We start from the raw sequence: 72089 nt of genomic DNA, 5'->3' as shown, positions 1-72089 counted from the left end.
TTTCCGTTATCCAATGAACGCTGACATGGATTACTTGATCTTTGGCCTGCATATTCAATCATCCGCATGTTCCAGTACTAGCATGTCTGCACATCTGTTGACCAGGATTTTTTTTAATTAAAGACAAATGAATTAAACATTTTGAAAATAAGTAACTGAACATGCCATTCTGTGCTCAGATATTTGACAAGCTGCGGAGTGAACAACCAGACTTTGAAAAGAAAATGGTGCCTGTGTGTGGGGATATGATGGAACCAGAGCTGGGGATATCAGAGGGGGATGCCAGCATGCTTCAGAACTCGATTCACATAGTCTTTCACTGTGCGGCCACCATCCGGTTTGATGAACCCTTGAGGTCAGAAATGACGTGAACTTCTTAAAGTTTACCATGGACACACACACACATACATGTATACTAACAAACAAGAGGGCCCTGGGCATCTGATGCAAACATATGTACAAGCATATATTCATTCAAACAAACATACACATAATATATACATGTATTCATCAGACCTGATATATGTATGTGATTGTGTGCAAACACACACACATATATATATATACATACATATATACAACATGCAGTCAACCAACCAGTCAATCAAAACTACTTTATCAATCCACATGGACATTCATTTGTGCATTCACAGGCTTGTTATGAACATAATATGATAAGGCACACTTCAGTAGGCATTAAATTTGTTCACACTTCAAATGAAAAATGCACAACTGTTAATAGAAAAAAAACAGATCATGCACACAAGCATACCTACAAACACACAAGTATGCATCAGTACGTACAAATAAACTCATCCAGTAATTTGATTCAAACAGTTACTGTACTCGTACATACACGAATGCCCACAAAACATATCACACCAAAAATTTATATAAAATGTATGTGATCTAAAAGGCATTCACTTACACTAAGTAATGCTTGCCCCTGCAAACACACACATTCCCCTTCAACCACCCCCACCATCCCTCACCACCCAACAAAACACATTGCGCATGCTCAGCCACACACTCCCACATGCTTGCAAAACATCTGCACTAAAACTTGACTGCTGCTGAAGTTCAAGTGGTACAGAGTCGCAGGCTTGTCAGGGACTGGCATAATTATATCCATGCATATTTTCACTGCCACTAACGTCATACATCCAAGTTTGAAAGTCAGCATTGGTAGGATTCTGATTCACAACAGTGTTTTGACATATATGAACCATACATTAGGCTCAGTATATTGTAAGGTGTATGTGTCAGAAGCTGAGGAAGAAAGTAGCGCCTTATAGTTCATGAAGAATGGTACATGTCAAAACTGTGACTGCAGTGTTTGATACCATAATGCTGTGTGTGCTTTTGGTCTTACAGAATAGCCATGGAGATGAATGTGCGGGGAGTACAAAAGGTGGTCAAACTCTGTCACACCTTTAAGCACCTGGAAGTGAGTATGATTAAAAGAACGAACGCACATACACACTTGGAGGGTCAGACTGGGGAGGAGGATAAGGAGGGAGGGGAAGGGGTGGGGTTCAGACAGAACGGAATTGGATCCATGATCTCACAAGTGTGGCTTTTTTTTTTTTTTTTTTTTTTTGGTCAGAAAAAAAACATTAAGCCCCAAAAGATGGGATGATTATTATTTTGTGGGAAAAAGAAAGCTAACTTCCCTTAATTCTCAAAGTACCAATGTGACATTTCAGAAAAAACAACAATGCCTCTCTCCTTGAAAACTGCTCAGCTTACATCAAATTGTAATATATATTGTAATATATATGTAAATGATCATGCGCACTGGGTTATTCAGTGACATACTGAAATGGTTAAATTGTAAGTTTTGATGTTGAAAGAATGGAAATCTGTTTTAAGTGTGAAGAAATAAAAGAAATGAAAGGGGGGGGGGGGGGGGGGACCCCAAAACAAGGTCTTTTGGAGAGATAATGAGTGTTTGGTAACTATGTCATTTCATTTGAACAAGGCTTGCTCTAAGTATTTCCTCAGGACATTGTATGTGATGGAATGAGAGGAACTGATAAATAAATTTTATAGATTAAGACAAAATGTGAAACAGAAAACTTCTGGTCAATTGATTTTTAGGACATCGGTGAGAAAGTGAGCAAATACTGAATTTTTGATACTTAATGCCACATAGACTATGTCCTGACTTGATGCTTTAAAAAGATTAATTCAGTGAGTTCTTTATCCTACAGGCTTTAATCCATGTGTCAACGGCATTTGCCAACTGTGACCAATCGTATATTGATGAAACGATCTACCAACCCACTGTGGATCATCAGAAAATTCTGGATGTCTTAGAGTGAGTTTTACTTTCTTTGAACTTTTTTTTTACAGACGTTTTAAAAAAATCTTTTTGACTGCACACATTTTTTTAAAGCTGATAGTATGAACTCAAATAATTGATACATTAGTGTAAAATAAAATTATAACTGATACAGTAATCTAGGAAAAAAATCCGTCCAGTTTAGGACACAGCATAATTATGAAATAGCTGATAATGTAATTATCACGCATAGTCAGCCTGACATGGTTTACATTCAGTAAGTGTCTGCCTCACTGAGCCAGTCAGATTTCTATCAGTTTGTTATCAGTTTTTTTATCAGCCTGTTGTGCAAGCTGAAAAAAACAGCTATGATTTTAGTTTGATTTATTGAAAAGTGCAAAGGTCACTGTATTTGTTCATTGTGTGATAATATTTCATGCTCCTAGCCTCATTCAGTGATGAGTAGTAGGTTTACTTTATTTGCTGTTGTTGGATTGATGTGGAAAAAATAGTTTCGCTTTACCACCATTTGTGTTTTTGTAGTGTTGTAGTTAGAATTCCTAAGAACCATGACCCAGGTTTGTAAACGTTTTAAGATTTTTACTCCATATATTACTGAAACAAAAAACAATAAAAAAACCCAACAAACACAGCATCATTCTGTCTGTGAAATATTCCACCTGAATTTAATCCTGAAATGATTTTTCGTACTGGAATCACCTTCACATTTCTTGACCTGTGTAGCAGACAACGATTCATTGCAAGGAATATAATCCTGCTCTCATAAAACCATGTCATCAATTCCATGCTGGTTGTAACTATGCTGCATGTCACTTGTTCTAACAATTTGGTAGACACAAAAAAAGCAACAACAACAAAAAAGCCTTTTCTGGATTCCTGATGGGATTGTTTAAAATTTTTCGCCTTTTGTGTTATGAAGGTTTTGATAATATAATGCTCTCTGTCTCTTGAGTTTTTCTAGTTTATAGAAAAGTGTGGTGTTCTGCACTAACATGTACATTTATTCCATACTAGGGCCAGTTTCTGATGATTAGTCTTGTATATAGAGTTTCTGGTGTTGGTGTTGGTGTTGATGTTTGTTGTTTTGTTTTTTAAATCATTTTTCCCTCTGCTATTGTCAATGTTTGTAAATGGTTAACGTTATTCGTTCGTCAGATGTATTTTTTTCTTTGTACAGTGTAATATTTGAACTGAAAAAAAAAGTGAACAAAAAAACAACAACAAGAAAAACTTACATAAACTGTGCTGAATGCAGGTGGATGGATGATGAAACAGTGGAAGTGGTGACTGAGAAGCTCCTGAAGAACAAGCCCAACACCTACACCTTCTCCAAGCACTTGGCGGAGTGGCTTCTCCTCAAACAGGGGACAGGACTGCCCATCGCTATCGTCAGACCCTCCATTGTTGGAGCCACTTGGAAAGATCCTTTCCCTGTGGGTATACTTTTTTTCTTCTTCTTTCTGTGTTTAGGTCGTTGCAGCTTGCTCATTTCCATGAGTGGGCTTATTATTTTGGTGAAATTGGGGCCAGTTTATATTCAAGAATATATCTATCTATATCTGTTTGTCTGTCTCTCCCTCTACACACACACACACAAAGTGAGAGAGAGAGAGAGAGAGTATGTATACACATGTACGTATGTATGTATGTGTGTATAGAAGCGAGTCGTAAATCCAGGCTCTGATACCTTCCTTTTCTATGGAAGGGGGGAAAAGCTGTAACAACACACTCTCAGTTGACCCCAGGGTTAGAAACTGGGCACCACACCAGAACGCTGAAGGGATCATTGGATTATTCATAACATGCAGTGCTATGATAGAATGAGTAATTAACCCAAGCCCTCATCAGCTCATTGTCTTTGAAGAGTTTTAGTCCCCTGTGGTTTATTATCCCTTGTTACTGGTCCCAAAATGTTGTGTTTAGAATTTTTCCTTTTATGATCTCAAGGCATCTTCCTCTTTATGGAAAACTTAGACATTAGGTCTAACATCTTGGATTTATTATTCATTTTCTCTCTCTCTCTCTCTCTGTATGTATTGTGTAGTATATGATTGATGTGAATGTTCCAAGTCTGACCCTGTCACTCTTGCATTTCAGGGTTGGGTTGACAACTTTAATGGACCAAGTGGACTGACCATTGCAGTAAGTTCTAGCCTGTTGCTACTGTGTGGTGCAATGCTGAGTTGTTTTGGGGGATAGGGGGAGATTCTGGAATGTATAAAATTGATCATTAGTTCACATGCTCATGGGCTTAACTGGGAGAAGTGACAAGAGTTGGGAAAGATTTGGGATTTCTGCAAGAGATATCAGTATTATTGAAAATGATGAGTTTAGTTTCATGTATTATCTTTATACCATTATACACCATTCATACACAATGGTGAACAAAAAAAATAACAACAAAAAAACTTACGTAAACTGTGCTGGATGCAGGTGGATGGATGATGAAACAGTGGAAGTGGTGACTGAGAAGCTCCTGAAGAACAACCCCCCCCCCCCACTCCCCCACCCCCCATTTTGATGACTTTGACTGTCAGAAGTGGGACACTTTTTGTTGGGACTTTTGAAGTGTGCTCTAGCTATTTGACTGCTGCTGACAAGTATGCTCATCAGTGAAGGGCTGTTGCCTGAGATAAGGTTGAGGTTACAGGTCAGGATGTTGGTCACTGTTATTTGTTTGGGCTCCTTTTTCTTTGGACTGCATTACTTTTGCTTGGCAATATCAATCACACCACTTGAAAAATACACAAGAAAACATTCCTGTACTTCAAATTCATGTCACACTGATTTTTCATTTCACAAAGGTTCAACAGTCAAAGGGTTAAAAAAAACAACAAACAAAAAAACACCAGCACCACAACAAGAACAACAAAACAACTGTAAGAGATACAGACACAGCTAGATTTTCTGTCTCACAGTTTGGCAAAGGCATCCTGAGGACAATGAAAGGGGAGACGAGCGCGGTGGCGGACATCATTCCGGTGGACATCCCCATCAACGTGATGATTGTGGTGGCCTGGTACACGGCTGTGGCGCGCCCTCGACAGCTGATGGTGTACAACTCCACCACCGGCACCCTCAACCCCTTCACCTGGGGGGAGATCGGTGAGGGAATCAGACTGAGTTAGATGGGCGCAATAGTTGAGTGTTTAAAGCATTGGACTTTCAATCTGAGGGTCCTGGGTTTGAATCTTGGTAATGGTGCCTGGCGGGTAAAGGGCAGAGATTTTTCCGATCCATCAGGTCAACATATGTGCAGACCTGTTAGTGTCTGAACCCCCTTCATGTGTATACGCAAGCAGAAGTTAAATATCCTGTAATCACAAGTTAAATATCCTGTAATCCATGTCAGTGTTGGTGGGTTATGGAAACAACAACATACCCAGCATGCACACCACCGAAAACGGAGTATGACTGCCTACATGGCGTGGTAAGAACAGTTATACATGTAAAAGCACACTCGAGTACATATGAGTGAATGTGGGAGTTGCAGCCCACAAATGAAGAAGAAGAAGAAGACCGAGTTAGTGTTTGCTGTACATCATGGATCTGTAAAGACCCGTACATGAACTTCACATTTCTGTTTTATTAGTGTATTTTTCATTTCATTTTCCAATATTTCATTTCTTTTTAGATTGTGTGAAAAATAATGTCATTTGAAAAAGACATACCAATACCATTTGAAACAGACTGATACCAAGTAAATATCAATCACATTCGTCAATGTTCAGTTTATGCAATTTATTCTATGCTGGGAAGAAATTACTCCTTGATTTTTAAGCATATTGATAAAACTTGGGAAGGGTGTGTAACTGGTCCGTACATCTGGAACACATGTCAGTATGCTGATGTTTGATTTGTTTGTTGATTATTATTGTTGTTTTTATTATTAATTTATTTTTTCTTATATATATCTATCTATCTATCTATCTATCTATATATATATATATATATATATATATATATATATATATACTTTTTTTCTTCTCAAGGCCTGACTAAGTGCATTAGGTTATGCTGCTGGTCAGGCATCTACTTAGCAGATGTGGCGTAGCATATATGGATTTGTCCGAACGCAGTGACACCTCCTTGACTTACTGATACTGATATTGTTTTTATGATTACTTTAGGTGTGTATTTTTATGCTTAATTCGTTTGATATTGTTGTACTGAAGTTGTGATTCAGTATGTACTGTTATTGTTATTCTCCACACTCCAGAACTATTACATTCCTTTGAATCTTTCTTCAATATCTTTTATGTTCCTAAAGGAAAAAGATGACTTTTATGACAATGAAATGATATGAAATTTTCTTTGTCTTTTTTTCTTCTTTAAAAAAAAAAAAAAAATCTTTACTCTTACATGCGTATTTCATGCTTGCACGCACACACTCACCCCCCCACGCCCCCCTCACCCCCCCACACACAACCATACATATACCACATACACATGTACACACACAATACTTTGTGCACAAATATGTGGCTATGTAGCAATGAATGGAACATCTTTGAAAAATTCACAGAGATAGCAGTGGTGGACTCTTTCTTGAAAACTCCGCTGGATGCATGCTTCAGACGACCCACTAAGATGGTGCTCACCAACAACAGGTATGTGCATCAAATCAAATCAAATCATGTTGCTTAGAGCCCGGCCAACCGAAAAGGGGCCTTTAGGTATGTGCATGGAACGCTGTCTTCTGTACATGTATGATATAACCAAGGTAGAGTCTTGCCTGATAAGGTTATTTGTGAAGAGAATAATAGTTCAAAGGTAGAGTTTTGCTGATAGGATTAGTTGAGAAGACAATGATGATTTAAAGGTAGAGCTTTGCTTCAAGGTGGCACTTGTGAAGATAATGACAATGAAAAGGCAGAGCTTTGCATTTTAGGATTGTTTGCGAAGAGAATGATAATTAAAAGGTAGAGTTTTGCTTGACAGGGTTAGTTGCGAAGAGAATGATAATTAAAAGGTAGAACTTTTGTGTTTTGGGATTGTTTGTGAAGAGAATGATGATAAAAAGATAGATTTACTTGATAGGGTTATTTGTGAAGAGAATGATTTTCAAAGGTAAAAGTTTTGTTTGATAGGGTTATTTGTGAAGAGAATGATAATTAAAAGGTGGAATTTTACTTGGAAGGGTAACCTGCGAATAGAATGATAATTAAAAGGTAGAGTTTTGCATTACTGGATTATTTGTGAAGAGAGCGATAATTCAAAGGTGGCGTTTTGCTTGATAGGGTTAGTTGTGAGGAGAATAATAATTCAAAGGTTGAGTTTTGTTTGATAGGGTTATTTGTGAAGCGAATGATAACTGAAAGGTAGAGTTTTGCAGCAAGATTATTTGTGAAGAGAATGATTACATGAAGGCAGAGTTTTGCTTGATAGAGTTATTTGTGAAGAGAATGATAATTCAAAGGTAAATTTTTTGTTTGATAGGGTTATTTGTGAAGAGAGTGATAATTAAAAGGTAGAGTTTTGCATCACTGGATTATTTGTGAAGAGAATGATAATTCAAAAGTAGAGTTTTGCTCAACAGGGTTAGTTGTGAAGAGAATGAAAATTCAAAGATAGAGCTTTGCTTCATAGGGTTATTTGTGAGGAGAATAATAATTCAAAGGTTGAGTTTTGTTTGATAGGGTTATTTGTGAAGAGAATGATAATCAAAAGGTAAAGTTTTGCATTATAGGATTATTTGTGAAGAGAATGATTATATATAGGTAGAGTTTTGCTTCATAGGGTTACTTGTGATGAGAATGATTAAAATGTGGAGTTTTGCATTATAGGATTATTTGTGAAGGGAATGATAATTCAAAGATAGAGTTTTGCTTGACTTGTTTATTTGTGAAGAGAATAATAACACAAAGGTGGAGTTTTCTTTGACAGGGTTATTTGTGAAGAGAATGATAATTAAAAGGTAGGGTTTTGCATTATATGATTATTTGCTAAGAGAATGATTACATAAAGGTAGAGTTTTGCTTCATAGTGTTACAGGTGAAGAGAATGATAATTAAAAGATAAGAGTTTTGCATTATACTATCATTTGTAAAGAGAATAATAATTCAGATGTTGAGTTTGGCTCAATAGGGTTATTTATGAAGGGAATGATAACCAAAAGGTAGAGTTTTGCATCATAGAATTATTTGTGAAGAGAATGATAATTAAAATGTGGAGTTTTGCATTACAGGATATTTGTGAAGAGAATGATAATTCAAAGGTAGAGGTTTGCTTGATTGGGTTATTTGTCAAGAGAATCATAATTAAAAGTCTGTGTTTTGCATTATGGGATTATTTGTGAGAATGATAATTCAAAGGTTGAGTTTTGTTTGATAGGGTTATTTGTGAAGAGAATGATAATTCAAATGTAGGGATTTGCTTGATAGTGTTAATTGTGAAGAAAATGATAATTTAAAGGTGAAGTTTTGTTTAACAGAATAATTTGTGAAGAGAATAGAATTTAAAAGGAAGAGCTTTGCATGATAGGATTATTTGTTAAGAGAATGATAATTTAAAGGTTGAGATTTGCTTGACAGTGTTATTTGTGAAGAGAATGATTATTCAAAAGTGAAATTTTGCTTGAAAGGATTATTTGTGAAGAGAATGATAATTCAAAGATATGGTGTGCATATTGCTTGATATGATTATTTATGAAGGTACAGTTTTGTTTGATAAGGTTATTTGTAAAGAGAATGATAATTCAAAGACAGATTTACTTGATAAAGTTATTTGTGAAGAGAATGATTATTCAAAGATACAGTTTTGCTTGACAAGGTTTTTTGTGAAGAGAACAAGAATTATGAGGTGTGCTTTTGTTTGATAAGCTTATTTGTGAAGGGAATAGAAATTCAAAGGTATTGTTTTACTTGATAAGCTTATTTGACAAGGGAACAGTAATTCAAGGGTATTATTTTGCTCGGTAAGTTTATTTTGTCAAGAGAATATTAATTCATTGACTTGCCGATATGGTAGACAATGAATCAGGTTTGCCGGTTGTGAGACTGTTGTAAGTTGCTGTTATGAAACTTTAACCCCTTTATACCTGTTGTAATTAACTCTTTTGGTGATAATAGTGTGTGTCAGGGCAACATTTTCTTTGTTTGAAAGGTTCACTATACTGTTCCTTGCTTGTTCACTTACTAGTGGAGGGCTAGTGGAGGAGAAAGTTAAAAAAAAAAATCCATCCAAGTCCAGTGCAGGAATCAACCCTGTGGACACTGGGCCCCCAAGTGTAGTGCATTACCTACAAGGCCAGTGTTGCTGTGTTGCAGTTACGTGCACGATTGCTTGGTGTTTGTCAGCCACCTCACCCCAGCCTATCTGATGGATGTGGCCTTAAGGCTGATGGGAAAGAGACCAATGTGAGTTTCTGTTTAGCTTTTTCCTCAGTGTGACAGAGTACAGATGAAAGTTTTCTTGTGCCCCAAGATTTGAGACATTGTTTTCTACACTTCGATGATGATGATGGGAGTGTTGAAGATGCTGGCTGGTATGGGGGTTCATTTAGAATTGGGACTTTTTGACAAGGCTGTACTTACATGATATATATCTCAGCATCAAGCAGGCTGAGAGATACAGACACCTGCAATGTTGGTCAGGAAATTTGAGCAACACTTTGAATGACATACCCATGAAGTGGACAACCTTTGGCTAGAGTGGTCCCAGTCTTTCCATTTTATCCCTTAGCACACTCAGCTCTGGGTAGGAGCCGGCCACAGGCTGAAAAAACCCTCTTCTGATGGGGCTTGAACCCACATTCTCCCAGTCATCAGTCTGTGACGCTAACCACTTTGCCACAGTGGTGAGTATAAATCAGTGGTGACTCATTTGAAGATTTTGCTATGTTGTTTGTTGAGACAATTTCCAGAGAAATGTGAAAATGACAATTATATAAAAAAAAAAGTATATGTATCACCATGCTCCATTCATACTGTTAACACTCTTAAGAATGGTAATCTTCATCTAATGCAATTTACACACAACAGACAGACAGATGACAGACACACACACATATAATTGATCATAACATACTTCCATCAATCTGTTCACAATATACACATACAGAGAGAAAAACAGTGAGAGAGAACAGTTTACAGTGCTTCTCTCCCTTTAACTCATTGTCAATCTACCACACATACACTTCACCACCATCCATCCCATGCCCAGGATGATCAAGGGAGTGAAATCTTGCCCAGCAGATGACTTTTCTGATTAGCAAATGGGAAAGAACATGGCATTTGGATGTACAGCATACATATACTCAGCGTTAGCACCCATGTGCCCAATGGCTGATGTCAGTTTACAGTGCAATCAAGGGGTTATTTATTTATTTAAAAAAAAATATATATATATTTTTTTTTTGCTGCCCTAACTTCTACACCACTTCAGTGGCATTACTCCTATACATTTCTTTCTGAGTCTCCTATACACAGCCACACCCTGGTTCATCTGCTGCAGTCTCAGCACCAGCAGTCCATTGGGAACTATCAATGTTAGTTCACCAGGAGGCCACACACCAGATTAGACTCTGAGTCTTTTTGGTGATGTGCAGAAGTGCCTGTACTGATTAGTGACAGAACAATCAAGAAATGACTGTGGTCACTCTATGGAAGGAAGGAAGGAAGAATGATTCAACTTACACAGGACGCCACCTACTAAACCCCCTACTACCAACGATAATCACTTACTTGCAGAGCCAGATTAAGTGAGAGTCCCCTCCTCCAGAGAGGAGATCGTCATGACGTCCCCCCCTTTCCTCCCACCCCCAACGCCAGTCCGTCATGAATCTGCCAACACCCGGAAGACGTTGACAGTCCACACGTTTTTTGTTTCAGGATGATGAGGATCTACAACAAGCTGCACAAGGCCCTGGACACCTTGTCCTTCTTCACCTCTAACTCCTGGACCTGGTCCAACAACAACCTGGACATGTTGCGACATCACCTGTCTCCTGAAGATCTCAAGGTGAGTCAAACCCCAGTCCACAGTTTTGTCCTTCCGTAATGTAGGTGAGGAGGCACTTTGGCAGAGTCGGTTAGGTGTTGTACTTCTGATCCAGTGATAACCAGCAATCAGGGTTCAAGGGCACCCATTTCGGCAATGTGTTGTGTCCTTGGGAGAGGCACTTTGATTTTCCTCAATCCACCCATGTGTGAATGGGTACCTGATTTTGGTTGGGAAAGGTTAAAATGACAGAGAGGAATGGGCCCCACTTGCCTGTGCATAGCCCTAGATGCAGAGGATGTGAATTCACTTCCCCGATGGCTGTGAAGGGCTATGGGACCTTTTACCTTAAGTGTAGGTTAACAGTTGTTCTGTGCATTGCCAGATAACTCTTCACAGAGTTAAGGGAGAAGCAGTGGAGGGAAGAGAAGGGGTAAGGGGAATAACAGACTGTCAGGAAAAGGTTTCAGCGACAGCTTTTCTGGATCTTGTGCCTAATACCCCCTAAAGGAACAGCTGCGTTAAGAAAGGGAGAATTTGCAGGGAGAGAGACACGGACCTGCAGACTGCTATATTTTGAGTGCTCCAGTTTATGTTGAGTGTCAGAATGCTATGGTACTTCGCTTACAGTAAAAAAAAAAAAAAAAAATGCTGCCATGAGGTAGCAAAAATCAGACATTTTTTTTCTTTTTCAACTAATCAAGCAGTACTGTACGTGACTTAAATAAGCTTGCACGAAAGGTAAAGGAAGAGGAACTTTCAGTCAATGAGAATTATTGTTAGGTGCCTTATGATAGACCTGAACTAATCAGAGTTCAGTTGACCTTTTCCCCCACTTTCATTCAAAGGTTTTCATTCCCCTTCAGTGTTTGTATTTCTTTGGCACTCCTTGTTTAAAAAAAAGAATAAGGTATACAAAAACAAAAGGCAGTGATGAATGGATATCAACAACAAACAGTGGTCTGTACAATGCTACCATGAAGCTCACAGTAAAGAATACCTGTGCATTCAACCCTTATCTGTGAGTTCAAACCACACTCTATATGTATGTTGATTTGACTTCAAAGTGTCACTCGATGAATGACCAATGTTTTACAACTAACAACTCCACACTCACATTTAATGGGAAAAGCACCAACACTGCATATTTCTGTTTCATAATGCCAGTAGGACTACAATTGAATATTGGTGCTGCAACTGTCAGACACTAGTTTGCTATGTAAAGAATTAATGATGAAAAAGCTACTCTCGAGTATTTTGGGGGGTTGGCAGGTTTGGAGATTCAGCGATGTGTGTGTGTGCAGTCATCAAGTGTCCTCTGTCAGGATGAACAGTATGGAACAAGTTATTATGAGACATTTTACAATTAAATATGTATGCAAGATGTATGTGCTCTATCTTATATATTCACTCTTATTTGCCTGCACTCATTTGAGCTCACACACAGACACATGCATGTGTGTCTTCACATTCGTACACTGAATTTGATTGATATATTGATTGGTAAGGGAATCTGAACCAAGGGTTTTGAATTGTGATCTGCAAGGCTTAACCAGTATTTTAAAAATTTTTCCTGGACTTATTTAAATTCATGCTCAGGTGACTTAAGTGGGTCCACTTTTTTTTAATCATAAAAAGAGATTTAAATGTATGGGGTGAGTGGGGGAGGGCGAGGGGGAATGGGGAAGGGGGGGATGACACAGACTGGTTCAAGCATGGTGAATTGTGAAGCATGTGTCTGAAATGGTGATAGATTTGTGGTTGTGACTGTGACCTGTCAGCTGCAATGGAGTGTGGAGTTTCCAGTTTGCCCCATATGAAAAGCTGTGTGATTCACAGACGTTTTTCATCGACCCCCGCCCCCTGCACTGGCCAACGTATGTGGAGAACTACTGCCTGGGCACCAAGAAGTATTTGCTGAATGAAGACCTGGCTGGACTGCCTGCTGCCAGAGCACACCTCAGATTGTATGTTTGCATCTCTGCTTTTCTTCTTCTTCTGCATCTTTTGGCTGCAGCTCATATTCACTGTTAAGTATGAGTGGTATTTTACATGCTTGACCATTTTCACCCCACCACACTGACAGCCATACTCCATTTTTATGGGTGTGCATGCTGGGTATGATCTCACTTCCATGACCCACCTAATGCTGACATGGATTTTGGGATCTTCACTGTGTGCATTGTAATTTCTGCATGCATATACAGGGGCTCCAGGCACTATCAGGTCGGCACATTTGCTGAGGTGGTAGATAAGAAAAAATCCACCAAGCCAAGTGACTGGGATTCAAACCCAAGACCCTCGACCTGAAAGTCAAATGCTTTAGTCACTCAGGTGATGCTCCTTTCTTGTCTGTCTCTATAATAAACTGATATTTTCTGACCATTGCATTTGAGAGAAAAGCCAGAGTTGACAGTGGGGACAAGCATCGATATCTTTCTAGCCTTCACCTTTCAGAAGACAGCTTTCTGGCATGGAAATCAGTCCTTGAATTTTTTTTTTTCAATTTAAATTTAATAATGAAAATTTGGATCTCAGAACCAGTCATGGTTTACAAGTGACACTAACCACTCTTGTATGAGTTGATTCTTTTTCTTTTAAACAATATTGTTGCAAATGTCTATGGAGATTCTCATCTGTGAAGAACAGATATATTGGTGATACCTATTCAGAATCTATTTACTGTTGAAAAGAAAAGAAAGAAAAAAAAAAAAAGACTGAGTAGCTTTTTGTGTTTGTGCACGTAGGTTTTCATGTATTTCAACTTTTTGTGTGTGTGTGTGTGTGTGTGTGTGTGTGCAGGCTTCGCAACATCCGCTATATATTCAACACCCTGATTGCCGTGGCCCTGTGGCGCACTCTGATCAGTCGCTCAGAGATCGCTCGCAACTTGTGGTCCCTCATTGTGAAGCTGGTCTTCAAGTTTGTCAGCTTCTTCCGCATCACAAGCACCATGTGAACATGGAGTTGGGGTTTCTGTGTGTCACTGGTCATCAGCATTGTGTGCATCTGTCTGTAAGACCAGGTGAACGCAAACAGACTGAGGAAGAGTAGGATGAGATGAACACAAGAGGACTGAGAAAGAACAAGATTAGATGGAGAAAGCGTCAGATTAGATGAGCACAAGTGGACTGAGAAAGAGTGAGATTAGATGAACGTAAGACTAAGTGGAGTAAGATTAGGCGGAGAAAGAGTAAGATCAGATGAGCACAAGTAGACTGAAAAGATTAAGATTAGATGAACACAAGGGGACTGAGAAGAGTAAGATCAGATGAACACACAGGGACTGGGAAGAGTAAGATCAGATGAACATGAGCTGACTTAGAAGAGTAAGATTAAACAAACACAAGGGGACTGAAAAAGACTAAGATGAACACAAACTGACTTAGAAGAGTAAGATTACATGAACACAAGCTGACTTAGAAGAGTAAGATTAGATGAACACAAAGGGATGGAGGAGTACAATTAGATAAACGTGAGCAGACTGAATTAAGATAAGATGAAAACAGACTGATACAGAGTAAGATTAGATGAACTCCAGGGGACTGAGAAAGTGCAACATATGGTGAACACAAGCAGGCATTTGTTACCATCTTTTTTCATTCCTTCCAACCCTCCTCCTCCTACATCTTCTTCTGTGTGTACGGATTTCAACTTCCACATTTTTTGGGGGTGGGGGTGGGGGGGGTGTTCCCAGTGACAATTTACATTGATGACATTTGTTGTTCTTTGTTTTTACTCATCATTTAAACATCCATCCTCTCTCCTTTTTTTCAGGAGTTGGGTGGTTGGATACATGCTTTGTGTGGTCAGGTTTCCATCAAATGCTGATGAGGATTATGGGATCTTGTTTAATGTCATCTGCATGTGTCTGCCACTTTGAAGGAAGTTAAAGCACTTAGTAGGTCTGCTCATATGTTGGAAAAATTAAGAAGCACTTGTTTGTTTTTTTATATATATATATTTTTTGTTTTTGTTTTTTGTTTTGTTTTTTTGTTTATCAGAGTAGTTATTCTGTGTGATTACAGGAAAACGATGTCTTTTGATTTTATGAATGACCAGATTTACACCACTTATCAGCGCAAGTAAATCCAATTTTTTAAAACATTGAGAAATCCTCGTCTTTGTTAAATTCTTTTTTTTCTCTTTTTTTAAATCTTACATACAAAACTGACAGAAACCACCTGGATTAATGCCACTGAAGTAGCAAGTTATTATTTTTTATGTTACAAAACCTGCCATATGCCAGTAAGTGTACTGACAGCGTTAGTAGTAGTTTAGTAGTCTTTAGTTTTATGTCTTCTTTAAGTGATATTCAACAAAAGAAAAGGAAAAAATAAGAAAAAAAGGGGGAAAAAAGAAATAAAGAAAAAAAAGTGTGAAAATGAATAAATGTAATGTGTGCTGCATTGAATTTTTTCACTTTTCACACCACATGGCTGATGAGTTTCATTAGTTTTAGTGTGCCCTTTTTTCTTTTTTTAACATTTAATAAGAAAATTGTTAACCAAAATATTATAGAACCCACCCAAACTCTATTACCTTCCACTAGCCCTTTTCTGATTTGATTGCAGTCTTGCCTCCTGGTTTTAGAGTCATATCCTTCACAAAATAACATAAAACAAAAATAGAATATTGTTAAAACTTAAGTCCCCCAAAGCTAGTTTTCACTTCAGGAAACCGTACATGGTGGTCATGTGTCTGCAGTTTATGTTGCAGTGAAGATGTTGCATACTTTTAATGCTGGAAATGATTTTGATTTTGTTTTTACATAAGAAATTTGGTATGTTTGTCTGTTCTTTTACAAGAATAACATCATTCCTTCTGTGTTTGATTTTGCTCAGGTGGATTTCTTGTTTACACAGCAGCCTGTTTGGATTCGAGATTGGTGTGTGTGAGTGTGTGTGTGTGGATTGAGCACAAATACGAGTATGTATATAATTTGTATACCTTCTGCACCATGTGTTTTTTTTTTATGTTTTGCTCTTTGTACAATGCACTGTTGAATTATTGTGGTAGTAGGAGTGTTATGTTATGTCCCATGCTATGCTTTTTTGTGAGAAAGGTTGCCTTGTGTACATGGGGTAGACTACATAGAGGCAAACTTTATTTTTATGATGCCTTCAGAACAAAACGTTCTTGTCTGAAATGGACATTTACGTCTACCAGAGTTTTGTTATTATGCTTACCTTTTAGCCAGAATAACACCTTTTATAAAATTGCTCTTTTCTTTTGTGTCTGTAGGGAGGGAAATGTGAAAGTATTGTTACAGAACTGCCTTTGTGCCTGTCAGACTTACAGTTAACCAGGTGCACACGATATGACAATTACCTAATATTTGCTGTCTTTTGAACACATATCTGTATGAAAGTATGTATTTAAACCTGCATAAAAAATCTACATATCTTGGCACTTTCCAACACAGGTGATACTGTACATTTGCATAGACTGCATATTGCTGTTGGACTCTGGTTTGAGTGATCAGTTTATTTCCCATTGTCATATTTATGTTTTGGATTTTAAATTGTAATATGTTTGAAATTTCATCAGCAATAAAATTGTTCTGTATTCAGGGATGTAGTTGCTACAGCCATATGTTTGATGTTTTCATATTCAGTCACACAGCAAGAATGTGTGTTGAAGAAATTTGTTAAAGAATAGCAAGAATGTGGTTGTTGAAGAAATATGTTAAAAAATCTTGTGTTTTTTTTTTTTTTAAAGGAAAGGATTGTTATCACACTGTTTTGAAGATAGTGTGATTTAAATATTTCATTCATTCTGTGACTATATGTTTTTTTTTAAATTTTGTGTACATTTTAAAAATTCTCTATGCATACAAATTTGTATCATGTATTTTGTTGTAATTTATTTTGTGTAGTAGTTTTCTTTTATAGTTCTTTTAAAATTTGTATTGTCAGTACTACATCATCAATATATTTGTTGGGGAAACATTCTTCATTGAAACATTTGGTAGGTGTGTGATATACATATTCTTCCACCCCCTCCCTCATTATGTTTTATATGTAAGCCCCCAAATAACCTTTTATCCTAAATATTTATCAGAAAGATGACATATCTGAATTACTTCACAATGATTTCCTTCCCTGTGGGGATGGCAGGGGTCTTTCAGTGTAAACAGCATTCCAGAATTCTTGAAATTCTTGTACTAGAAATTGCTTCATTTCTGTTTGTTTCTGCAGTTTTTCTTCCTTCCCAGTCTTTTCTCCATTTGTGCCAGCAAGCATTTTTCTCTCTTTTTCTGTAATGTATGATTGGTACCAGGTGTCCATTCTGTGGTTTTATTTGCCTATGGCCTTTTTCAAGTCTTTTTTTTGTTTTGTAGCTTTGAAGTATTTTTTCTCCTCATTTACAATTTTTTTTGTAATGTGGGGATGATGAATGAAGCTAGAGGGATGATGTTCTTAGCACAGCCATGACTTATTTGCCTTAAGGAGATTAATGGTTTCGGTAATATGTCATCACCTGTGTTGTTTTGCTGTTGTATTTTTTTCAGATGTGACAGAGTTTTTGTGTTTAATGCGTTTCATTTTTTTCTATTTAGTTGGGCAGCTGTGACATGGCCCTTTCTGGATGGATGAATTATGAACAATGATATCAATCATTTCCTGGTAATCAATCCATTCAGGCAGCTCCAGGTAAGAGAAAGAAAACAATGTCTGACCTCGTTGTGGTGCCTGATGAACTGCTGTACATTGGTGTATCCACTACAAACTTTATCCTGATCCTGGAGCATTTCAGATAGAGATTATACATAGTGGGCAGTGCCAGAAATCTGCATGACCTTGATGTATCGTAAAGGCATTTTTTCTTTCTTTTTTTCTTTTTGAGCTTGTATGCAGGCAGTATCAGCACAATATTGAAAGGCGTTTTATTTATTTGCATCTTTTTTTTTCTTTATCTCTTTCTCTCTATGCAAGCAGTATCAGCACACTTTAAAAGGTTTTTATTTATTGGCTTTTTTTTACTTAATGTATCTCTCTTTCCATATCTATCTATCTATCTATATATATTTAATGGAGAGATGAGTCCTGGAATTGTTTTTTTGTTTTTTGTTTTTTTGTTATAACTTTATTTTTCATATTCAATACTTTATATTGAATTTTGATTTGTGCACGTACATATATTTATACTTACTTTTTTTTCTTCCATTTATTCAATCCTATATTTATGATTTGATTTGTCCTTGTGCACTTTTCACGAAGGATCAGGTGGATATGTTTTATGCTTGTATTGCTCATGTTTGTATCGCCTGTTTATTGCCAAGGCAATGTGCTCAACCTAGGGATGGTTCAGAGCTTTGAAAGTGGAGGCTGGGTCTTGGCCAGTTGCCAGGTATGTGTGGGGAGAAGACTGTTTTAATGCATGCAGCTGCAGAGATGAGCAAGAAGTCATGGAAGTTGGCTTGCAAACTCGTGGAACCAGTGGCTGAGATCATGCAGGACTATCAGTTGTAAAACAAGAAAAGATTTCAGATATGATGCTTTTTTTCCCCCTAATGTTTGCTTTCAGAGATGCGTTATTTTGTTGTTTTACATCTCAAATGTATGCTTATTTTTCTAGTGTACACGTTTAAATTTGATTCTTGAAGGTATGTTTTTGGAGTGTATTTTCTAATGTACAACTTTTGGATTGATATCTGTGTGTGCCTGAAAGTTGATAAGATATTTTTCCTCTTCTTACTCAGGAACTAAGAAGTAATCTTTTATAGATATATCACATAATGTTGTTGAATTTTGGCAGCTGAACATTCTACCAATGATATTCAGTCATTGTGATAAAAGGGACATATCAGTTATTTAATGTAGTGGTTTGCATAGGAGAATGTCTCAGTTTTATGTTCTGTAAAAGTGAAAGGAACATTAATGGTTGACAGTGGATGACACAAAGATGTAGATTGCAGGAAAAGACAAAAACAACCCAAAATAGTATTCTCTTTTCTTTTCTCTTTCTTTGTTTTTTTCAAAGATGATCAGAGCATGATAAATTTCAGGCAAGAAGGTGTGTCCCATAGATGTTTTACTCTGTAAATCTTTTTATTTTTTTCTCTTCCATAAAACACTGAGTATGGGTGTTTTTTTTCCATGGATTAGGTAAATTTATGGCTAGAAGGATTGTCCCATAGATTTTAACTTTGGGTGTTTTTTTTCTCCATGGATTAGGTAAATTTATGGCTAGAAGGATTGTCCCATAGATTTTGACTTTGTAGATCCTTAAACATCCACCGTATTGACAGGTATCAGTACTGGTGTATCTCCTTTACAATCCTCCCCCCATCCCTCCCCCCAATGTGTCTCAGAGTGGCAATGCATCCCTGCACTGATAGGGCATTTATGAGGTATTTCCCTCCCTCCAACGGATACATATCCCTGACAGACTGTACAGAGGAGGGTCCCTGCACTTACTTATCTGCTTCTAGTACATCCATGTATGGTAGTGTGTCTTTGCACCAATGTATTATTATCTGAACACCAGAGCTTTCCAGCACCAGTGTTTCTGCGCTGTCAAATACTAAATGGTATCCCTTCTCTGATGTGTATGCTACTGGTATATCCCTGTATCAGACATGTTATTGTATGTATCAGTGCACCAGTATGCCCCAGCACAGGAGTGTCTGCACTGACATGATTGATTTCAGTGCACCAGTGTGTTTACCTGTACCCAAGAACCTCTGCACTGATAAAATAAATATTCCCTGCACCAGTATGTCTCAATATCATGGTGTCCATAAAACTGAAAATATATTGTGTTAGGTAATTCACTGGTATAGAGACACACATTGTATTTTCTGGTTTGCAAGATAACTTCCATTTTGTGTATGAAAAATATAAGCCGCACCCAGGCAATTTTTACACACACACACAGAATGTGGAGATCTACATGAACTCTATGAACACTGTGTCCATTTATTAAAACAGTTTTCATGTTCCTACACACACACATACACACACATAATATATACATTCAAATCCCAAGCAAAGGGAACTAACTTTTACAGTATTTCTAGCTGTGTCCTCATATCAATCTGGAAAAACAACAAAAAAACAAACAAAAAAAACAGGCTGATTTCAGTATATATTTTTCTGTTTTTCCCCGTCAGTATGATGAAGATTGTAAACTCCCTCCCTGGGGCTGAAAGGGTTAAGAAAATAGATGGAAGAAAATAAAGGAAAGTACTGCGATATCAATTCCTATGCATCCACACAGAAGAAAGTAAAATACATTTTGTTGATTTGTTTGACTGAATTTGCGCACTTATGTCCAAGGATCCTGTGGACAGGTTTTATGCTTGTGATTGTAATACTCATATTTGTATCACCTATATATTGCTAAGGCCATCAACTGGCTTTGTAATGCATCTTCATTTTGGCAGTGTTGTTACATGAATACAGTGTATCTTTGGCAAAACCTGGAGTTTAAGGGCCCCCGTAAGCTCAATTCAGTTTTTAAAAGTTGCTCGTTAGTGTTTCTGTCAAATGAATATTAATCTTTATTGGAAGCCTGTCAATTTTTATTCAGTTTTTAAAATTTGCTCATTAGTGTTTTTGTCAAATAAATGTATTGAGTTTTATTGGAAACATGCCAATCTTGATTCAGTTTTTAAAAAATCTGCTCACTAGTGTTTCTGTCAAATAGATATTAAATTTTATTGGAAACTACCAATCTACACATCACCCTGGTGTTTGTATAACATTTTGGGGTATCTACTGAAACAACACTTACCTTGAAGTTTTAGAGAAAGAAGATCGAGTGCAAGAAAGAATACAGATGGTGAAAATCTATGCCAGCAGTAGTGATCTTTAAACTTCGACAGAATGAAGACATGATGACAAAAAATGTCATCAGCAGTGATCTGTCTGACAGAAAGAAGAGAGCACATGTGAAAGCCCGTATCATCTATAGTGACCTAAATCTCTGAGAGAAAGTAGACAAGTTTTGTCATCAGCAATGATAAAAAATATATTAAAAAACTGAGTGAAAGAAGATAAGACAAGTTTTGCCATCAGCAGTGATCATATTAATAGCTGAGAGAAAGAAGACAGGGTTTGTCATCAGCAGTGATCATAATCGATGAGAGAAAGAAGACAGGTTTTGTCATCAGCACTGATCATAATAGCTGAGAGAAAGAAGACGGGTTTTGTCATCAGCACTGATAATAATCGCCGGGGGAATGAAGACAGGACAAGTGAAAACTTAGCTAGGGGTAACTGGGGCCCTAAACTGCAGGTTCAGCTGTCTGTTTATGCAGTTTTCACCGTGGACCTCTTTCATTTCTACAGTTGTTGGTCTGACCTTGCCTGAAAATTCCAACCATCTTGTTGTGTGTCGGAAACTGTATCCACTTCTTTGCTTCTACAGAAAGAAGTATTTTAATTGCTGAGTGTACTCTTGCCTTGTCTGGAGATATCAAGGAGTGCAGAAATAAGAGCTTCACTTTCTTTGATTTTCAGAGCTGTTTTCCCCGTGAATAGACAGTTCTAGTAACTGGACTGTACTGTATTGTAGTGTATTGCATTGTATTGTATTGCATGATACTTTTATTTGATTGATTTTATTTGATTGTATTGTGTTATGCACCATTTTATTGTGACTGTATTTTGTTGTGCACAATGGTGGTGGTTTTTTATTCAAAGTAATTCTGCTGTGAGAATGATCTTTGATATCAGTTCAGTTTCTAGTGTGTTTGTTTCACAGAACAGCCTCAACAGGTCTTGTTATTTGCATCTTGCCACTGAACCGTATTGCCTCAAATGCCATGGGAATAAAAGTTCTTTGATAGTGTTCAATTTGTGAGTTATATTAACAAATATATATGCTTTTGCTTTATTTTGTTATGAATCACATGGGTGTAGTGCAGATTTCTGCATTGGCATTTTCACAGATTCACCCCACAAAATGTTTTCCCTTTATTTTACTTTGTTTCAGTATTAAGACAAGCATTTTCTGTTTATCATCTTTTTCAGCACACTGGTCTTTTAGTTTCATGTGTCTACAGTCATCAATGAAACTGAAGCATGAAGGGTAGACAGCCACATAAAAGATATGTGGTGGAATGAATGGCTTCTGAAAGATACTTTGTTCACATAAACATACACGCACACAGTCACACACACACACACACACACGCACATCTTGAAATCTTTTAGTGGAAAAATATCAGCAGTCAGGAGTGGGCGGGCGAACACACACACACGCTCACACAATTAAAAAAAAACTTGAAATCTTTAAGTGGAAAAATTGGCAGTCAGGAGTGGGTTGCAAGCCCAAAACGCACTACACAGTGCAAAAATAGATGTTGCTTGCTGTGCATACTAACCACCCCTTTTGAAGACCAGATTAGCAATTACGAGCATTAATGACAGATTTTTAAACTCATGACCCAGTTCCTAACTTCCACCCACCCACCCCCAACTAAATTAAAAATCAGGCTTGTGATGCTTTGGGATCTACTATCATGATGCGCACACACACACACACACACACACACACACGTGTTTCTCTCTCTCTCTCTCTCACACACACACACTGTGTGTGTGTGTGTGTGTGCAAATCTCTCTTTCTCTCTCTCTCTCTCTCTCTCTATATATATATATATATGATTCAAATGTTTGCAGTCTTTAAAAGCATTTTAATCATAAATAATGAAGAGCATACAATCCAGGGTCTGTATTGAAGAAGAACACGGTAAACAGTCCTTAAATGCCAAGTTGTGGTCAATGTCTGAGGAAGGGGGGCCTTTGGGCTTGGCACTGCTGCCACTGCACCATTATAACCCCTTGAGTGCCTCAGCATGTATCAAGTATGTGCACAGTCACGTCACTTACGATGTCATCAGAAGAATGGAAAGAACTCTGGAAGGCTGAAAATTCACACAGTTTTTCTAAAGTGGTTTTTGTCGAAACCATTTTCTCAGTTTTAGGCTTATTGTTTTGGATATTGTTTTATGACTTGAAACACCACTTTCTACCATTTCCCCCAAAACAAAAAAAGACAACAAAAAAACATAAAAAAGTCACTCCCAACCATTGTGTCAACCGAGGAACCTATACCACTGAGCTGAAAATGGAAATATCTGCTGATAGCTCTGTGACCCATTCCTGATGGAAGAAAGGTCACTCTCCTCTGAAATGTGGCTCTGCGTGCCCACCTTCTCTTCCCCACCCACCAAACGTCAAAACAGCAAGAGCTCTGCCAGCTTCCCTTCCGTGTAGGGAACAAGAGGCAAGGCCTTCAAGACTCGTGTGTGATACACACTTAAACCAACGAAAGATTCATGAAAACCCCAAACACCACTAGAAAACAGACACCCAGGCAAAAAATTCCAAACAAAAAACAGCCACCCCAACCCCACAAAAGCAAACAACAACAACAACAACAAAAATACCCACACTGTTATGACCTTGACCATTCATCTCTAAATTTACAAAGCACTGATGTCATGGCCAAAACAAATCCCCATATGATCTTCTGCATTTGTGGGCTGCAACTCCCATGTTCACTCGTATGTACACAAGTGGGGGTTTACGTGTATGACCGTTTTTACCCTGCCATGTAGGCAGCCATACTCCGTTTTCTGGGGTGTGCATGCTGGGTTTGTTCTTGTTTCCATAACCCACCGAACCCTGACATGGATTACAGGATCTTTAGCGTGCATATTTGATCTTCTGCTTGTGTATACACACGAAGGGGGTTCAGTCACTAGCAGGTCTGCACACGTGCTGAATTGGGAGATCAGAAATATCTCAACCCTTTACCCACCAGGCGCTGTTACCGAGATTCGAACCCGGGACCTTCAGATTGAAAGCCCAACGCTTTAACCATTTGGCTATTGTGCCTGTCATCCCTACATGATAAACCATGTTTAAAGGAAACTAGATGAAAAAAAACTATCATGCTACCTATCACCTCTCCGCTTTATTTCTTTACGGAGCTTTTGTTTTCATTGTGACGAATCACTGTACCAGTTTTAAAAGAAGATTATAAACAATACATCTTTCTTGAATGCAGAAATGTTTCCAATCAGCATCATATGCCATGTTGTGGACTTTTAACCTGTGATTTTCCATTTCTTTAGTAATCATGATCAGTCATAATACCAATCATGATCAGTCATAATACCAAGTTTGAATTAAAACTGGATGTGAGATATGGTTTCTATCAAGCTTTTTTTTTTTCTGCAAGCTTTTTCTATCTTGCCAAATAATGATCTTGATCTTGGACCTCTCACCCAACTTACCGTATCTTAAATAGGATTACTTGAAATTGGTCTTCTTCATGCCTACCATCGTGCCATCTTTGCTTCCTGTGCTACTTGTAGCAGACATGAGTAAAAATTGGTAAAAAGTAACTGAGAGGCGACAGCGCTTGTTGTACAGGTAATAACTTTACTAACTCACAGAAAATAAACCCCACAAAACTGTACTGTTCAGATTTCCTAAAGACATTCTGAAAAGTTTTAATCTTCGTTACATTTAAAAAATAGTAAGATGCACACATGTGTGTAAAAGCAAACATCACTGGAGTTTTGTGGCCGAAATGAGTATTCTAAATAAGTTGCAAGGGTCTCAACTTTGTTACATAGTTGGTCAGTCCTACTTGATAAGGACTAAGCACAAACAGAAAACGCACGTGCCTATTTGTGTGTGTGTGTGTGTGTGTGTGTGTGCGCGCGTGTGTACATACTTGCATGCGTATAGTTTCTTTTTCTTCCCTCGATTTTTTTCCCCTACCCTCATCTGATGTCACTTAAGGTGAAAAGACGTTAAACAAAAGAACGAACACACACACACACGCACACACAATTTGCATACTTGCATGCGTATATAGTAATTATTTTTCCCTCCCTCGATTTGTCTCCTATCCTCATCTAATGTCACTTATAGTAAAAAAGACGTTAAACTAAAGAACGAACACACACACGCAAACACACACATTTGCATACTTACATGCGTATACAGTAATTTCTTTTCCCTCCCTCGATTTGTTTCCATAGCCTCCTCTAATGTCACTTTTAGACTTCTTGTGAAAAGACGTTAAACTAAAGAACGAAAACACACACGCGCGCGCGCGCGCGCACACACACACACACACACACAGACTTATGCATGACTGCCACCAGTGGGCGAAAACTATTCAAACAAATGATGAATAGCTCTGCGGGTCATGGTCTACTTTTTATTTCCTCCCCTTGTAACGTGCCGCTGGTTCATCTGTTTATTTCTTTTTCCTTGGACCAACTCATCTGGTTTCATGATGGCATGACCTACTGAAAGTGTCAGCTGTATGCATTTCCTTTCTTGGTTTGTATTGTACCTTGAGGTCATACTTCTGTGGCTGAAGCATGAATCTTCGATTTTGCCACGCCATCGTACTTGAGTACTGGTGCTTTAGTCACAAGTTTATTCATTTTCTGAAAACTCATTTCTTCTTTGTCTGACCATGACCACTCTACACCTTTCTCTGTGCTCCTGAGTGGCTTGCTTTCATCAGCTAATTTTGACAAGAACTTTTCTGGGTATTGTATGAACCCTAGAAAGATCGTCAGTTCTTTCTTGTTTTGCAGACTTGACATGTTTTGTACTGCTCTGATCTTTTCAGGATCAACTTTGAGGCCTTCACCTGACAGAATGTGACCGATAATTGAAACTTCATCTTTGCTGAATTCGCACTTTGATTGATTGAACTTCAGTCCATATGTTTTGGCTTTATCCATGAGTCTTTTTTAAAGGCGTCTTTCATGTTGTTTCTCCCCAGAGAAACAATGTCATCCATCACGGCTTCAACCCTTTCTGTGTCTTCTACCATCTCAGACATGACTCTGAAAGATTTCGCTTGCGGAAACAATTCCGAAATGTAATCTCAAGAACCGACATCGACCGGACGGTGTGTTGAATGTACAAAGTTTTGAACTTGCATCACCCAACTTCAACTGCCAACAGCCTGATGTGGCATCAAGTTTGGTTTAAAAAAACCAAAAAAACCCCCAAAAAACAAAAACAAAAAACTTTTGCCCCAGGCATGTTTTGAACAACTTCTTCTACGGTTTTCATAGGGAAGTGTTCCCTTTTCATTCTTAGATCTATGCAAATCCTGATTTTGTTTGCTATTTCCACAACCATGTACCACACTGTTTACCCAGTTGGTGGGCTCTTTTGTGGTGCAACTACTCTCTATTCTTCCATTCACTTGAGTTCAGTTTTCACTTTTTTGTGAAGTGCAACTGGTATCTTTCGTGATGATTGAATAACTGGTTTCACGCTGAAGTCTTTGTGCATTTTGACTCCCCCTGGCTGATGACATCCTAAGCCTTCAAATGAATCTGGGTATTGAGATTTGACTTCTGTCGGTATGTTTGTCTCTATCAGTCTGCTCTTTGTATTAAGCCCAACACCTGACATGCTTCTACACCAAGTATGGACATGTTATCCAAAAGCTGTATGTCTTGTTCTGAACTTTTACATGCGCACGTGAGTGTTGACTGTATGTTCTGAATATGATTTCAGTTTGATTTTTGTTTTCTCTAGTTTTTTCAGAAATTTTGTCGTGGTCTAGAGAATTCAATAGATTATTTACAATGCGTAGAGGAACGGTTTCTGTGCAGTGCCCAGGCCTACAAGCAGACTGGTGATTTGAGTAGTGAGTGAGAGGTCAAATGAGAAAAGTTGATGGAGCACGAGTCGTTCAAGACGTTTGGAGAGGTGTTAGAGATGGGTCTGAAAATTTTCAAGTCGTTGGGGTCCAGGTTTGATCTCTCTCTCTCTCTCTCTCTCTCTGTGTGTGTGTGTGTGTGTGAATAATTATGTATGTAAGAGAGAGAGGGAGAGGGGGGAATGACAGAAAGAGGTGGAGACACAGAGAGAGAGAGAGACAGACAGAATGAGACAGACGGACAGACAGATAGATAGACAGACATGACAGACAAACAGGGAAACATATATGCTTGCATGTGTGTCAGTAACTAGAAGCAACAGTTAAAACAACAACAAAAACAGATGGAAATATACTTCTAATTAGTAACAAACATGTGGTATAACAAAATTTTCACGTCTTCAATCAGCAATAACATGCGGATTATTGCCACGTCGGACTAAGTGTTTCAAAACTGGGGCTTTTCGGTACCATTGCTACGTCGCACCACTGCTTCGTCCGTAACCATTGCTCATCTAACCATTGCCATATAGGACTATCGACACGTCTGACTATTGACACGTCTGACTATCGACACATCGGACCGTAACCAATTCGACCAGGGCACAGACCACTGATCTAAAATTTTAGATTAGTGGGCACAGACACGCTCGGAAACTGGGCGTAGTCAGTTTTGACAAAAAATGATGTGTTGTTTGCTGTCAACCCCCTTTTCCCTTTCTTCCCCAAATCACCCCTTCCCTGTCCCTGACGTAAAATATATCGACAAACGAACACTTGGGAAAATTTCGATAGCTGACCACCTTCATACCAAGAGTAAAGCGCGATAGATAGCTTTTCTATGCCTCGAGTCAACCATTAAGATATGTTTTTGATGAGCAAGATCCGTTTAAATGAATTCCATTGTATTTTTTTCTTTCCAACTGATTTCCCATTACTTGACAGAATTTTCCTGCTCCTGGCAGATGTATGCATCGATCTAACCTTCATACTGAGCAAAAGAAGTTCTTCTTTAAACAATAAAAAGAGAAGATAAACTGGCAACTGTTGATCAGCGTGTCAGCATGTCAGATCAAAGTAATTTATAAGATTGTGTACAAGAAATAAAAAGGGAAACAAGTTTTTTGTGCTCTCCCCAGACAGTAAGCAGACGCCGGAAGTTTGGCACCAAGGGGCGCTTACTCTCGCCAGCAAGGGAGGGGCGTCGTAAACAACACGGGCAGGTGCTGTGGTCAGTCCGACGTAGGATAGACAAAACAAAACAATTTCGGGAACGCCTACACACCCCCACTACGAGGACGACAACACCCACAGACAGGCCAGCTCACCAGCATCGACCATCCTGCCCCAATTAAGAGAAGCAAAACGGTCAGTAGCCATTGAAAATTGTCCCTCTAAAGTGTATTGCCCGATGATAGGCCATTTTGACAAATTGTTAGGGCTGACCCTGATGTATAAAATGGTCAACGGCATTGTAGACATCCCTCCAGACAAATTTCTCAAGAAAGGATCCGGCAGAACAAGATCAAATTATCGACACAAATTTGTCCATCTTAGCTCCTCCTCTGACCCTTATAAATAGTTTTTTCCCATCAACCATCCCCGTCTGGAACTCCCTGCCTGCAACAGCAGCAGAGGCTCCCTCCTTGGCAGCTTTCAAGAGGGAGCTGAACAAGATCACAGTTTAGTCCCCCCCCCCCCCCACCCTTTTTTTTTTCCGGAGGGACGCTGCGAGTGACGGTGGGAGGGAGTATGTATGCATGCTCTTTCTCATTGTCACCCCCTCCGGAGGAAAGATAGGTCTACTTAGGTTATAGCTAGGTATTTACGCCTCTGCGCACACAGGTCATTAATAGTCAGTAATGAACCATTACTTGCCCATGAAACTGCGACAATTTTATACACAGTAAGCTCAGCCGATCACAGCCAGAGCAACCACCTGCAAGCCATTTTGACTGCTGATCACGCGGATGGTCGCGTCATCAATCTCTGTGTGGGTAGTCTTCAGCTTACTGTGTATAAAATTGTCGCAGTTTCATGGGAAAGTAGTGGTCGTACAGCTTAACTGAGGGTTCCATTCAACTTAGCGCATCGAGGTGAGCCTAAGACACCCTTTGTTTTTCGTCTAAACAGCCCCCCTGAGTTTAGTATTCTAAAGTTGAACATTACCTGTTGAATATACCTCTATAGCTGATCATGGTCTTCAAGTGTCCTTGGTGAAGATTTGGTCGAAGGGCCTGTAGATCTGACACATTCAAACGCCGGAAGTTGGTAGGCTACAAGGGACACAACTTTTGCATACGGGACCTGGGTTACTAGGGGCAAAAATCAGGAAACACCATCGATGGAAAGCACCGCTAACGGTCACAGGACTCGATTTCACACCCCTAGTGCCGTGCTGGCTGCCATGATCAAGGTAAATTGGAAACAGAAAAAAGATGGGTTTAATTTTAAGCATGAGCCAAGGACCGGTGACGTCCCCTGCTGGAATGATACAAATTGAGAAGGCAGGCGAATTGAATAGTGAGGATGAAAAAAGTCCTTTCTTTGGCAACTTCCGATTTCAGTACCTTTTTTCTGTTTTAAATCATGTACATTTTGATGGTATCATCAACTGTGACTATTGCGTGCACACTTGAAATTCACAGTTTCATTCGATCTCCGTTGGCCAGACCAACAGGCGCTACGGCAATCCAGCTTTTGTATGCTGTATGAAATCGTGTTTGTGTCGACTATGTTAGTCTTAGTCTTTGTTACCGGAAATATGCGCCAGTCTCGTGTTGCTTATTGAGATTTTGCGTTCAGATAAATCATTGTAATGAAGGGTTGTGTTTTAAATCCCATTCGAGCAAACAACTTGAGACTGTAGTGTTAACCGATTGACAGTGTAGATCTAGTTCTTTTTATATGTGTGCATTCGTTAGCATAAGTACGTGATCACCTGTGCGCGGTTTCGGTTGTTCTTGTGCGTGCATGCGTGTGTGCGTGCGTGTGCGCTAAACTGACATTTTTTTGGCAACCGCATGTTATCTAGGAACCAGAACACACACACACACACACACACACACACACACACACACACACACACACACACACACACACACACCTTGCCCAAGTATTTCAAAGAGAACAACAACTCATAAGATGATTTTTCGAAAGTTATTTCTGAGGAGGTTCTTATGGTCGAACTTTCACAGGCATTAGTTCATAGTCCTATTTCTACACTCCTTTAATGTACTTCAGAATTGTGTTAATGGTTTCTGACTTATCATTATTGAATTGTTACTGTTAAATGTTACTGCGTGTTAGGTATGCATTTTTTGGTAGATTTCTACCATTTCTGTTTTCCTCTCCCCCCCCACAGGTCAGGTCATTAGATCTGCTACTGGTAACCTGTAATCCAGTACAACCTGTTCAGGGTCGGGTTGCCGACGACTAAACCGGCACTTCCACCGCTCCCTTCTGGGACTGGTGAGGCGGGTGGCTAGACACCCTTATGGAGATCCATAAAAGGGCGTCGGCTCAGGAGAGCCACCGACGGCCATCTAGCTCCACTGTGCTGTGTGCATGCCACACGCAGTTGGCCTCCGGGGTGTGTCTACCCATGTATGCGAAGTCTGGATCCGGCAGAATCTGCGGAAGAAACCTATCGGTTCAACGGAGAGGAAGGCGATTACAGCAACGCACTGTGGAGTGCAGAGAGCAAGATGAGACACCGAAAGGATATCTTGGTCATCCACTGCATCCGTGCTCATCCTCCAGTCGTCTCGACTTAGTCTTGCCACTGGAAATTGGTGGACCCGGACGAGAGAGTGAGGTCGACGTTGCGCAACTCCTCTTCACTTTAAACAAACTCATCGCGCAAGTCATCAGTCATCCAAAATGACCTTTCATCCTTCATCATTTCATCACCCCCAAGTCCTGTGGCGACAGGCGAGCGACGAAACGACAGGTGTGGGTACACTGGCAGTCACAGCCGCAGACCTGCACGCAGGCGGCTCAGGCCATAGGGTCGTTCTTCGTCGACAGGAGCAGCAATGGAGCTCGGCAGCCGTCTGAGCGTCTGAGCAGCCCTCTTTAGGAATGCACTGCTCACCTCCCTGGCATGAGGAAGGGGCTAGAAAAGGTGCCCTAAAAATTGCCTGCTCCATATCACCCTGGCCAGCATACCGCGGCTGGCGGGGACCCTACATCAGCGGTCGAAACAGAGAAAGAAAAGAAAAAAACAAGGATCGTTCCTCTCACCATTGGTGCTTGGAACATAAGGACTCTCCTGGACAGAGATAACGCGGACAAACCCCAAAGGAGAACAGCACTAGTTGCATCTGAACTCGCCAGATACAACATCGACATCGCAGCCTTGAGTGAGACTCGGCTTGCAGGCGAAGGCGAGCTCTGTGAACGGGGATCTGGTTACACCTTCTTCTGGAGTGGACGAGGAAGCGAAGAGCGACGTGAGGCTGGCGTTGGTTTTGCAGTAAAAACAGCACTTGTCAGCAAGCTAGCTAGAATCCCAAAGGGAGTCAACGATAGGCTTATGACCATGAAACTCCCACTGGCATCTGGCCAGAAGCACCTCACCATTGTCAGTGCCTACGCCCCAACCATGACCAACCCGGATGAAGTGAAGGCGAAGTTCTACGAGGACCTTCACTCTGTCATTGCTGCCATCCCTAAAGCAGACAAGCTCATCATTCTTGGGGACTTCAATGCTAGAGTTGGCTCTGACTACATCTCCTGGGATGGAGTGATTGGAAAGCACGGTGTGGGCCACTGCAACCCAAATGGATTGCTTTTGCTTCAGACCTGTGCAGAGCACGAACTGTTGATAACCAACACAGTTTTCTGCCTCCCTACCCGTAACAGGACGTCATGGATGCACCCTCGCTCAAAGCATTGGCATCTCATCGATTATGTCATCGTCAGGAAAAGGGATAGGCAAGATGTACGTGTAACAAAGACCATGTGCGGCGCCGAGTGTTGGACAGACCATCGCCTTGTAGTCTCGAAGCTGAATATTCGAATCCAACCCAAGAGACGCCCCCAAGGCCAGAAGGCTCCAAAACGGCTCAACATCGCTAAGCTGAAAAGCATCACCATCAAACAGTCCTTTGTGGAGCTGCTGGAAGATCGTCTGGAATCCGCCTCTCTGGACAACCAGAATGTGGAGTCTGACTGGAGGACCCTGCGTGAGCTGATCTATAGTACAGCTTCAGAGACCCTGGGACCCATGACCAGAAAGCACAAAGACTGGTTTGATGAAAACTGTGATGAAATCAAGCAGCTTCTGGATGAGAAACGCCGTCTGCATCAAGCCCACCTGAGCAACCCAAAGTCCACATCAAAAAAGGATGCATACAATGCCATCCGCAGGACTGTTCAGCAAAAGTTACGCCAGATGCAGGATAAGTGGCTGAGTGACAAAGCTGATGAGATCCAGGGATATGCTGACAGGCACGATATGAAGAGGTTCTATGATGCCTTAAAAGAAGTCTACGGCCCCACATCCTCAGGATCATCCCCTCTCCTCAGTGCAGATGGGAATACCTTGATCACCGAGAAGGAGAACATTCTCGAACGATGGGCTGAGCACTTCAACAGTGTCTTAAATCGCCCTTCCTCCATAAATGATGAAGCCATAGACGGTCTCCCACAAGTCCCCACCAATGAAGCACTGGACGATCCGCCAACACTTCTTGAGACCCAGAAAGCAATCCGTCTGCTATCCAGTGGCAAAGCACCTGGCTCAGACTCCATACCAGCAGAGGTCTACAAGGATGGAGGCACTGTGCTGACTGAGAAGCTTCATCAGCTGTACTCACTCATGTGGAAAGAAGAGACGATCCCCCAGGATTTCAAAGATGCATCTATCATTCACTTGTACAAGCGAAAGGGGAACCGGCAAGCCTGTGATAACCATCGGGGCATTTCCTTGCTCTCCATCGCAGGCAAGATACTTGCCAGGATCCTACTTAATCGCCTCACAGCACACCTTGACCAAGGTCATTTGCCTGAGAGCCAATGTGGATTCCGGAAAGAGCGCGGAACCACTGACATGGTGTTTGCTGCAAGGCAGCTGCAAGAGAAATGTCAGGAGCAAAATGCTGATCTGTTCTCCACCTATGTCGACCTCACTAAGGCCTTCGACACCGTGATTAGAGAGGGACTGTGGAAGATCATGGCCAAGTACGGATGCCCTCGGAAATTTATTTCCTTAGTCAGCCAATTCCATGAAGGCATGCAGGCTCGAGTCCAGGACAATGGTGAAGCATCTGCTCCTTTTGCTGTCACAAATGGTGTCAAGCAAGGCTGCGTCCTGGCTCCAACGCTGTTCAGCCTCATGTTCTCTGCAATGCTTACTGATGCCTTCAGAGATGGCGATGTTGGAATCGGCCTAAAGTACCGAACAGATGGCAAGCTGTTTAACCTCAGAAGGCTTCAAGCAAAAATGAAGGTCATGACAGACATCATCAGAGACTTTTTGTTTGCTGATGATTGTGCCCTCAACGCTGGATCTGAAGCTGACATGCAACTCAGCGTCGACAAGTTTGCCACTGCCAGCAGGAACTTCGGCCTTACCATCAGCACGAGGAAAACTGAAGTTCTCCATCAGCCAGCCCCAGGGAAACCCTACGTTGAGCCCAACATCACAGTCAACGGTCAGAGACTCAGTGCGGTGGAGCGGTTCACATACCTTGGCAGCACACTGTCACGAAATGCGACCATCGACGATGAAGTGAACGTCAGGATTGCAAGAGCAAGCGCAACTTTTGGTAGACTCAATGCAAATGTCTGGAACAGAAGAGGCATTAGTCTTGAGACCAAGCTAAAGGTCTACAGAGCAGTAGTTCTCCCCACACTACTGTACGCCTGCGAAACTTGGACAGTGTACCAACGACATGCCAAGAAGCTGAACCACTTCCACACAACATGCCTCAGGAAGCTACTGAACATCAAGTGGCAAGACAAGACCCCAGACACAGAGGTGCTTGCAAAAGCCACCCTTCCCAGCATCTTCACCATCCTGATGCAGTCCCAGCTTCGCTGGGCTGGACACGTGGCGCGCATGCCAGACCATCGGCTGCCCAAAAGGCTCTTCTATGGCCAGCTGCAACAAGGGAAGAGATCACACGGAGGTCAGAAGAAGCGCTTCAGAGATACTCTGAAAGTCTCTCTGAAAGCGTTTGATATCAACCCTGACTCCTGGGAGGAATCTGCAGTGGACCGTGACAAATGGCGTGCTGCTGTGCACAAAGGTGCCAGGTTGTGCGAGGCCAACAGGACTGCTGCAGCTGTTGAGAAGAGGCAGGCCAGAAAGTCACGGGCAAACAAGCTCCCTGACAATGATATGCCTGTCTTTGTCTGCCCCAACTGTCAGCGAACATTTCGTGCGCAGATTGGACTATTCAGCCATCTGCGCACTCACAGATAGATTCATGAGCATCCTTCCCCCCACCACACCACCACCCTCCCCCCATCCCCCATCCCCCATCTGGATGACAACGATGGTCATCATCGATCTCGATGGACACACCACCACCACCACCACCACCACCCCCCCAACCCTCCTGCCCCTCTCCCCACCCCATCACCGGTTTTTTAGGTGTTTTTTGTTTTTGTTGGGTTTTATTGTTCTTTTTTTGTTCTTTTTCTTCTTATATACATTTTTTTAATCGTCTAATATCACTGATAGTGAAAAGACGCTAAACTAAAGAACGAACACACACACACACACACACACACACACATCCACCTTAATGTAATTACTATTTTGAGCCCCAGTTGTGTATTTTAAAAAAGGATCTTCCATTTTGTAACAGGGTGAAGTGGCCTTTTCTTCTTTTCGCTCCGCATCACTTATATAGCATTTACTGTGCAGGTGGAAAAAGCAAACTGTGAACTCCAAGAAAAATTTCAAAAGTTCAAAGCACTGATACACTTGCCAGAATCTGTGTGGTGAACTGCACAATAATGGCTTCGGAGCTTACGACAGTGGAACCATGGGAAAAACTGCGCCAAAATACCGGTGGTGGCTCAAGGCTACAAGCTGGTCACAGAGCTGTTCACACAAAAGCTGATAGAGAGCAGTTAACGATACCCAGGTTCTACGCTGGTAAAAATGTGTTTGTGACCGGGGCGACAGGTTCTATGGGGAAGGTTCTGGTTGAGAAATTGCTGAGGTGCTGCCCAGACATAGGCATTGTATACTGCTTGATGCGGCCCAAGAAGAACCAAGATGCTACTCAGCGATTCAATGAACTGACGAGCAATAAGGTGATTTGATTTTTGCAAATAATGTTTCAAGCTATGCATACACGTATATTGTGCGTGTTCTCTCTGTCTCTGTCTGTCTCTCTCTGTCTCTCTCTCTCTCCGTCTCTCTTTCGTTGTTTATTTGCGCGCACACATGAGAGTCCTTGTGCATTAATATATGTGCACATTCGCATATGCACGCTTACTCAAGCAGGTTATATATATATATACATAGAGAGAGAGAGAGAGAGAGAGAATATAATGTACTGATTAACTGCCAGTGCTTGAATGAATAACATATCATGTTGTTTGAAATCCACTGCCACGATTCATTCATTTTTGTGTGACAGGCCTGTGGCAGAATTGCTTTGGCGTCAGACTTGGGATCCAGTGTTCAGTCAGCATCGATTGGGGTTCGAGGCCCCGTTTCGGCATGATAGGTTGTGTCCTTGAGAAACCCCGATTTTGTACATTCTACCCATGTGTGGATGGGTACCTGACTTCGGTTGGGGAATGTTAAAACAACAGAAGGAGAGTATTGTGTATACGCACGCAGAAGGTCAAAATATGCACGTTAAAGATCATGTAATCCATGTCAGCGTTCGGTGGGTTATGGAAATGAGAACACACCCATCATGGACACCCCCGAGTATTGTCGCATACATGGCGGGGTAAATAAACAAAATGGTCATACATGTAAAATGTTACATGTCTGAGTGTGTATGTGTGCGTGACTCAAAACTGATTGAATGACACAGGAAACGAATGATCATGTGTAGTGAGCGCCCAGTGGCAGCCGCCAGTCAGCTCTACCCAGGTTAGCAGCCTTGCTATATAAATGATCCCGTGTTTGTAAAGCGCTTAGAGTTTGGTCTCCGACCGAGGGTATGTGCTATATAAGTATCAATATTGTCATCATCATTTGGGTCCCACCTTCCTATGAAATAGCCGCATACACAGTGGATGTGATTTCACTGCCACGATTGCCGTAACAGACAGCGGTGACTTGCTCCTAGTCTAAAAATGATTTTTTTCTATGTCATCAAGGCACAACAAATTATCAGTACCCGCACTAGCTTTCACTGAGATATCACACCCATACAGGCTAGGCTGCGTATTGTCTTAATTTTAGAACACGAAGCATCAGTTTAACATTGAAGAATGTGTTTTTTTTCTCATTGTTCTTGTTAACATATACCCCATGTTCTTTAAGTATTCATCACTTTCTAGGTATTTGACAAGTTGCGAAGTGAACTGCCAGACTTTGAGAAGAAAATGGTGCCTGTGTGGGGGGATATTGCGGAACCACAGCTGGGGATATCCAACGGCGACACCAGCATGCTTCAGAACTCGATTCACATCGTCTTTCACTGTGCGGCCACCATTCGGTTTAATGAATGCTTGAGGTCAGTTCGAAATGAGACGTGGTGATTTGAGGCTTGCATTTTGTTGCTATTATCAACATACAGGTATGATGATGATAACAGTTAAGACAGATATAAAAGTGAAAAATCCTCTTCCTCCAAAACTGGTAAGTACTGTCAACATATCATTCTGTTTCTCTGTTTTCTAATGTGTATTTTGGAGAAGCAGAGTTTGCACGCATACACACACACACTGACTCATTTGTGTAGACAAAGTGAGTCTGTGTTTTCTTCATATGGCTTATATATTCTGACAAATGACGAATACATATACATTATAACTTAAGAGCTGCGTGTTGAATACTGGGTTACAATTTTGAGACATGCAGGTTATGATTAGTTTCTGTACATTGATATGGCGTACTAGGGTTTACTTAAGTCATACACATCATTGTTAGTTATTGAGCTGTCAGGTGACAATACGAAACAAGAGTTCTGCAAGGAGATTATGTAAAAATCAAATTGCCAAGAATGCAACACTAACGTTTCATGAGAGGACCAAACTCAGATGATGCAGATTTGAGAGGAATTTATGTAAGAATCAAAAGTTGCAGATTGAAGAATACCACTTCCAGGAATTAACTTCATTGACAAATTCTGTGTTGGTTACAGCAGATTTAGCTAAATACAGTGAAACGGGATTGAACGATACATCAGAACGGTCATCACAGTATCGTAAATCTGGTTTTGCTATTTCCTGTGACAGAACAGCCGTGGAGACGAATGTGTTGGCGGTACAAAGAATGATCAAACTTTGTCACACCTTCAAGCTGCTGGAAGTAAGTACATACATAGCGACAGTACTTGCATACATATGTTCATATCTAAGCAAACAAACAAACAAACAAAACTTGATAATTTGTCTAATTGTAGCTTTGATTTAGGAGCACAAAAATGTGGTATGGTTTTTGGGTAAAACTCATCAAGGCTATAGGAGTGAGCGCCTGGGGGTTGCGGATGGGGAGGAGGGGGTGGCGGGGGGGAGGGGGAGGGGTGGCTGTTATGAATATTTTGACATTTTGTGTTGTCAGTTCGCTGGGCCATGGGAAGTAGTGAAAGCTGTGTTGCGAAAAAGCAGTCAGATATGAAAAGAAGCGCCAAAGAGATATTCTATTGTCTTGATAGGCGATTTTTGGTGGGTGATTGAACCATTTTGTATAACGAAGACTCTTCCATGCTCACACTTACTGAGACCCCCTCCCCTTCCATCAGCCCCCATCCTCACCCCCCCCCCCCCCCAACCCCCCAACGCACTCTAACTTGATCAAAATTTATTGCATCAGTCATTTTGACCTTGATTTTATATCAAGGTCAAGGAAATGGCTCAATACTTATCGAAAAAAAAAAAAGAAAGAAAGAAAGAAAAAAAAAGAAGATCCGATAAAACTTGACAGATACGTCACTACAAAATAAACAGATAGCTGAAAAGACTTCCCACTTCAGTTTCAGCCTATGTTGTGATAACTCAACCGATTTGCAAGGGGCCATTTTGTGGCTACAATCACAAAGAAATGTCAAGAAGACAAATGAAAAAGAAACCGAAGAGAAAATCTTCCCATAGGCAAAATGACAATAACAAAGACATCAAAACACCCAAATGGAAAGAAAACAAAACAAACATATAAATGATCAAACAAATGAATCGAAAGCTATTTTGCTGTGTCAGCCTGAAGGTGAACAGTAGACACGCACGGACAAAACTTGGGTTGAAGTTGCAAGAAATGAATGCAATCCCATCACGGTCATTTCTTGACATATGCTTCTTTGCATCATTCTGACTCGAAATGCTCTTTTAGAAAAACCGAAAACCAAACCACAACAAAACAAACAAACAAACAACAACAAAAAAACAAACAAACAAAAAAACCACAAACAAACAAACAAAAAACCACACACACACTGGGGGTCTTATGCTGTACCATGTCAAACTGATGGAAAGTTGTAGGCTGTAAGTAACATATAGTATTCAAAAAGCATGAGCAACACTTATTTTTGAAGGGAGAAGAACTGTCGTCACTTTTGTGGCATGTTTATTTTGACTTACATGAAATATAACGTCGTGTGGACAGAAAATATCAAATGAACTGGAGGGAAATTACGTAGTTTGACAATCTTCATATGCCATTAATAGAAAAAGAAAAAAAAAATCAGCGGCAAAGATCATACAGTTTTATGTGAAAGACAAAAAGTCATGATAACGTCTCACGACATTTTTTCCCAAATAAACTTATATGAAATAATGACGTCATTAGGTAATGTCCATTACTTATTACAATCATATCGTCTCTGTGTGCACTTTACTCAGCCAAATGTTATAGGAACGAATGAGAGAAACTGACACGGTAAACAGAATGAATAAAACAAACCAGAAACATAAATTTATGACAAGTTCAGAGTAAGTTCCATAATGATAGAGAAGTAAGCGCTCAATGTTTGTTACAAATGTGTTATTATTCCAAGCTGTATTCCTTAAAGAACAGAAGTGAACTATATCATTGACCCTTTTATTCTGCAGGCGTATGTTCATGTATCGACAGCGTTTGCCAACTGCGACCGATCTCATATTGAAGAGAGAGTATATCAACCCACAGTTGACCCTCAGAAAGTTCTGGATATCCTGGAGTGAGTTAGAATTTACATTAGTGCTATATTCTTTTTTTTTTTTCTTTCTTTTTTTTTTTCGTTTCTTTTCATTATTTATGCAACCATTTCAGTCGTGAAGAGTGTTTGGTTGTGGAGGGTGGGATTTTTACCATGGCAGAAGCTGTGTTGTTTCTTAGGTTGGGAGACTTCTGTTCACGTGTCAGTTTTGGACTGCATTTGTTGCGTTGATACCTAGTCTTTGTCCTTCTACGTATTCAGTTGACTTCACGTCGTTTTGCAAGTTTTGTTGTTGCTGTTGTTATTGCTTTAAATTTATGCCTGTTAAAAGGGCTGTAGTTCTTGCTCTCATCTGCACCAGCACACATAGATAAGTTGGTTTTTTTTTCCCTATTTATTTCAGACAAATGAGCCCCCCCCCCCCCCCCCACACACACACACACACACCCCCCCAGTACCTGATAACCTCTTCCCCACCCTTCCACCACAAGCACCCAACCCCCTACTTTTTTTGTTGTTGTTGTTGTGTTTTTTTTTTTGCCGCATTGAATTTCTATTTTGTTATTTACTGCAGTTTGTTTGACTGTTTTTGTTGTGAATTGTACATGACAGTTGAGCCCCCAGACGTTTTTTTCTGCCTCATTGAATTTCTATTTTGTTATCAATTACAGACTTTTTGACTGTTTTTGTTGGGAACTATTATAAATGAATTGTACATGACAGTTGAGCCCCGTAATCTTTTTTGTTTTGTTTTGTTTTGCTTTTTTGTTTTTTTGGGTTTTTTTTTGCCTTATTAAATTTCTGTTTTGTTATCAAATGCAGTTTATTTGACTATTTTTGTTATGGATTGTCATGAATGAATTGTACATGACAGTTGAGCCCCATAATACTTCTTTTTCTTCATTGATTTTTTTAATTTTGTTATCAGTTGTAGTTTGTTTGACTGTATTTGTTCATTGTTGTGAGTTCTCATAAATGAATTGTACGTGGGAGTGGTGGCCCACTGATTCTTCTCTTTCCTCTGCGTTCATGGGCTGCAACTCCCATAATCATTCACACATAACCTGTACTGGTGGGCTTTAACGTGCATGAGCGTTTTTTACCCCGCCATTTTGGCAGCCATACACCGTTTTCGAGGATGTGTGAGCTGGATTTGTTCATGTTTTCTTAACCCACCGAACGCTGACATGGATAACGGGATCTTTAATGTACGCATCTGACGTTCTCTGAACGTATACACACAAAGGGTGCTACAGGCACTAGTAGGTCTGCATATCTGTTGACCTGGGAGATTGGGGGAAAAAACCACACCCTTAATTCACCCACCATGCACCGTGACCGGGATTCGAACCCAGGACCCTGGAATTGAAAGTCCAAGGCTTTTACTGACCCATTGATGACAGAAAAGATCCATTCCTGTAGATGGATGGAGGATGACATGTTGGAAATGCTGACAAGCAAACTGCTGAAGGACAAGCCCAACACCTACACCTTCTCCAAGCACTTGGCGGAGTGGCTTCTCCTCAAAGAAGGTGCAGGACTGCCCATCGCTATCGTCAGACCCTCCATTGTCGGTGCCTCGTGGAAAGAGCCTTTCCCCGTGAGTTTTACCTTCTTCTTCTTCTGTGGTTGTGAGTCTGGAGCTCTCTCATTGTGTTAACTCTGCCGTCTAGTTCTTTTTAGAGTTGGTGCACGCTGAATATGTGTGTTCAGTTGGCACTCATTTTGTTGTTCGTTTTCTTAGAATGGACAGTATAACTGATTAACTGTTATGAAGGGGTACAAGGGGGAATGCTTTGTAAGAGAAGAGGTTCCACTCCAGTGCTTATATGTATGTGCTGAACATATTAATGAAAAGCTAGTAGACATGTGCATATTTATAGTGATAAAAAAATCTTTGAGCTAACCAAACAAATGAAAGTAGATTAAAAAAACAAAAACAAAAACAAAAAAAACAAACCAGAAGAAGGATTCTACAAGACTACCAGCAAATTTCAAACACGCTGACAAAATTGCATATAACAGGAAATTTGCAAATGTGATTTGTGTGCATGTCTGCAGAAAAAGAGAAGAAGACAATTCTAAAGGTTGAAAAAGATATAACAATCTATACTTGAGATCGACACATTTCTCAGTAGTTTAGAAAAAATGTATTGACGTTTTATTCTTGATTGTGCTTGCATTTGTTTGTGGGGGTGTGGAGTCAGGTTGTTGTGTGTTTTTTGTTGTTGGTTTGGGTTTTTTGTGGCATTGATGACTATTACACAGTAGATATCATGACTCTTACATGTCTTTTTTCAGGGTTGGATAGACAATTACAATGGAGTAAATGGAGCAGCGGTCGCAGTAAGTTCAAATCTGTTGCTGCATTTGTAGAACCATGGATGGGATGTCTTGTTGTGAAAAATAATTTCGGGGAAGTATGGGAATAATGAAATGCCAAGATTCAGCGCTCAAAAGGAACACACACACACACACACACACAGTTCGTTCTCCCACAGCCTTTCACAATGAGGGCAGGCTAGCGGCAATAAGTAAAAACAACCGGTGTAGCAGCTAATTTGTACGCCGTTGGATGTTACCCCGTAGACAATCTGGCTAGCCAACATTAACCCCGAGGTCTATGTAGATCAGCCTGGAACAACCCCCGATGGTTAACTTCAACTAGATAGAACCCCCCCACCCCTTTGCACCCAATCCTCAGTAAGATTTTACCCCATACCCCTTCATTATGGATATTGGGATAAATTCTTGGCTAGTTTGAAATGATCCCTGGTGGTAAATTTGGCCCGGTTAGAATCAATACAGGCTATCAAAGTAGAACTTCCACACGTTTGCTTTTGTTAAGTAATAATGGAAAGGGAGGGTGGTGATGGTTATGTGTGTGTTTGTGTCGGGTGGGGTGGGGGTTCAGTAAACGGTATCCCAGAGCAACCCCACTTTCCCTCTTCAATAGATTGATTAAATCCATAGAAAGGGGGGGGGGGGCATTTCCAACTACTGTGGGAGTTCATCTTAACTAGCTCAAAAACGATCCTAGGGGAGGGGGGTGGGAGTCATTCGAAGCTAACCCAGAATAACAATGGGCGGGGTAAAACCAGGCAGAGGAGGGAGGTGGGCAGGGAGAGGGGGTATCAGTTTGAGGCTGTTTCACAGAAAACCCGGTGGTCCCTTTCCTGTTGCAAACCTCAGATAGGCAAAGGCATCCTGAGGTCGATGAAAGGTAACACGAGTCTGGTGGCGGACATCATCCCCGTGGACATCCCCATCAACGTGATGATCGTGGTGGCTTGGTACACGGCTGTGGCGCGCCCTCGACAGCTGATGGTGTACAACTCCACCACCGGAACCCTCAACCCGTTCACCTGGGGGGAGCTTGGTGAGGGAGTCAGACCTTGCTAGATGTGTACGTATGATAGTCGTGTTCGACAAAGACAATCAGAACAGTGAAGGAGGTACCTGCTGGCCTGACTGTCTGGGCTAGAATTTGGTTATAGTGGAGAGTGTCTTGCCCAAGTTACATCCCCACTCTCCCCAGCTAGATACAGAGCTTGCGGTACACATAGATACAGGCAGACACTAAGATAGATAGATGGTTAGATAGTAAAGTATGTAGACAGATAGATAGACACACAGAGACACCAGTGCCATAAAAACATGGTGAGTGTTTGTATTGTATTAATTGTTTTGTATTGCATTGCAAATGGGGTGATTGGTTGTATTGCACTGCATCGCAATGTAATGCATTGTATTGTGTTGTATCGTATTGCGTTGTATTGCGTTGTGTTGTGTGTTTTATTGCATTGTATTACTTTTTGTTGCGACAGATTTCTCCGCGTAAAATTCGGGCTGCTCTCCATGGGGTGAGCTCGTCGCCATAGTACAGCACCACATTTTTTCTTTCTTGTTTTTGTTTTTGTTTTTTGTTTTTGTTTTTGTTTTGTCTGTAAGCGTATTTCCTGATCAAAGTTGCTTTATCTACAGGGACAACCCTTTTTGTTGCCACGAGTTCTTTTACATGCACCAAGTGCACACCAAGTAGGTTAAGTGAGGTAATGACTGTATTATCTGGACATGTAAGGGACAACACATTCACACAATGTCAGTCACCCATGCACGCACATACACACACACTCACACACAAACGGACCTCCATGCACAGACATTTAGCTAGCCATGAGGGTGTGTCTAGAGGGAATCAAAGTGGTCTTCGATCTGTGGGTGTCTTGTAATAAAGGTGCACCACGCCAAGTAGGTTCAGCGAGGAAATGACTGTATTGTCTGGACGTAAGAGACAACACATTCACACAGTGTCAGTCAGTCACCCATGCACGTACACATACACACACACACGCACGCACACACATACACACACTCGCACACACAGACATTTCAGTGGCACTGAAATCTGAATGGAATGTCTTGAAAATGAACAGTGTCGGCTGCAGTGTCCTCTTTTAAACGAACTCCGTTGGATTCCTGCTTCAGGCGACCTCCAACTGGTGTCATCACAGCCAACAGGTGGGTGCTTGGATTGGTGTTCACTGCAATCCGAATTAAGCAGTAGTTGGCTCCGTGAGTTTTGTTGCCGACAGTGATGGATGCAACTTTTGCATATTGTAAATTTGCTATGATGTTGTGGCTGTGAAGAAGAGACGACTGAAAGATTAAACATGACTTACATATGAGTTGAACTGTACTGATGGGCGTTCTGAAGGGTTGTGTGCGGGCCAGCTGTGTGTGTCAGTCAGTCTTGAGCCAGCTAAGCCTATATCATGATGGAATTACAAGGGTTAGATTTTGTGTTGGTCATCGGTCATTGATGCATGCAGTTTTGAAATGACCCATTGATGTGACAGCCAGTTGGTCACTTGACATCTATTTTTTGTAAAAATCGGTCATTCTGAATGAACTTTCGTAGATTTCTCTTATTCCCTTGCAAAACAATCATGACTGCGGTTTAAAACTCAAAAATAGAAGAATGTAATTGCCAATGTTGTTTCTCGGCATTTCGTCATCGAGCAGACGAACATTATGAAAAAAAAAATCAAAACTTGTATCAAGCTGGGAAATGAAACGACATACGTTTACACGACGGCAGTGTCACTTACGTATTGTGAACTGCTGCGGAGTTTTGCTTTTTATATTCCCGCCAGTCTCCTCTATTCAAATTGAGGATGGCTTTGATACATGTGTATGCAGAACATTTCACCATAGGAAATCATGCCTTATGTTGAGAAAGATCAATATGTTCAGGACAGTTGCAGTCTCATCCATTCTGCAAACGACTGGACAGTATGAATCTGATAGATTTCTTCAGCGTTCATGGGCATTTTGATCTGGTTTAAAAAAAAAAATGATGTGGCAACACTTTACTCCAAGCTGATCCTTCCATGGTCTATATCCTGGTGTCAATAGGACCTGAGAGGTACAGGGAGGTATAGAAACCTGCAGTGTTAGCCAGGAAATTTGAGCAATACTCCAAAGAAACATCCATGAAGAGGACGGCTCTTGTGTTGTCATCCTTCCCATTCAAATCGAAACCATACTCAAGTCAGCGAAGGAGCCGACCTCAAGCAGTACAACAGCGCAGAGACATGCTTCTGATGGGATTCGAACCCACAGATGCAGGAAATTGATTTTTCTCTGTTTCCTGGGTATGGGATTTTTATGGTTGTGTTGATGTTGCAGTTACCTCAATGATTACCTGACGTTTGTCAGCCACCTCATCCCAGCCTATCTGATGGACTTTGGCTGCAGGCTGATGGGAAAGAGACCAAGGTGAGTTTCTGTCCAGTTCTTTTCTTTCCTCTGTGCAATATAGAACATTTTGTATGTTTTTAAAAAATTCTATTATCATTATTGTAATTGTGAACCAGGGTGGCATATAAAGGGGATTTAAATGATTAGAGAATGAACAGGACAGAAAGTAAAGAGATAAAAATAACCCCGATGTAGAGGCCAATCACAAAGGGTTTCTGTTGTTTTATACAATGGTTAGGGAATGATAAAAGAAGAGAAGAAGAAAAGAAGACAGTGTCTGGAGCCAGTGAAGACACAATGTCATAAATAGGTATACATTGTCAGAGATGCCAGTGGATAGTATGCACATGTGTACATATTGCCATGGAAAGACTGTCACTTGGTTTGGAATTAGCAACAACATAACATAACAGACATAACATAACATAACATAACATAACATAACATAACATAACACATATATGCGTGAAAATCAAAACACTGACAGCAAATGACATTTCTTATACATTTTAATAATGTAGTAAAAAGTGGCTAATGCTGATTTACTCAAAAGTACACTGACAGTATAGATTATGTAAAGCTTACACTGTGTCAAAGCGACTCAAATGAATCAGTTATCATGTAGCATGATACTGGGCTAAGCCTATAGGAAAAAGCATGATAGCTATATTTAAATTACCAGACTGTAACACATATCAGTTGGTGTTAAGTAATAGCTGATATTAATCCAACATTATCTTGCAGTTATTACAGCAGAGTACTACACACACATTATAGAGGATTGAGCACACTGTAGCTTTGAAGGAACATTTAACACTGTAGCAGTACTGACATCAGCATATGAAATAATAAATGAATGATAATCAAGATGATAGAATAATTAGCTTTTGTATTAAATATTGGCAACCTGAGAGATCAAATAGTAAGTCAAGTGCTGAGTGCAGTCAGTGGAAGAGCTAGCATGTCGACCATTCAGTGGTGCTGCTAGCTAATGAACTTACACGAGTTGTCTGGCTGCACCAAAGTCAAGCAACACAGTGAAGCATGGCATGCGTTCTACATTTAAGTTCCCTCCACTGCACGCGGGATGCATAATGCCTAACTTATAATTAAATACAGTTTACCACTATGCCCAAGTCGATCAGTGTACAGTTGAGAAAAAGGGTCATCCTTGGAATATTCTTTAACAGTTAACATGTGTCCTAACACTAGATCAGTGAGCGGAGGCAAAAAAGAATCAAGTGGAATACTGCCCACAAGCATACCATGATGACATGACGATTATCTAAATCAGTCATGGTCAGACATGTGACTGCATGTCGAAGCAATAAATAAAACAAGTTTACAACCTTAGATCATATCAACATAGTCAGAACTTACAATTTACAAGTCACGAACACATAGTACTCACAGAATTATGTTAAGTAGTAGACTCTGAGTGTGTGTTCGAAAGCAACACCCATGAAGACTGACCAATGCTAAAATTTGACACACTAATTAAGCAGGTCACTCTGACGACACTTCACGGCTGCAAGCAAACTGGTCCTTGTGGAGGGGAAAAAAAAAATTACCTGAAACTGATCACTTTTAACGAGTTCATAGCTGAAAATTGCTTATTGCGTTGAATTAGTTTTACTTAGGCGAACACTAGTGGTATAGATTTAGAGAAGGAATTGTGACAATTCTGCCAGTATATAACACTTGTAGTTTTCTGATTTGATGAAAGAGATAATTAGTTGAATAGTGTGTGTCAGGAACACAGATTTCAGCTCGGCCCAAGCCGGCAATGCCAAAAGCATGAGGTGATTGTCGTTATTTTCACTCCGCACATCAGAGTGGGTTTGTGATTTATCATCAAGCGATCACATATAAGAGTAAATAATGTAGCATTATATGTGACAAAGAAATAAAATGATGTAGTCTTCGTCAAACCATTTTGGCGGATGAAAGGTTGGAATAAAATCTGAGTAAGATTCTAACCGATCTGTGTGTATGTCAGCACAACACACATAATCTGGCAGTGAATAGACATGGTACATAGACTCTCCCAAGTGGGTTCATAGTTTTTTCCTCTTGTTTTTTGTATCCTGTTTTGAAAGAACCAGGCAGTCAAAACCGTTTTTTATACCCTATACATAGACTTGGTTTTATAGATGTTTGGAGCATTCGTTTAGAAGGGGCTTTCATTCAAATTTTGAATGGTGTCACCCCACTCAGATTTCATCAGCAGGTCCATGGTTGGACACGGTCATTGTCGTAAAACTGTCATCTGCTATGGCATGTCTGTAAGTTAAGCTACAGTGGTCATCGTAGCCAGTTGAGCGCTTGGCTACATTATTATTATTATTATTATCATCATCGTTATTATTATTATATTCATTGTTATTATTATTATTATTGGTGTGTATGTGTGTGTGTATGTGTGTTCAGGAGGTGAACTGCCTAGTATGGTAGCTTTTCAAAAACTGTTGTTTTCTTAAACAATTGGTCGACTGTAGTACTTCAGACTACAAAGAATTAGTCAGTCATCAAAGTCTGCCCAAGGCTATAGTAACTTTATCTCTGACTGAGCAGTGACACTTCGATTTGTGAAATACTGAAACATTTGTTCAAAGCTATATTCACAGCATCTCCAGTTGAAGATCAAATTCTTTCACACAAATAATGATAAAGGTACCAGCTCATGAAGTATCGATTGTTTGTGTTCAGGATGGTGAAGATCTACAACAAGCTGCACAAGGCCCTGGACACTCTGTGTTTCTTCACCAGTAATGCCTGGACCTGGTCCAGCAATAACCTGGACATGCTGCAACACCACCTCTCTGCTGACGACCTCAAGGTCAGTCGAAAACCATTCTCTCCCGCACATATATAGCCTACACACACACACACACATACATACACACCACGCGCGCGCGCGCACGCGCTTTCAAATGCTGTGTTTAACTGGCATCTTGGGGTATTGAATCCAGTTGTTTTGTGATATACATAGCGAAATCAATAAAACTGAACCTTCCATGGACCCATTTGATTTTATTCTCGTCTATCTGACAAGAGTCTTCCCTTTTGTGTCCAGTACCATTTATGGTCCAGCTCCATTAGGGCCCACTTCCAGCAGGGCCTTGTACCATTGCCTTACAGTTTCAATAGGACCTAGGTACAGTACGGTCCATTGGGGCCCGATTTAAATAGGGTTCAGTACCATTTGGGCCTGGTGTAAATGAGTGTTATCTCGTACCTTTCTGATGAGAGAGAAATACAGACAGAGTGTTGCATATAAAGAGAGAGACAGAGAAAGAGACTAAACGAGACACAGAGAAAAACACATAAACAGAGTGAGACAGATGAGTGAATGTACCTCATCAATATACAAACTGTACTGGGCCCTTGGCCATGTTGATAAAGGGCCCTGTTGGAAGTTGACCCTAACTGGACTAGGACGTAATAGAACGACTGAGACTGAGGCTAGTTCCATTGCTCCTAGTTCCAGTAGGGCCCAGTATAATGATCAATGGGTACTAGAATGCAATGGAAATTTTTTTGCAAGATTGTTGGTTCTTACATTCTTGATATTTTTCTATGTTGATTTGTTCTTGGAACAAGATTTTGACTGATGGACAGGAGAGATACTGCAAACATTGTCGAAATCTGATGAATTCATCTTGACTTATATTCAATGATAATGAGAGTAGTGTGAGTTGTAATGGTGTTTTGGTTGCAATTTAATATGAAAGCAAGTGCCAAAAAATAGTTTTGATTTACAGACATTTTACATCGACCCCCGCCCCCTACACTGGCCAACGTATGTGGAGAACTACTGCCTGGGCACCAAGAAGTATTTGCTGAATGAAGACCTGGCTGGACTGCCTGCTGCCAAAGCACACCTCAGATGGCGAGTCTGTTTTGTCCTTGCTTATAACCACTTTTGATTGCTGACACGAGAGTGAAGCCTGTGTCTGATTTCTGATCCAGTGTTCCCTAGTGATCATGGATCAAGACCTCATTTCGGCATAGTGCTCTGTCCTTGGGAAAGGTACTTTACTCCGATTTTCCCTCACTCCACCCAAGTGTGAATGAGTACCTGACTTCAGTCAGGGAACGTTAAAGAGGCGGAAGGAGAGCATTGGACTTCGCTTTCTATGCCGACCCTAAGACAGAGTGGAAATTAATTTACTGCCTTGATGGCCACAAGAATGTAGGACCTTAAGCCTTTTCACATGGCAGTCAGTCCATCCCACATTGGGCCTTCGGGTGTAACGTTCAGTTAGAGCGATGTCAGTTTTTGTCCTCGCCTCTGACTTCGGAGATCTGCGTTTGTTTTTGTAGAAATGAATATGTGCTCTCCCATGCCTTCACATGACATTGTGCGTTATACTGCAAAATTGTTACAGGCATTAAACTAAGGTTGTTCATTTCCCGTTTTTTCAGTTGAACTCCTTTCTGACCTTCAAGAGTTTCAGGGAGGCAGATTTAAATACCTCCACCCTGTTACAGGTATGAACAACAACAAGAAGAAGAAAAAGATAACATCTCTTATGTGTGTGTTTGTGCATGTTTCCAAAGGCTTGGACCTTTGTGTGCAGGCTTCGCAACATCCGCTATATATTCAACACCCTGATTGCTGTGGCCCTGTGGCGCACGCTGATCAGTCGCTCAGAGATCGCTCGCAACCTCTGGTCCCTCATTGTGAAGCTGGTCTTCAAGTTGGTCAGCAACTACCGCGTCACAATCACCATGTGAACAAGGGATCTGTCACAGTGACAGTGACTTGTGGACGTGTAGGGTAAAAGAAAAAAATAAAGTGAGGTGATTGAAGTCCTTGTGAAAATAAGGAAAACAGAATGTGGGACAAGTCAAAATATAGTTATCCAGTTTTTTCTGTGAGGGGGTCGTATGGATCGCTTCCATGTTGTTGGTGTTGTCGTTTTTTCTTGTATGTTCCAATTAGTGTGTGTTAGTGTGTATTAGTATATTGTGTGTGGGTGTGTGTTCGCGGGTGTGTGTGGAGGGGGGGGGGGTGGGGGTGGGGAGGGCGGTGAGGGGTGGGTAGGGGTCTAAACTGTGATGCAAACTTACACTGAAAGATTTTGCTGCATTTTTCAACAGGTTATACACATTTTGCCATGACTGTGATACGTGATTTTTCTCCTGACATTACAATGTGTAGTCAGTGATTATGGTTATTGTCCGATTTTGAAGTGCATGACCGCGATTTGCATTGAAAAGAGTTTAGAATATTATTTTGACTATTATAATAATGGTTTGTATTTTGTACAAAACAATTGCATAGGTTTGGAGTGGATTAAAGTGATGCAGTCATGTTTTTGAACTTTTTCTTTATTTGAACAGACAACTGTAAATATCCAGGTTTTATTGAAATTATCATTTGTTGAAATACACACTTTATAATTATTCGTTACTTTATGATAAAAAAAGTAATCTTTTTTGCTTCCATGTGTAAACGGTGTGAATCTATGCGACCCTCTTTGGTTGTCCGTGTATCTGTGTGTGTGTGTGTGTGTGTGTGTGTGTGTTCGTTACTTGATTACATCCTTTAATCTTCCATGAGCCATGTCCAGCGTTTTTCACCCAAGCAAAGAAAATGGTTGGTCTCTGACAAAAACCACAGTTGACCTAATTAAAAGCCATCCAGTTGGTCAGTTTTTCTAATTTGTTTCATCCCCCTTTTGCTGCAGAGGTTCCCCTCTGTTTTATTTAATCCAAAGTAGTGTTTCGTTTTGGGTGATAGCGTCAGATTTACTTGTAGAGCAAAGTTCCCATTATTCTAATTAGTGGAACTGTTCGACCCTAACATGTAATATGTCGTCTTGATTACATTACGAAACCTTAATTTGATGAGAAAGAGTGAGAGACAGTGTGAGTGTGTGTGTGTGTGTGTGTGTGAGTGGGCAGGGGAATGAGGTAGGGGAATTATAATGGGCGTTTGTGTGCATGCATGGATGTATGTAGAGAGAGGGTGGGGGAGAAACGTATGTGAGTATGTGTGTGCGTTAGAATATTTTTTGGAGATAATGATATTAATGAAATTTGGTACCTTGATTTGTTTAATATGTTTGTTTGTTTTTTTTTTTTTTTTTTTTTTTTTTTTAAATCATACCTTCCTCAAATCAGAATTTCCTTGTGTTGCTCAGTTAATATTTTATTCAAATGGTTGCGAAAATGTCAGTACAACAAACAGTTAATCTGACAATAAATGGTTTCAGTCAGTCAGTTCATTACTTGAAAAATTAATAAAGTAATTTTTTTGGTTCACATGTGTAAAAAATTTGAATCCATGTAACCCTAATTGGTCGTCTATTTTTGTGTGTGTGTGTTGTGTGTGTGTGTGTGTGTGTGTTTGTGAAACTTTAATTCAGTTTCTCTGGGGAAAAAATAATTTGCCTGCCAAAATCAAACCGACGACTCGTTAAGTGACAGTGAGGGAGTCTCCCGTTGGTCCGACGGATGAGTAGGCAGGCAGGCTTATCTGTCGGTGTGTGTCCGCATATGGGAGAAGTGACCGATTCTGGATGTGCAGCACTTCCCACAGGTGTTGCAAGGGAAAACGTCTCCAGAAGCTGAGCCTTACTTCCTTCGCTCACGCTTCTTAATGGTCAGCGTTCTCTTGTTTTCAAACGTCTTTATGCCACTAGAGCACAGCATCCTCCAGCGAGAGTGGTCAAGGGCATCAGTTTCCCAGGAAGTGATGTATATGTCACAGGCTTTGAGGATCTTTCGTAGGCATCTCTGGTGAAACTGCTCAAGTTGTTGAATGTGATGGCGATATGTCGTCCATGTTTCACAGCAGTACAACAAGGTGGTCAGCACAACAGCTCTGTAGGTTTTGATTTTGGTGCTGAGCTTGATGCCTTTGTTGTTCCACAGCTTGTTGTTGCGCAGTGTCACTTCTACATCAAGGGCTCCATTCCTGCGTAGGGTGCTGCCCAGGTAGCAAAACTTGTCGACTGGCGTGATCTCTGTGTCATCGATCTTGATTGCAGGTGGGGGAGAGGCACTGGCGTTCTGTGAGTTAGCTGGTTGGTACATGGACTCGGTCTTGCTGAGGCTGATGGCGAGTCCAAAGCGCCTGCAGGAGGTTGAGAACCTGTCCATAATGAACTGCATGTCCTCATGGGTGTGTGCAGCAAGCGCACAGTCATCAGCAAAGAGGAACTCTCTCAACAGTGCCTCAAACACCCTGGACCTAGCGTGGAGTCGCTGCAAGTTGAAAAGTTTGTCATCTGTGCGAAACTGAATGTAGATGCCCTGGTCACAGTCTTGGAAGGCGTCAGTGAGCATGGCAGAGTAGAGAATGGAGAACAGTGTGGGTGCCAGGACGCAGCCCTGCTTCACTCCATTTACCACAGGGAACAGATTGGACATGTCAGTATTTTCCTGTATTCTCTCCTGAATGCCATCGTGGAATGACACAATCAGCTGGATTAGGCTCTCTGGGCAGCTGAACTTTACGAGGATCTTCCACAAACCACGGCGGTTTACCGTGTCGAAGGCCTTAGTCAGGTCTACAAAGACCATGTGGAGCTCCTTGTTCTGCTCACGGCACGTCTCTTGCATCTGGCGTACGGCAAACACCATGTCACATGTTCCCCTGCCTGAACGGAAGCCGCACTGTGCTTCAGAGATGACTGTGTTGGAGACATGGTCAGCGAGTCTGTTCAGTATGATGCGGGCGAAGATCTTGCCGGCGATGCAGAGGAGAGAGATTCCACTGTGGTTATCGCAGGATTCCTGAAGTTCGAAACGAGCAGTCGCAATACTTTTAATGACGCCCGACACCCACGGGTTGAATGACGCTCAAAAACGGATCGCATCTGGTTTTTAAAATTTTCCCAACGTTTTTCACACCACTTTCACTCGGCAAGATCGTACAGAATACAGAATATTTGGTACAGTTTACATACTAACACTGTACGAGAATTACAGTCATTTAATTAATAAATAAAATGCTTAAAAGTTGACCGCAAACCTTACAAAGAGTAATCACAGTAATACATGTGTAATAATCACATAAAGTGAATAGGGATGAAATATCAAACTACATACTTCACAAAAAAGGTTAAGCACCATTTCATGAAAGACGTATGTTTTTATAGAATATAAAAAGAAATGAGAGATGAGTTGAAACATACAGGCTGATGGGGATCACCTGTCAATGGGTACCTGCTATGAGGGTAGATCAAAAAGTTCTCTGCCTCACCGTCAAAGCTTAGCCAGAGAAACTTGACTCTTTCCTTCTTTTCAATATAGTCTCCCTGACTGAGACGCATTTTGTCCAGCGGTGTTCAAGTATTGCTATCCCTGCGTGGAAGAAGGTTGCATCTTGCGCCTCAACGGCATGAATGACGTCGGCAACACACGCAAAACGACACCCACGAAGGTGGGATTTCAGTTTGGGGAACAGGAGGAAGTCAGTTGGGGCCAGGTCTGGTGAGTAAGATGGGTGGGGCAAAAGCTGGAATCCACAGTTGGAAGCCTCAGCCGCTGCCACTTGCTCGGTATGAACTGGTACATTGTCCTGCAGCAAAAAGACCTCTGCTCGTAGCATTCATCGGCGTTTTCCCTTGGTGGCTTAAGATGGCGTAGTTTTGAGGTATCGTAGTCTCCTGCGATGGTGTGACCCTTCTGCAGGTGGTCAGTCATTATTATTCCCTCGCAATCCCATAAAACAGAAACCAAGACCTTTCCAACAGATGCCACTTGTTTGAATTTATTGGGAGGGGGAAAACCAAGGTGCTTCCATTGCTTGCTTTTTTGTTATTCAGGCACAGAGTGAACCCTAGGTATAATCTTTTTTTCATTTTTTTTTCAAGATGCATAGAAATGGTTTAAATAAAATCAAGAACCAGATTCAATAGCAAATGTATATTCAGAATACGTTTCTCTCTCTCCATTTTTCTGGTGAATAAGAAATGATTTCAATAGAATTAAGAATTGGATTCAATATAAAATGAACATTTATTCAGACTGTGTTTGTTGTTTTTCTCTCTATTTTTCTGTTCTCCCAGTTCAATCAACTCATTTGGGAAAATCAAAAGCCCGAAAAACAGACACGACAACAGAACGAAATTCTAAAAATAAAAGCGTTCCAAAACAACAATGTTATAGTGTGCCAGCAGTGTCACACCCACCACCCACACTCCGTCCCTTTCCCTCCCCATCCCTTCACCCCCCCCTCCCTTCTTCTTATCTCCCTTCCTGCTCTTTCCAAAGTCCAGTCTTTGAGGTCGCGCCGATACCTGCGCCACCCTCCCTCCTTCCACCCTCCCGCACCCCCCCACTCCCTAGTCGGTGCCTTTGGTCCGCGACACCGCATCACCCGCCCCAGTCGTTGAAACGCGTGCGGTTATGTGACGTCTGCCGCAATCCCCGTGCTGAGCGGAACATCCCGTGTGGCGGCCTGTCTTTCAAGTCGTTCCCCATCTCCCCTTCCACGAACGCAGCCGACGTAGATGGCTGGACTTCGGAACGTAAACTAGGGAAAATTATGCTAATGCGAACTTTGATCAAGCCGGCTAACATGCCGAGAGTTGTATTGTCCTGTCTCCCCAATCTCTTTGTGACGTAAACGGGTGAACTTGTCATCATAGAATGTGTATAGACAAGTGGGTTGAATTGTAGCGAATCAGATCAATCTGTTGAATTGGACGAATTGGGATTAAGCAGTGAATCTGTCAGTCATTCACATAGCGTTACTAGGACAAGCAAAGATTGGTTATTTCAGTTCAGCTTAGTTGGGGGGAGTGAATGTTGTAGCTCGCATTAGTATACACAGTATGTTGTGGGAAGGGATAAAACAAGTCAGCACAGCCAGTTCTGAGCTGTCTCCCAGAAGAACTGACTGACACAGGCCGACTGACTGAACAGTGATGTGAGGTTCAAGAAAATCCCTGTTGGTGCTGCTTTAGGTGTAGGGTGAACTTTTTACTGTGTGCTGTATTGTAAAGTAAACACTCTATAAAAACCATTCCATGTGGCCCTGCTATTGATGTGAGGAGAGAGTGAGTGAGTGCATCATCAGTCGACCCTATATCCCCCTGTCTGCATCCCTCTTCTCTCTTCGATTAGAAACGAACCACAAAAAACTCGCAAACAGCTTTTTACAACTTCAAAAAACAATAAAATAACTCCTTCTTCTTCTTCTTGGTTTCATCTTGGGTGACAATTTTCCGAAAGGAATTAGCTGGGTCAGTCTTGAAACGAGCCAGAAGATCCCTTAAAGTTTCAAGTATGGCCAGCGTCTAATCTGGGGTAAGCATTCTGTGCACCCACATTGCAGACAGATTACTTGTCCCTAAGATGTCAATCAAAACCGTCTGCACTGAAATATAGTTAAATGCTCTTTGTGTTGGCTAATTATTGTGCGATGGACAAAACATCTGTCATCCAGGACCATGCTGTCAATGGCTTCCGCTTGATCATCAGCGGCTGAGGACATTGGTTGGCCGGACTTTGGGTGATCTGAACTCTTCCTGGGCCGCCTGAAGCCAGCAGCCCTTTTCTTGATTGTTGAATAAAAAGGGGAGTCGTCACCAGGTGTCTTCACCGTGTTCTCGTGGATGGTCTTGGGTGTCATGCCCTTTTTCTGCAAATACACCTATTTGATTATTGCACAGCCAGCCCCCCCCCCCTCCCTTGGCTCCCCCGAACCCCCATTTCTGCTTTTTCTCTACCCATGGCAACTTTCAAAGACCCCCACCAGCAAACAAATATAGACAGATACTTGTAGCGTGGTGAATAACCTTTGAAGAGATTCTTGTCTTTTGTTGTGCTCATATTTTATATTTTATTTTACAGTCAGTGCCATCGCTCCCACGTTAGGCCGAAAGCTTTTTGATCTACTCTGACATGTGCGACACACACACACACACACACACACACACACACACACACATTTGCAGACACACGCATGTAACAAACAAATGAGTGCACAAAATCATGACAAGATTTTTGGCTCGCCTATGTGAACAAAAGCAATTCTAAACCGATTTAACCTCTTCCAAAAATACATAAGTAGTTTGGATACTAGATCAATACAGATCCAGTGTGACAAAGACTGACATAAATCAATGCAACGTTTCAATAAATATACAAAGCTTTTTTATGTTGAGCAAACAGTACATTGAGCATCAACTGAAGCTCTTTAGTGCACATCGACTAATTGCAGTAAGTCAATTGTTAGTACGAAAGAAAATAAGCATGAAATAGGAGATGACCAAAAAAACCAACAACAAACAAACAAACAAAAAAACAAACAAACGGCTTTTGTGTGTGTGTGTGTTCAAGAAAGAAAATTTCGTTCAGTATATAAAAGTAATGGGTAGCACTCTCACTCCACCCCCTCCCCAACCGCACCATTCCCCTCCCACTCACTCTCCTACCTCTCCCCACCACCCGGTGTCTTTCTTCTTCATTTTAAATCAGCAGGTAGCACGCGAGAGCCGCCGAAGCTACGTCTCTTTTGTTAACACACACACACACACAAGTACACGCACACACACACACATGCGCACACACACACACACACACAAGCACTCTCGGCAAATTCAGGCATTATTGAACAGGATAAAGCTGAACGCTTTTATAACAATGTTCAGCAAAGATGTTACATGCAAATGTGGAGAATCTATTTCTAGCAAACACATACTCTTTGGATGTCAGAGTCTGAAATCTATTTATCAAACTTCTCGGAAAATTCTTGCGAATGTATTTCTGACAATTTCAAGATGTTATGTGCTATTGCAGAAGGGTTGCTGCATAGTCCAATAGGACAAAAAATTTTGCTGTAAGTGTTTGATGTTCGCGTTTCCTTCGATATACCAGCAGGTTGCACGCGAGAGTCGCCAAGGCTATGTCTCTTCTGTTAGCAGGCACACACACACACACACACACACTAAATCAAATACATTCAGTAATTTATTCAGATTAAGGCAAATTCAGGCATTATCAAACAGGATAAAGCTGAACGCTTTTATAACAAAGTTCAGCAAACACATACTCTTTGAATTTCAGTCAAATCGTTTTTACCAAACTTCTCGGAAAATTCTTTTGAATGTATTTTTGATAATTTCAAGATGTTATCAAAAAAATGGGTGGCGCTGTAGTGTAGCGTCGCGCTCTCCCTGGGGAAAGCAGCCCGAATTTCACACAGAGAAATCTGATGTGATAAAAAGAAATACAAATAGTTATCTTCTATTGCAGAAGGTTTGCTGTTGTTTGATGTTAGCGTTTCCTTCTACATTGTGCCTATGTCTCCCCTTTTAATGTTTTATTTGTTCCAATGCTCTGTATCTTTTTCCACCACACACACACACAAATGCGCACACACACATACACACACACCATTCTTCACCCTCTGCCCAATACCGTTCCCACCACCACGCCCCGCCCTCCCCCCCCGTCCCCCCCTTTTTTCCCCCCGTCTAATATCACTTAAAGTGTAAGACGTTAAACTGAAGACTACAGCTACTACTACTACACACACACGCACACACAGACACTAACTATGGCTTTACCCTTTGGGCATTCACGTCAGTACATTCCTCCAATCGACGGCTGAAATACAAAGCGACGATTGTAATGACTTCGCACTCCCACGTAAAAGGAGAAGGAAAAAAAAAACATACAGAAAAAAACGACAAATAACCACTGTCGACGCCAGGCAAAATTCCAAAGAATATTGTTGGTTCTGCATGACGTCTTCCCTTTTCCACCCGACACACCCAGCTACACAATGTACACACACACACACACACACACACACCTGACCTTAAAAAGGCAACACCGCATGACTTCTTCGCTTTACCGCCCGACACACCCAGCTACACAGTGTACACACACACACACACACACACACACACAGTGTACACACACACACACACACACACTCTAATATCACTTCAAGTGGAAAGACGTTAAACTGAAGACGAACACACACACACACACACACACAGAATACACTCGACATAGCCTGAAGCGCGCGCGCGCGCGCACACGCAGACACACACACACACCTGTATCTCCAAGTAGCATATCTGGCATTGTGTTTCTGTGTAGATGAAAAAGTGTCTTCAGAAACTTCATTTGCAGTATTTCTAACACATTAAGATTCTCATATCCCCATGTTTCACACAGTCCATATAACATAACTGGTATAACCATTTTCTGATACATGTCCAAAACAACGTGTAAAGATAGTTCCTACTTTCTTGCAGTTTGTAACAACGAAAACATTGCCCTATGTTCATGGTCATATGCTCTCTTTTTAGCTAGAATGTTCCAGCCCTACTGAATTATAATCCAAGGTACGTAAATGAATTGACAACACACACACACACACACACACACACACACACACACACACAGAATACACTTCTGCTAGTTCGTATCCTATAGAAAGCCAACACTGCATGACTTCTTCCCTTTTCCACTCGACACACCCAGTGTGACAGGCCGAACTCCATAGGCTAGTTCTTACCCCGTGTAAAAAGTAGCCTAGGCTACCTTCTACCCCGGGTTTAAACCAGCCAAGGCCATTTCATACCCCTCCTGGCCGGAATATACCCCCTGTGTGCACTTCGCTCACCCAACCAGTCTGTATCACATTTACATTTATGATGATGATGACCAGAACCAACCACTGACCACTATATACTGACCACTTATGACTATTAACTCTGACCACTACTGATCACTGCTGACCGCTTCTGACTACTGACCACTTCTGACAACTGACCACCGTTGCCCAGCACTGACCACTGCTGACCACCATTAACCACGGACAACTACTGTGAACTGTTGACGACCACTGACCACTACATACCACTGACTACCATTGAGCATGACTGACCACTACTGACCGCTGACCGCCATAGACCACCACTGACTGGTGACCACCGCCGACCACTATGGACCACTGACCACCACTGACCACCGCTGACCAATACTGACTGCTGGCCATTGACTGCTGCTGACCATTGCTGACAAGCACCCAAAAGTGTATATGTGATTAAACAAACATATGTTTAGGGGAACACAGACTCTCTCTCTCTGTGTGTGTGTGTGTGTGTGTGTGTGTGTGTGTGTGTGTGTGTGTGTGTGTGTGTTTGTTAAAGACAGAATAACTAGATCATCAGCATAAAGTAAACATGGTACATTGCTGGGTGAAACAGCATTGAATTTTGGAGAATCGTTACTTTCCATAGATTTTACAATATCATCTATAAAAATATTAGATAAAGTTGGGCTTAGTGTATTGCCCTGTTGTACACCCTTCTGTACAGTTATTTCTGTGCTGAGACCTTCGTATGAATTTATTTGAGCTTTGGAATTATCATACATGTCTTTAATTATATCAAAGCATTTTCCAGTTGTGCCCATTCTTTTCATCTTTAGGAACAAGGCATCGTGCCAAACATTATCAAAGGCTTTTTCAAAATCCACAAAACAACCGTATAATCTACCATTTTTTTACTTTTATTACTTCATTAATGATCTTTTTTAGAATGAAAATTTGATCAGTTGTTCTGTAGTGTTTCCGAAATCCAATTTGTTCCTTTGTTAGGCGTTCACCGTGTTCTAGGTGCTCAGTTATTTGATTATTTAATATTGTGCAGAATACTTTTCCCAAGGTATTGGTTAAGGTTATTCCCCTATAATTATTTGGATCTCCCAGGCTCCCATTTTTATTCAATGGAACGTTTAAACCATTTTCCCAACATTCTGGATATATACCTTGAGTGAAAAAAATGTTAAACATTTTTTGAATGATATGGATAGTTATTGGAAGATTTGTTTTGACCATTTCGTTTGCAATGCCGTCCAGTCCTGGTGATTTATTATTTTTTATGCTTACACTCTTTCTTGATTTCTTTGTTTGCTATTGTTAAGTTGATATTTGAAAGCAGACTCTCATCTGTTTGACTCTTTTTAAGTTCGTTTCTGATTTTTTTGCCTTTGTTTTTATTCTATATTCACCTCTTTGCCAATGAGTTTTTCCAGATGTGAAATCCATATGGATGTATTCAACTGATATTTGCGTGTGGCATTCTCGCCTGCAGTTTGTAAACTTTTTAATGTTTTCCAAGCGGTGTTGAGAAATGTGAGAACCAAAGCAGGTGACTGAACCGGTCGGAATTAGGTCACTTTACCCCCCCCCCCTCCCCCCTCTCTCTCTCTGTCTCTGTGTGTGATTTATTCATATAGGCCACATCATGAAGACTTGAATGTATGACTTCAGCATTTTACTGTATATCCCCCTTCAAATGGCCTGTGGCCAATATGAATAAATCATCTCAATCTCAATCTCTCTCCCTCTCTGTGTGTGTGTGTGTGTGTGTGTGTGTGTGTGTTTGGGGAAGGTTTCACGCCTCCAGTCAGTCGTTGCATGCTATTCGGCAGAGTAGTACGAGATTGGACGAGACGACCGAAATGGAGTGGTGTGGCTGGTGTATGCAAAAGCTGAAAGTGTTTTTTTGCCTGTGTCTGGCGTGTACTGTTCTCATAGTGATGTTCTCAGGAATGAATAGGACAATGAGGTGAGCACAGCCCGCTTGGCGTTTCGTTTCAGTAAGTGTGGTATTTGAAGGACAGAAAAAAAATCCAGAAAGAAGGAATGTGAGGTTTGGGGTTGGGAGGGTCGTGGTTGTGTATTGTGTGTGTGTGTGTGTGTGTGTGTGTGTGTGGAATGAGTGGATGATTTCAGTCAACATTTCCGATCGTGTCTGTAATTCTAATGGTTTCATTGACTTATGCTTTGATTTTGAGCCAACACATAAAAGAATCTTAAAATGTTGTCTCGTGTGAAGTTAATTAGAAAATTCAAAGCTGTCAAAATCGCGGTGGGTTCAGCTATGAAATTTGCGTGTGCTTTTTTCAGATCATTTGAGATGCTGAAACCACCTCATATCGAAATTACGGTTTCGTTAGTATATGCACAAGCTCCTCATGTAATGGACTCTAAGCGCTCCTCTCTCTCTCTCTCTCTCTCTCTCTCTCTCTCTCTCTCTCTCTCACATACAAAAGACACACAGAAAATGCCCTCCACACGCACACACGCGTACACAATCAGAGCGCACACACACACAGCAAACGACCCCCCCCCCCCCGACCCCCCGCCCCACTTCCCCGCGACCCCTCCCTCGGCCACCGTGGCACAACATGATAGTTTGAGTTGAGAGTAAACTGGAGTGTGTAGCAAGAAAAAGAATACAAACAAACAGTTGTGCTATCATACCCAAAGGCTTGCTTGAAGAAGTGGGTTTTCGTTTGTTTTGAAAGAGGACAGCGTCGGTAAGTGACGAAGATTTAGAGGAAGTGAATTCATACGATTTTGGAATTGTTTTGCTGGAATTTTGGAATTAACATAACTTGCTAGTATGTTTATAATCATTGTATACCTCTGTGTGTGTGTGTGTGTGTGTGTGTGTGTGTGTGTTGTCTTCAGTTTAAGGTAGCACTAGGGGTACAATTTTGACCAAAAATTATTAAAAAATGTGTTTTGTGTTTGTTGTGAATTTTGCAAGAATAAAGTTTCCACATGACGGGCGCAATAGCCGAGAGGTTAAAGCGTTGGACTTTCAATCTGAGGGTCCCGGGTTCGAATCACGGTAACGGCGCCTGGTGGGTAAAGGGTGGAGATTTTTCCGATCTCCCAGGTCAACATATGTGCAGAGCTGCTAGTGCCTGAACCCCCTTCGTGTGTATAAGCACGCAGAAGATCAAATACGCACGTTAAAGATCCTGTAACCCATGTCAGTGAACGGTGGGTTATGGAGACACGAAAATACCCAGCATGCATGAACCACGACAGAGTCATCGGCAAGTCGATGTTGGTCGTGTAACGGAAAGAAGAAGAAGGAGAAGTTTCATAAAGCCTTACATGTGTGTGTTTTGTTTGAATTATTTCTCAAAGTGTGTGTTTTTAGCTGTTTTTGTGAGTGGGTGTGAGAGAAAGTTGTGAAAAAAAAGATCGAATGCATCCAAAAATTGCTCATTTTCAATCGCGCCTACCGTTGCTACGACGCCATGAAGCGTGGCTTGTGACCTACTAAACTGGAAAGGGAGAAACGGCCCTCATCATGAGCCTAATTAGCATAGGAAAATTCCTGCACAGCCAGCCTGCCAGGGCCTAAAAGTGGGTCACTGGTTTGCTTGTTGTTGGTGAAGTGATTGGCCGGTTCGGTCACGTGGCCGATCTGAGCTTTATCATTGGCTCTCAAACGACTTCCTGTTTGCAAAGCGTCTGCTATCTGTGTCTATTCAGATCGATCAACAACTATGTATTCTGGATTATTTTAGCAATCTTTAAAAAGATAAAAATGTCAAAGGAAAGAAAAGTTAAATTTAGGGCCCTCCACAAGTTTGGGAAGCGGCGGAGAGGTAGGAAAAGTGCTCAGCAAGTCAGCACTTCACAGATAAAGGCAAGCACTAACCCCCCCCCCCCCCCCCCCCCCCCCCCCACCACCCTCGGAAACCGAAACAAGAGCCTCGAGCCCCAAACCTTCGACATCTCGTCAAAAATCACCATCTCCTGTCCCATCAACATCGAAAAAAGAACTTTACGGTTCTAGACCAGCATCCGAACGAAAGTTAAGCTTCTTTGGAAAACGAAAGAAGACGGAAGATTCGAGCGATTCAGATGATAGTTCAGAGAAGGTGGCGGAGAAAGGAGGCGTGGAGGCCCAGACAAGAGGTCCGACGGACATGAACGTGATCACCAACATTCTGTGTATGCAGTCGATCATATCTAAACTCCACTGCCCATCATGCAATGAATCGGTACGTACAGTACTTATATGCACAAGCTCCTCATGTAATGGACTCTAAGCGCTTCTCTCTCTCTCTCTCTCTCTCTCTCTCCCTCTCTCTCTCTCACACACACACACGTGTGTGTGTGTGTGTGTGTGTGTGAGTGTGTGTGTGTGTGTGTGTGTGTGTGTGTGTGTGTGTGTGTGTGTGTGTGTGTGTGTGTTGTCTTCAGTTTAACGTCTTTCCACTTGAAGTGATATTAGTGTGTGTGTGTGTGTGTGTGTGTGTGTGTGTGTGTGTGTGTGTGTGACTCGACTTGACTTGACTCAACTCAACTCTAGTTCATTTGTTGTCATAAAATCCCGAAGGATTAATAGACACAACAAATAACAAAAGGAAAAAAAGAAATAAACGGTCATCAAATACGCATGCAATGAAATACTTTTCTTTTCAAACTTAAAATTTTTTTTAAATTCATTTTTGCTTTTACATTTTTCACATATATAACAGAATACATTTACATTACAAGAAAATATGCATCATGGATAGATCAACTATGTATTCAACATTTTATATATTAACGTTATATAACGTTAACTGTATGTCCTTAGTAGTTCTATATATTAGAGGTTCATGTGTATATAAGTACGAAGGACATATTTAAATATGAATAGAAATAGAGATAGATAAATAAAGATAAATGAATAAGGGAAGAAGAGAGGAAGAGAAATCTCAGAGAGAGAGGGAGAAAAAAAAAAGGTTCTTCATTTTTACTCTACAGTGCTCCATATGAAATGGACCAATGCTATTGATATGTGTACCAGAAACATATACACACATATGTATATTCACATATACATACATATACAAACATACATATATACACATATATATACATATATATATACATACACATATATGTGTGGTTCGTCCGTCGGGATCGACGAGGACCATCTAGTCATCCTGGGGGTGGGTGGGTTGGGCTCTGTGGGTGTGCAGATGACTGGTCAGGCCAATCCGCGCCCGGAAGGTTCTGACGCAGTGTGGACAAGGGATGGTGGCGGCCGTCGGGGACTTGCTGGCACTGCTTTTCCTGGCCTGTCTGAGTTGCTCTGCTGCAGCGATTCTGTTGGCCTCACAGGATTTGGCGCCTTTGTGGACAACTGAACGCCACTTTGGTCTGTCCATTGCATTCAGCTCCCATGTGTTGTGGCTGATGTTAAAGGCCTTCAGAGAAGCTTTCAGAGTGTCTTTGAAGTGCTTCTTTTGGCCTCCATGGGAGCGCTTGCCATGTTGGAGTTCGCTGTACAGCAGTTTCTTGGGGAGCCGGTGGCCTGGCATGCGAACTACATGGCCTGCATCAAGATGGTGTAGATGCTGGGCAAGTTTGCACGAGTGAGCACCTCTGTGTCAGGGATCTTCTCTTGCCACTTTATGCCGAGAAGTTTTCTGAGGCTGGTGGTGTGGAAGTGGTTCAGCTTTTTGGCGTGGCGTTTGTAGACCGTCCATGATTCACATCCATAGAGCAGTGTGATGAGAACTATGGCCTTGTATACTTTGAGCTTCGTCTCCAGGGTGATGCCTCTCCTGTTCCAAATGTTCTTATGGAGTCTGCCGAAGGCAGCACTGGCTTTGGCGAGTCTGGCATTCACCTCGTTGTCGATGACAACTGTGCGAGAGAGTGTACTGCCCAGGTATGTGAACTTGTCCACCGTGTTTAGTCGTTGCCCGTTGATGATGTTTGGTTCAACGTAAGGCTTTCCTAGAGCTGGCTGGTGCATCACCTTAATCTTCTTTGTGCTGATTGTGAGGCCAAAGTTGTCACAGGCAGCAGAGAACTTGTCGACTCTGTGTTGCATGTCAGCTTCAGAGGCAGCATTGAGAGCGCAGTCATCAGCAAACAGGAAGTCGTTGACGGTGTCTGTCCTCACCTTGGTTTTTGCTTGAAGCCTCCTGAGGTTGAAGAGTGAGCCATCTGTGCAGTACCTGATGCCAATGCCTATGTCAGCGTCTCTGAAGGCATCTGTCAGCATGGCTGAAAACATGAGACTGAACAGGGTGGGGGCAAGAACACACCCTTGCTTGACTCCGTTGGAGACAGGGAATGGTTCTGAAGTCTCTCCGTTGTCTTGGACTCGGGCCAGCATCCCATCGTGTAGTTGCCGTATGATGGTGATGAGCTTTCTGGGACATCCGTACTTCGCCATGGTTCTCCAAAGGCCATCTCTGCTAACGGTATCGAAGGGCTTGGTCAGATCGACATAGGTGGAGTAAAGGTTCCTGACACTTCTCCTGGAGCTGCCTGGCAGCAAACACCATGTCGATAGTCCCGCGTTCTTTCCGGAAGCCACACTGGCTCTCTGGTAGGAGACCTTGCTCAAGGTGCGCTATGAGACGGTTGAGTAGCACTCTGGCCAGAGTCTTGCCTGCGACGGACAGCAGGGATATTCCACATTGGTTGTCACAGGCCTGATGATTTCCTTTGCGCTTGTACAGGTGTATGATGGAAGCGTCTTTGAAGTCCTGTAGAACTGCCTCATGCTGCCAGATGAGCTGGAAAAGCTGATGAAGCTTCTCAGTCAGCGCCATACCACCTTCTTTGTAGACCTCAGCTGGAATGGAGTCTGAGCCAGGGGCTTTGCCATTGGATAGCAGACGGATAGCTTTCTGGGTCTCCTCCAAAGTTGGAATGGCATCCAATGACTCACTGACTGGCACCTGGGGAAGATGGTCAATGGCTTCATCATTGAAGGTGGAAGGGCGGTTCAGTACGCTGTCAAAGTGTTCAACCCATCTCTCAAGGATCCCGTCCTTGTCAGTGATCAGGGTAGAACCATTAGCACTGAGGAGTGGAGCAGATCCGGAGGTGGTGGGACCGTAGACTTCTTTTAGGCCGTTATAGAAGTTCTTCATGTTGTTCCTGTCTGCAAAGCCCTGGATCTCATCAGCTTTGTTGTTCAACCAGGAATCCTGCATCTGCCGCAGCTTCAGCTGGATGGTGCTGCGTGCGCTCTTCAGTATGTCTTTCTTTGACTGTGACTTGGGATCTTCAATGTGGGCTCTGTAGGCTTGGCGTTTGTCTTCTAGCAGCTGCTTGATCTCAGTGCAGTTCTCATCAAACCAGTCTTTGTGCTTCCTGGCAGAAGGCCCCAGGCACTCCGTGGCAGTGCTGTACACCGTCTCATGCAGTGCGCCCCATGCTGCCTCCACATTCTGGTTGTCCAGCACGGTGGACTCAAGGCGTTCCTCCAGGGTGTCAGCAAAGCTCTGCTTGATGTTGCCTAGCTCCAGCTTGTTGACATTCAGGCGTTTGGGTGCTTTCATGCCCTGAGGCCGTCTCTTGGGCTGGATGCGGAGGTTGAGCTTGGAGACGATAAGGCGGTGGTCTGTCCAGCACTCGGCGCCGCACATGGCCGTCGTGACTCGTACGTCCTGCCTGTCCCTCTTCCTGACGATAATAAAGTCGATGAGATGCCAATGCCCAGAGCGAGGATGCATCCATGACGTCCTGTTACTGGTAGGGAGGCAGAAGACGGTGTTTGTGATAAGAAGGTCGTGCTCGGCACAAGTCTGGAGAAGTAGTTGGCCATTGCTGTTACAGTTAACAACCCCATGCTTCCCAATTACGCCTTCCCAGGAGGTGCTGTCACAGCCAACTCTCGCATTAAAGTCACTACGAATGATGAGCTTGTCTGCGTTGGGAACAGTGGTGATGACAGCATTCAGGTCCTCGTAGAACTTGTCCTTGATCTCATCCGGGTTGGTCATGGTGGGCGCATAGGCGCTGACAATGGTGGTAAACTTCTTCCCGTTGCATATAGGGAGTTTCATCGTCATCAGGCGATCGTTCACTCCTTTCGGGGGGCCAGCCAGCTTGCCAACGAGGGTTGTCTTCACTGCATAGCCAACTCCAGCCTCACGTCTCTCCTCAGGTCCGCGACCACTCCAAAAGAAGGTGTAGCCTGCGCCTCGCTCACAGAGTTCACCTTCTTCTGCCAGTCTGGTCTCACTTAAGGCAGCGATGTCGATGTTGTACCTGGCTAGTCCACTCGCAATGAGTGCTGTGCGTCTCTGTGGTCTGTCCGAGTCGCCTCTGTCCAGAAGCGTACGCACGTTCCATGTGGCAATGGTCAATGGGGTGCTCCTTGTTTTCTTCTTTCTTTCCTTTGTGTGTCGACTGCTTGAGTAGGGTTCCCGTCAGCCGCAGTATGCTGGCTAGGGTGGTGTGGAGCAGGCAATGTTTAGGGCACCTTTTCTAGCCCCTTCCTCATGCCATGGAGGTGAGCAGTGCTGTCCTGAAGAGGGCTGTTCAGTCGCTCAGGGGGCTGCCGATCTCCACCGCTGCTCCAGTCGGTGAAAAACGACCCTATGGCCTGAGCCGCCTGTGTGCAGGTCCGCGGCTACGACTGCCAGTGTACCCACACCTGTCGCTTCGTCGCTCGCCTGTCGCCACAGGGCTCGGGGAAAATGATGGTGTGGGATGAAGGATGACTGATGACTTCCGCGATGACTTTGTTTATAGTGAGGAGGAGTTGCGCACCGTCGGCCTCACTCTCTTGTCCGAGACCGTCTGTATCCAGTGGCAAGACGAGGTCAAGACGACTGGAGATGGAAACGGATGCAGTGGATGACCAGGATGTCCTATGTGCCTCATCCTGCCCTCAGCACTCCACAGTGCTCTGCTGCAACCGCCTTCCTCTCCGTTGAACCATGAAGGTTTCTTCCGCAGAGTCCGCCGGATCCAGTCTTCACATGCTTGGGTAGACAAGCCCTAACTCACCGTGGGTTTGAAACCTGTCAGCTACCCTCACCTAGTTTAGCCAGCCTGTCAAAGCCGTTGCCCGGGGGTTGGGCGCTGCCACATGCTAGCAGCTTCTAGGACCCATAGGTGAGAGCTGGGTGCCGGTGGGGACCAACAGAGGACGAACCACTCCCGGAAGAGCGTGACAAGCCCCCCCTCTAGAGGTACTACCCCTCCCGTGCACGCCCTAACCCCCATACACGCAGACACACAGACACACAGACACACAGACACACACACACACACACACACACACACACATATATATATATATATGTATATACAAATACGTACACACACACACACACACACACATATATATATATATATATATATATATATATATATATATGTATATACACATACGTACACATACTCACACATACATACATATATACATACACACGCACACACACATACATATATATATATATATATACATATACATATACATACACACATATATACGTACACACATGATATTGCAATGAAATACATAGTTGGCGAGTGTTTTTTGACAGTCATCGGAGTTGAACAAATCACTTGGTTTTAGGATATTGTTTTGTATTTTGCTAGTGATCACATTTGATTGATGATCATACTGCTGTACAGTTGTAATTAGATGGTTTCGCAAATTATGAAATAAGATACACGTATCTAAGAAATGTAATTCATCTTCAACAACTTCACATATATCACATGACCTCTCTTCACTGGGAATGTTTGCGCATCATCCTCGTACGATGTGTGAATAATGTGCGCTTATTCTGAGTTGACAAAGAGCTTGTTTGTGAGCAGGATCGATTTTATCAGTTCGATAATTCTCAGTTTGATAATCGTTTCTTTTCATTTTGTTGTAGAAGTCTAATCTGTTGTATTCATTTTTTCTCTGTTTCCAGAATTGTATATATCTATTTCTTATTTGTTGACGTAATGTGAATTTAAGTCTGCTGTTACTAAATGTCGACTGATTAATCCAAACATGACCTAATCCTGCATTGTGAAGAATATTCTATACAAATAGTATCCAGGGGTTTTCAGTTGTGCCTGGTTGGTACATCATTGATATATAGACCTTTTTTTTATGTGGCTATCATCATGTGCATCCAGAATATGAGTCCAGTGGCCAAGAACTCTACATGAAATATGAATTCCAATTGGAAATCTGACCAATTTAGCTAGAGTTGGCAGATTCATTGTTTTAGAATGTACCCGTAGAAGCAGTTTGCAGAATCTGATATGCATTTGTTCATGTGAATGTTTCGAAGAAATACAATTTCTGAAGAAATCTGTCATTCCTGTATTGAATGAACTGGAGGTTTTAGTTTCAGCCCATGGGAACCAAATGTCAGATCCATATGATAATATAGGTAAAACAAGCGAATCAAAAAGCTGCAGTACAGAATCTAAACGAATATCGCTTTTTAACGATCCGTCGGAGGGAATGAGCTGCTTTTGATGCCTGTTTAACTAGGTGCTCTTGGGCGTAAGAGAATGTTCCAGTTTTGTGAAATAATATACTCAAGTACTTGTGTTGATCAGTTGGCTGGTTTATATCATCGCCTATTGTGAAAATAAGGCACTTTGGGATTGGTGTGTGAAAACTATTACTTTAGTTTTGTCTATGTTAATTTTTAGATCCCTGTTTTCACAATATAGATAAGAGTTTATCCAGTTTTCTTTGTAAGCCTATCTTTGTCGTGGACAAAATTACTAGGTCATCAGCATATAATAAGCATGAAACAATATGATTTTTGTCAAGGTCTATGGATGGTGTGTCAGTAACGCCCAAACATTGCGGGAGATCATTGATAAAGATATTGAATAAAGTGGGACTGAGTGTGTTTCCTTGCAGTACCCCCTTTAATATGGGTATTTCAGAAGAAAATCCCCTATCAGTTCTTGTGCAAACTGTTGCATTTTCATACATGCTTTGAATAACTCTAAAGCAATTTCCATTTATACCGATTTGATACATTTTTAGCATTAGAGCGTGATGCCAGACTGCATGACCATGATCAAAATAACCACAAGCAAATAATCCTGACCCTCCACCCCACCCCCTGTCCATCCCTTTTCGTTCATCCCCCCCATCAGCCCCCTCCCCCTTATCGTCATCTCATACACGAAAAACAAACAAAACAACAACAACAACAAAATCCCACGTAAATCCGTTATCAAAAAAAGTAAAAAAAAAAGTAATAACACATGCTGTTGCCATCAAGTAAAAAGATACCATCCCTGTTAACAAGACATGAAATAGGGTAGGGTGGGAATGCCTATTGGTGAGATAATAGATGGGATGCCATGTGTAACAATCGTTCTGTGAATGGATGGATCTGGTAAAAAAAATAATCACAAAAAAAAGAAAAAAAAAAAAAAAAAAAAAAAAAAGAAAGAAAAAAAAGTGGTAGATCCGTCCATACCTTCTCTTGGCTTCTCTTGGGGAAGTTGGGTGAGGAAACACTTGTATCAGCGACATTGCTAAGATGAGAGAGAGAGAGAGAGAGAGGGGGGGGGGGTGCTTGTGTGAACAGAGTGTGAGATAACCGAGGAGCAGAGTAAAAGACATAGGTACTAAGCTGCACCATGGTGTCATCCTTTGACAGCCCCCTCCCGAATCCCCTCTCTCCCCCCCCCCCCGCCCCCTTCTTCCACCACACCTGCAGACCTCCTCCCTCGCCCCCCACCCCCTCTTGATTGCACAGCCTCCCACCCAAATATGATAAAAAAAAATGGTTAAAGATTCACGCCAAAATCAAATGCTCACAGACTAGGTGTGCAGTTACTCCCACAACCACCCCATACCCCCTCTTCTCCCACCCATCCACAGGACACACAGTTACTTATGCCACACAAAGACACACAGTTACTTATGCCACACAAAGGTTATGTGATATTGAATGAATAAATAAATGAATAGGTAAATTAACAGATAAATGAATGAATAATATATAACAAGCTAATTAACTAACTAACTAATCAATGAATAAATGAACGATGAATTGGTAAAGAGAGAAACACAATAGATAAATAAATAAAAACAAAGCAAAAACAACAAAAAAACAAACAAACACAACAACGTATAAATGAATAAATAAACAAATATCTGTTCACAGAGCAAACAGCATGATAAACTATCGTTGTCTTGCACGGAAGAAACCATCACTATATTGTAAGATACATAGAAATTCCAAATGGTGGGGGGAAAAATATGTCACGCTTATTGAACTTGTGAACGCCACACACACGTGCATGCTGAAACATCTTGAAAAAAATGAAAATCAGTGGTGGTAGCCTATCATGTTCCGTCGCCTGCTACCGTTTGTTCTGTAGCCACAGCGAATCACTATTATTTGTTTGCGGTTAGTGGAGCAAAGTTACGTTTTAGTGTGTATAATTCTTGATAAAACCTTTAAAAAACAACAACAAAAAACAACAACAGCAAAAAAACAAAAACAAAAAAAAACAAACAAAAAAAACCCAAAAAAAAAACCCCACACCAACAAAACAAACAAACAAAAAACAGCACGATGCCCCATTAACACACACACACACACACACACACACACACAAGTTTCAAGTTTTAATTATCCTTTCACTCCTATTGGAGTATGGAAGATTACTGCAAAATAATCAGTCTTTTCTTGTCCTGTTTTTAGTTTCCTTACCGCTTGTTGCATCTCTTGTTCTGCAATTTTTGACTCACTTGTGTAAACAAAGTGAGTCTATGTTTTAACCCGGTGTTCGGTTGTCTCTCTCTCTCTCTCTCTCTCTCTCTCTCTCTCTGTGTGTGTGTGTGTGTGTGTGTGTGTGTGTGTGTGTGTGTGTGTGTCCGTGGTAAACTTTAACATTGACATTTTCTCTGCAAATACATTGTCAGTTGACACCAAATTAGGCATAAAAATAGGAAAAATTCAGTTCTTTCCAGTCATCTTGCTTAAAACAATATTGCACCTCTGGGATGGGCACAAAAAAATAAATAATGAAGCCTAATTATATGCAAACTGCATTTACTGTTATATTTATATTTTTTGTATTCTCTAAACTTGGCACTTTGATATGATATTCTGACCCAACAACAAGAGCAGTCATTATTATCATTTTTTGTTCAAACAGGAACTTCTTTTACTAAGCATAGAAGTTTTATTTATTTTGCAAACGTTTTGGTGCAGATAGTAAAAAAGGGAAATTACTCTGTAATTATGCTAGGGGACTTAATTTGCTTTAAACTGATCTTTCTCACCTTAAACATTACATTTTGAAATTATACTCAATACATAAAAAGCCTGTGTGTTTTACTCTCAGTCACAAGTGAGTCTTGAAGGCCTTGCCTCTCTTGTTCTTATTAGAATATTGTCCACTTCATTTGGCATCTTGTTTGGAATTTTGTTTATTGTTCCTGTTAGTACTTTTTTCATTGCTACAAAACACGCTTTTGAAGTGGTGACTACGCTTTGATATGTCAGTCTTTTCATTAACTTTCGATTTTGACACCCCTGCTTTACCCTTTTATTCTTTCCAGAAAACAGATGAGTTGTGCAAATTAATCCTCAAAGATTTAGCTTTA

The 72089-nt window shown here is 41.4% G+C and overlaps 3 protein-coding genes across 7 annotated transcripts in view; all 3 read left to right on the top strand.

Moving 5' to 3' along the window:
* LOC143286877 (fatty acyl-CoA reductase 1-like) overlaps positions 1–22033 on the top strand; it is a 24751-nt gene extending 2718 nt beyond the window's left edge. The window contains exons 3-13 of the mRNA XM_076594783.1: positions 180–355; positions 1375–1447; positions 2214–2320; positions 3561–3738; positions 4403–4447; positions 5224–5410; positions 6831–6915; positions 9574–9663; positions 11137–11266; positions 13085–13212; positions 14048–22033. Of these exons, the coding sequence (XP_076450898.1) occupies positions 180–355; positions 1375–1447; positions 2214–2320; positions 3561–3738; positions 4403–4447; positions 5224–5410; positions 6831–6915; positions 9574–9663; positions 11137–11266; positions 13085–13212; positions 14048–14204 (1356 nt within the window). The 3' untranslated portion in view covers positions 14205–22033. The remainder of the gene's footprint in view (positions 1–179; positions 356–1374; positions 1448–2213; positions 2321–3560; positions 3739–4402; positions 4448–5223; positions 5411–6830; positions 6916–9573; positions 9664–11136; positions 11267–13084; positions 13213–14047) is intronic.
* A 6084-nt stretch (positions 22034–28117) lies between these two features.
* LOC143286876 (fatty acyl-CoA reductase 1-like) lies at positions 28118–51080 on the top strand. Of its 2 annotated transcripts, none has more exons than XM_076594781.1 (13): positions 28118–28279; positions 35055–35185; positions 36395–36570; positions 37295–37367; positions 39104–39210; positions 40612–40789; positions 41491–41535; positions 42382–42568; positions 43626–43710; positions 44881–44970; positions 47662–47791; positions 48717–48844; positions 49536–51080. In XM_076594781.1, the coding sequence occupies exons 2-13, from the start codon at positions 35060–35062 to the stop codon at positions 49690–49692; spliced, it is 1482 nt and encodes a 493-aa protein (XP_076450896.1). In that variant the 5' UTR covers positions 28118–28279; positions 35055–35059; the 3' UTR covers positions 49693–51080. The 2 variants fall into 2 exon arrangements, with proteins under 2 accessions (XP_076450896.1, XP_076450895.1); XM_076594780.1 differs by having other exon boundaries at positions 34791–35185.
* A 9248-nt stretch (positions 51081–60328) lies between these two features.
* LOC143286875 (NXPE family member 1-like) overlaps positions 60329–72089 on the top strand; it is a 42036-nt gene continuing 30275 nt past the window's right edge. For 2 of the 4 annotated variants that reach the window (XM_076594776.1, XM_076594775.1), the window contains exon 1: positions 60329–60506. In XM_076594776.1, the coding sequence (XP_076450891.1) occupies positions 60400–60506 (107 nt within the window). In that variant the 5' untranslated portion in view covers positions 60329–60399. Of the gene's footprint in view, positions 60507–62467; positions 62749–72089 lie in introns of those variants that run through there. The other 2 variants (XM_076594778.1, XM_076594777.1) reach the window with 1 other exon arrangement.

The sequence above is a fragment of the Babylonia areolata genome, chromosome 10 (genome assembly GCF_041734735.1).
Source record: "Babylonia areolata isolate BAREFJ2019XMU chromosome 10, ASM4173473v1, whole genome shotgun sequence".
Lineage (NCBI taxonomy): Eukaryota > Metazoa > Mollusca > Gastropoda > Neogastropoda > Buccinidae > Babylonia > Babylonia areolata.
The sequence above is the reverse complement of the archived record's forward strand: the minus strand, read 5'-3'. Positions and strand labels throughout refer to the sequence as shown.

Bases quoted from the DNA above. Each gene is read 5' to 3' on its own strand.
- LOC143286876 (XM_076594780.1), top strand. From the start codon at position 34,883: ATGGCTTCGGAGCTTACGACAGTGGAACCATGGGAAAAACTGCGCCAA. The intron at 44,971-47,661 runs GTGAGTTTCTGT...GTTTGTGTTCAG, and splicing joins CTGATGGGAAAGAGACCAAG to GATGGTGAAGATCTACAACA. The intron at 47,792-48,716 runs GTCAGTCGAAAA...TTTGATTTACAG, and splicing joins TCTCTGCTGACGACCTCAAG to ACATTTTACATCGACCCCCG.